Genomic DNA, 72,089 nt, shown 5'->3' on the forward strand with positions numbered 1-72,089 from the left:
ATATGCAGATGACACCATGTTTAAGACAGAAAACAAAGAGGAACTAAAGAGCCTCTTGAAAGTGAAAGAGGAGAATGAAAAAGTTGGCTTAAAACTCAACATTCAAAAGACGAATTTCATGTCTGGTCCCATCACTTCATGGCAAATAGATGGAGAAACGATGGAAACAGTGAGAGACTTTATATTCTTGGGCTCCAAAATCACTGCAGATGGTGACTGCAGGCATGAAATTAAAAGATGCTTGTTACTTGGTAGAAAAGCTATGACAACCCTAGACAGCATATTAAAAAGCAGAGACATTAATTTGCCAACAATAGCCATGTATAGATGTGAGAGTTGGACCATAAAGAAGTCTAAGAGCTGAAGAACTGATGTTTTTGAACTGTGGTGTTGGGGAAGACTCTTACAAGTCCCTTGGACTGCAAGGAGATCAAACGAGTCAATCCTAAAGGAAATCAGTCCTGAATATTCATTGGAAGGACTGATGCTGAAGCTGAAGCTCCAATACTTTGGCCCCCTGTTGCAAAGAGCTGACTCTTTAGAAAAGACACCAATGCTGGGAAAGATTGAAGCCAGGAGGAGAAGGGGATGACAGAGGATGAGATTGTTGGATGGCATCACCGACTCAATGGACATGCATTTAAGCAAGCTCCGGGAGATGGTAAAGGACAGGGAAGCCTGGTGTGTTGTAGTCCATGCAGTCTTAAAGAGTCGGACACGACTGAGCAACTGGTTTGTCATAGCTTTTCCTCCAAGGAGCAAGTTCTTTAAATTTCCTTGCTACAGTCATAATCCACAGTGATTTTGGCACCCAAGAAGATAGTCTGTCACTGTTTCCATTTTTCCCCATCTATTTTCCGTGAAAGGATGGGACCAGATGCCATGATGTTAGTTTTTTGAATGTTGAGTTTTACGCCAGGTTTTTCACTCTCCTCTTTCATCTTCATCAGGAGGCTCTTTAGCTCTTCTTCAATTTCTGCCAATGGAATGGTGTCATCTGCATATCTGAGGTTATTGATATTTCTCTTGGCAATCTTAATTCCAGCTTGTGTTTCATACAATGGCATTTCACAGGGTGTACTCTGCATAGAAGTTAAAAAAGCAGTGTGCCAATATACAGTCTTTACATACTCCTTTCCCAATTTTGAAACAGTCCTTGTTTCTTGTCCTAACTGTTGCTTCTTATCCATTTCATTAAAAAAAAAAAGATGTTCTTTCCATCATAGGGGATTGGAATGCAAGAGTAGGAAGTCAGGAGATACCTGGACTAATAGGAAAGTTTGTTCTTAAGAGTACAGAATGAAGCAGGGCAAAGCCTAACAGAGTTTTGCCAAGAGAACACACTGGTCATGCAAACATCCTCTTCCAACAACACAAGAGAAGACTCTGCACATGGACATCAGCAGACGGCTAACTAATATGGAAATCAGATTGAGTATATTATTTGCAGGTGAAGATGGAGAAACTCTATATAGTCAGCAAAGATCAGACCCAGAGTTTACTATGGCTCAGATCATCAGCTCCTTATTGTGAAATGCAGGCTTAAATTGAAGAGAGTAAGGAAAACCACTAGGACATGTAAGTATGATCTAAATAAAATCCATATGACTACACAGTGGAGGTGACAAATAGAATCAAGGGATTAGATCTGGTAGACAAAGTGCCTGAAAAAGTATAGGAGGAGATTCATAACACTGTCCAGGAGGCAATGATAAAAACCACCCCCAATGAAAACAAATGCCAAGAAGGCAAAGTGGTGTTCTGAGGAGGACTTAACAAATAGCTGAAAATAGAACAGAAGTAAAGCAAAGGAGAAAGAAAAAGATATACCCAACTGAACGTAGAGTTCCAGAGAATAGCAAGGAGAGAAAAGATAGTCTTCTTAAGTGAACAATGAAAAGACAGAGGAAAACAATAGAATGAGACAGACTAGCGTTCTCTTCAGTAAAATTGGAGGTAGCAAAGGAACTATCTCCCTTGCTATATTTTCATGCAAAGATGGCACAATAAAGGACACAAATAGCAAGAATTTACCATAAGCAGGAGAGATTAAGAAGAGGTGGCAAGAATACACAGAAGAACTATACCAAAAAGGGCTTAATGACCCAGATAACTGTGATTGCGTGGTGGTGTGGTCACTTACCTAGAGGCATATATCCTGGAGTGTGAAGTCAAGTAGGACTTAGGAAGCATTACTACAAACAAAGTTAGTTCAGGTGATGGAATTCCAGTTAAGTTATTTCAAAAGTTATTTAAGGTGATGGAATTCCAGTTAAGCTGTTTCAAATCCTGAAAGATGATGCTGTGAAAGTGCTGCTTTCAATATGCCAGCAAATTTGGAAAATTCAGTAATGGCTATAGGACTAAAAAAAAAGGTCAGCTTTCATTCCAATTCCAAAGAGAGGCAATGGCAAAGCATGTTCAGACTACGATACAATTACACTAATTTCACAGGCTAGCAAGATTATGCTCTAAATCCTTCAAGCTAGGCTTTAGCAGTATATGAACAGAGAACATGCAGATGTACAAGCTGGACTTAGAAAAGGCAGAGGAAGCAGAGATCAAATGGCCAAGATCCATTGGATCACAGAAAAAGCAAGGGAATAGCAAAATGAAATCTACTTCTGCTTCATTGACTAAGCTAAAGTTTTTAATTGTGTGGCTCACAATAGAATATTATTCAGTCATAAACTATAATGAAATAATGCCATTTACAACATGAATGGACCTAGAGGTGCTCATGCTAAATGAAGTAGGCAGACAGAGAAAGACAAATATCATATAATATTGCTTACATGTGGAATCTAAAATATGATACAAATGAACTTATTTAGAAAACAGACTTATAGACATAGAGAACAAATTTGTGATTACTAACAAAGAAAAGAGGTGGAGGAGGGAAAAATTAAGAGATTGGGATTAATGGATACACACTACTATCAATATAAATAAAATAGATAAACAGCAAGGTCTATTGTATAACTATTGTTGTTCAATCACTAAGTCATGTTCTACTCTTTGAGACCCCATGGACTGTAGCAAGAAGGTTCCTCTAGCCTTCACTGTCTCAGAATTTGCTCAAATTCATGTCCATTGAGCTGGTTATGCTATGTAACCATCTCATTTTCTGTTGCCCTCTTTCCTTTCTGCCCTCAATATTTCCCAGCATCAGGGTCTTTTCCAATGAGTCAGTCCTTTGCATTAGGTGGCCAAAATATAGGAGCTTCCATCTCAGCATCAGTCCTTCCAATGAATATTTAGGGTTGATTTCCTTTAGGATTGATTGGTTTGATCTCTGTGCAGTCCAAAGGACTCTTAAGAATCTTTCCCAGCATGACAATTCAAAGCATCAGTTCTTCAGTGTTCTGCCTTCTTTATGAACCAACTCCCACATCTATATGTGACTACTGGAAAAACCATCCCTTTGACTATACGGATCTTTGTCAGCAAAGTGATGTCTCTGCTTTTTAATACATTGTCTAGGCTTGTCGTAGCTTTCCTTCCAAGGAATAAGCATCTTTTAATTTCTTGGCTGCACTCACCATTCACAGAGATTTTGGAGTGCAAGAAAAAAACCTGTCACTGCTTTCACTTTCCCCCTTCCATTTGCCATGAAGAGATGGGACTTGTTGAATTTTAAGTCAGCTTTTTCACTCTCCTCATTCACCCTCATCAAGAGGCTCTTTAGTTTCTCTTCACTTTCTGCCATTAGAGTTGTATCATCTGCATATCTGTGGTTGTTGATATTTGTCCCAGAAATCTTGATTCCAGTTTGTAATTCATCCAGCTCAGATTTCATGATGTACTCTGCATATAAGTTAAATAAGCAGAGTGACAATATACAGACTGTTATACTCCTTTCCCAATTTGGAACTAGTCAGTTGTTCCATTTCCAGTTCTAACTGTTGCTTCTTGACCCTCATACAGATTTTGCAGAAGACAGATAAGGTGGTATTCCATCTCACTTTAACAATTTTCCAGTTTCTTATAATCCACACAGTCAAAGGCTGTAGTGTTCTCAATGAAGCAGAAGTAGATATTTTTCTGGAATTCCCTTGCTTTCTCTATTATCCAATGAGTGTTGGCAATTTGATCTTTGATTTATCTGCCTCTTTGAAACCTAGCTTGAAATCTGGAGGTTCTCAGTTCACATACTACTGAAGCCTAGCTTGAAGGATTTTGAGCATAACCTTACCAGCATGTGAAATGAGCACAACTGCATGGTTGTTTGAACATTCTTCAGCATTGCCATTTTGGGAATTGGATTGAAAACTGATCTTTTCTAATCCTGTGACCAGTTTTTTTCAAATTTGCTGACATATTGAGTGCAGCATCATCTTTTAGGATTTGAAACAGCTCCACTGGAATTCCATCACCTCCAATAGCTTTGTTCATAGTGGTGTTTCCTAAGGCCCACTTGACTTCAAACTCCAGGGTGTCCGGCTCTAGGTGAGTGACCACACCACAGTGGTTATCCGGATCATTAAGACCTTTCTTGTGTAGTTCTTCTGTGTATTTTTGTCACCTCTTCTTAACCTCTTCTGCTTCCTTATCATTTCTGTACTTTATCATGCCCTTCCTAGCGTAAAATATTCCCTTGACATCTCCAATTTTCTTGATGGGATCTCTAGACTTTCCCATCTATTGTTTTGCTCTGTTTATTTAGATTGTTCATTTAAGAAGGGCTTTTTATCTCTCCTTGCTGTTCTCTGGGACTCTGCATTCATTTGGGTATATCTTTCTTTTTCTTTCTTGCCTTTTACTTCTCTTCTTTCCTCAGCTATTTGTAAAGCCTCCTCAATAACCACTTTGCCTTCTTGCATTTCTTTTCCTTAGGGATGGTTTTGGTCACTGCCTCCTGTACAATATTACAAACTCCCTGCCATAGATCTTCAGGCACTCTGTCTACCAGATCTAATCCCTTGAACCTGTTTGTCCTTCCCACTGTTTAATCATAAGGAATTTGATTTAGGTCATATGTGAATGTTCTAGTGTTTTCCCTACTTTTTTCAATTTAAGCCTGAATTTTGCATTAAGGAGCTCATAATCTGAGCCATAGTCAACTCCAGGTCTTATTTTTTCTGACTGTATAGAGCTTTTCCATCTTTGGCTGCAAAGAACATAATCAATTTGATTTCAGTATTGGCCATCTAGTGATGTTCATGTGTAGAGTCGTCTCGTGTTGTTAGAAAAACGTGACCAGCTATGACCAGCATGGTGTCTTGCTATGGTGTCTTGAACAACTCTGTTAGCATTTGCCCTGCTTAATTTTGTACTCTAAGTACAGGCTTGCCTGTTATTGCAGGTATGTTTTGACTTCCTACTTTTACATTCTAATCCTCAGTGATGAAAAGTACATCTCTCTCTCCCTCTTTTGGTGTTATTCATAGAACTGGTCAACTTCAGCTTCTTCAGCATCAGTGGTTGGGGCATATAGTTGGATTACTGCGATACTGAGTAGTTTGTCTTGGAAAGGAATGGCGATTGTTCTGTCATTTTTGAGATTGCACCAAATCTACATTTTGGACTCTTTTGTTGACCATGAGGGTTACTTCATTTCTTCTAAGGGATTCTCACCCACAGTAGTAGATACGTGGCCATCTGAATTAAATTCACTCATTCCCATCCAATTTAGTTGACTGATTCCTAAGATGTTGACATTCAGTCTTGCCATCTCCTGCTTGACCATGCCCAATTTACCTTGATTCATGAATCTAACATTCCAGGTACTTATGGAATATTGTTCTTTACAGCACTGGACTTTACCTTCACCATCAGACACATCCACAGCTGAGTGTTGTTTCTGCTTTGGCCCAGCTGCTTCATTCTTATGGGAGCTATTAGTAATTGCCTTCTATGCTTCCCAGGAGCATATTGGACACCTTCTGGCCTGGGGGGCTCATCTGCTTGTGTCATATCTTTTTTTACCTTTTCATCCTGCCCATGGGGTTCTCCAGGCAAGAGTACTGGAGTAGGTTGCCATTTCCTTCTCCAGCAGACCACATTTTGTCAGAAATCTTCACTATGACCCATCTATCTTAGGAGGCCCTGAAGGGTATGGCTCATAGTTTGATTCTGTTATGCAATTCGTTCACCCCAACAAGTCTATGATTCATAAAGGGGTAGTGTATAGCACAGGGAACTGTACTCAATATCCTGTAGTCAACCATAATGGAAAAGAAAATAAAGATGCATATACATCTGTTGTTGCTTAGTTGCTAAGAAGTTTCTGACTTTGTGATCCCATGGACTGCAGCCCACCATGCTCCTCTGTCCATGGGATTTTCCAGACAAGAATACTGGGGTGGGTTACCATTTCCTTCTCCAGGGGATTGTCTCAATCCAGGGACTGAACTGCATCTCCTGTGATGGCAGGGAGATTCTTTTATCAGTGAGCCACCAGAAAGCCCCATATACATACAAACATACAGAACCTAATCACTTTAGTGCACATCAGGAACTAACTCAACATTGTAAATCAAATATACTTCAATTTTAAAAATAAATTTTAAAAAGTATACCTGTGGCAGATTCATGCTGATGTATGGCAGAACAAATACAGTATTGTGAAGTAATTAACCTCCAATTAAAATAAATAAATTTATATTTAAATAAATAAATAAATAAAAAGCATTTTATATTTGCAACATTATGTCTTCCAGGGGGAATTTTATTTCTACAGTTGATAAAACATATCATATTTTTAAAAAGCCAGGAGAGCTACTTGAGGAAGATGGAAGTGCCTACTTAAATATTCCTGATATAACATCCTAGGACATAATGGGGAGGAATGGTTCCTACACTGTTTCCAGAAGAATTGGATAGGAATTTGGAGGTTGGAAATCTAGGGTGGATCTTTCTAGCTCTTAATGGACATGAGCTCTTGGAAATGACACTTAGGTTTCCCTTTCCTCCATTTCCTTAAGATTTATTTGTTGATCAAATAAGTCCTTATGCTTTCCTAAACATTTAAAATGCATGTGAGAGAAGAATTTATAGATGAAGATAAAACAGGCCAGGGAAAGAATGAAGGCTGAACAGGGCAGAGGGGGAAACAGACATATCCACAGATGGTCTCTAGGGGAAAGAAGCCAAAGACACGGAGGAGGCAGCCCTGAAGCAGCGGGAAAAAGGGAGAAAAGTGTTTCAGAAAGGAAAGAGGGTGCCTTCCAGAAGTCAGGAAGCAGAAGAGAACAGAAACCGTCTGTTGTCATTTTAGTTCAATTTAACAAAAGCTTGATGGCAGTGGAGGTGACGATCACACACAGTTGTTTTCAGAATTTTTAATGTGAAAGAAAGAGATGGAATGGTGTCTGTGAGCCAACTGACATCTATAGTGTTCTGTTTTTTTTCCTGAAGAATGGAAGGGGATCTGGGATCTTTACTCTTAATTAATTAGTCATTTCCCATTTTATTCAAAGATTCCCCAACAGAATTCAAAGAAGGTGTCCCGACCTGCATGAGGCTCCACTGTTACGCAGGTATCTCAATCATATACAGAGCTCTAAGGACATAAGGACAACAGTAAGCTCTTCAAAGCTGTGCGACTTACCTCTGTAGCTTCAGAAGCTGTTACAGCGCTGTTTTGGAGCTTTCAGGAAATGCTTAGGGCTCAGCATCATCATGCGATCATTTGTATCACAAAATGATATCGAGAAAAAAAAAAAAGCTCAACAAAGGGTTTGGGCTTGTTTATTTTGTTTTTATTATAGGCGGATGGCAATTTAATTTGCTTCTATGCAACAATCCTGTGGCTCAGTTGGTAAAGAATTGCCTGCAATTCAGGAGACCTCAGTTCGATCCCTGAGTTAGGAATATACGCTGGAGAAGGGAATGGCAACCCACACCAGTGTTCCTGCCTGGAGAATTCCATGGACAGAGGAATCTGATGGGCTACAGTCCTCGGGATCACAAAAGAGTCAGACAGGACTGAGTGACTAACCCTCACTTTCACTTCATATACAACAATGAAACAACAAAGAGAGACAGGAAAATGAAACAACCCGAGAAACACAGAGAATAAAAGGGGAGATTGCTGACAGCCTAAGACCACCAAGAAAGTGACAGAGGATGGGATCTGAGGCCCAGATAGAAGAAGAATTCTTTCCATGGAAGGGAGGCGTGATGGAGATAAGGACGCGTGCAGATGCAGACACGGGTCTCCGTGACTGAGTGGAAAGAGTGGAGGAGGGTGACAGGAAGGAATTTAAAGGAGTTTCAGTCCATAAAGAGGGCAGATTATCTGCTGAGCGTGAGGGGAGAAAGGGGCACAGTCTGACTTCAGCAGGACAGTAGGCTGTTTGAGATTAGTAAATGAAAGGACTTTCTACGTTGTGAAGCTAGAGAGATGCATAACTTAGGTTCTTAATGCTATATATCAAGATGTGGTCACATGATGTACTGTAAATGCAGTTGCAATGAGAAACCAAGTTTATTAATTTAAACATAGGATAAACATAGGAAGATTTCTAGATTGTATAAGAAAAGAAAAAACTAAAATAGTAAATGTGTAAAACTTGTGAGCATACTAATCATAAAAGAAAAAAAAAGAAAAAACTGGGGAAAATAATAAAAGTTAATAAATTATTTCTGCCTTTTAAATCAGGAAATTGTTTTCTTCTATAAAAATGACCATGTGAACAATATATATTCATCTAATAAAACTATTAAAAATAAAAATGCTGCAAAAAATAATTCAAAGCCACTTGAAATTCAACACATGGAGATATTCACTTTTTAAACTTTGCTGTATCTGCTTTCAAATTTTTCCTATGCATCAGTTCAGTTCAGTTCAGTTGCTCTGTCGAATCCGACTCTTTCCTACCCCATGAATCGCAGCACGCCAGGCCTCCCTGTCCATCACCAACTCCCGGAGTTCACTCACACTCACGTCCATCTAGTCGGTGATGCCATCCAGCCATCTCATCCTCTGTCGTCCCCTTTTCCTCCTGCCCCCAATCCCTCCCAGCATCAGAGTCTTTTCCAATGAGTCAACTCTTCGCATGAGGTGGCCAAAGTACTGGAGTTTCAGCTTTAGCATCATTCCTATGCATACACAAGTAAAATCCACGCCCACATTTAGAATACATAGATGTATCACATATATTTTCCCAAAGCATCACATAAATTTTCACTTAATATACCATATCTTTTTATGTTAATAAACATCCAAGTGATTATTATTCATAGCCATTTACTATCACAATGTAAAACAAAATCTGTTTAGCAAAGCCTTTTTTGGATATTTTGACTATAATAGTTACAATTTGTTCCTATTACAAAGAATCTTTCAAGGAACAGTTTTCTACATAATTATTTGCTAAGGGAAAAAATTTTTAAGTGAAATTTTTGAGTGAAAGATTTTGCCCATTAAACACTTGGAAACTCTGGAAAGGTTATGACAATTTTTACCCTAAGAGCAGTGAGCATTTCCCTACAATTATGCCCACCTGTGTATCAACATTTAATCATTGCTAAGGTAATAAAATATGCTGTTATTTAATTTACATTTCTTTAAAAACAAATGAGGTTGTAATTTTTTGACTTTCTTTAATGGTCATATGTATTCTTCCTTCCTAAAATGATAACTAATATTCTTTATCAACATGTTAGTCACTCTGTTGTGTCTGACTCTTGCAACCCCATAGACTGTAGTCTGCCAGGCTCCTCTGTCATGGGATTCTCCAGGCAAGAACACTAAAGTGGGTAGCCATTCCCTTCTCCAGAATATCTTCCTGACCCAGGAATCAAACCTGGGTCTCCTGCATGCAGGCAGGTTCTTTACCATCTGAGCCATCAGGGAAGCCCATATGGGATACATACTTACATGTATATATACATACATACGGTTAATATTTTTAATTTATTTATTTATTTTATTGGAGGCTAATTACTTTACAATATTGTAGTGGGTTTTGCCATACCTTGACATGAATCAGCCATGGGTGTACATGTGTTCCCCATCCTGAACCCCCCTCCCACCTCCCTCCCCAGACCATACCCCAGGGTCATCCCAGTGCACCAGCCCTGAGCACCCTGTCTCATGAATCGAACCTGGACTGGTGGTCTGTTTCACATATAGTAATATATATGTTTCAATGCTATTCTCTCAAATCGTCCCACCCTCACCCTTTCCCACAGAGTCCAAAAGTCTGTTCTTTACATTTGTGTCACTTTAGTTATCTCACATATAGGGTCATCATTACCATCTTTCTAAATGCCATATATATACATTAATATACTGTATTGGTTTTTTCTTTCTGACATTTCACTCTGTACAATAGGCTCCTGTTTCATCCATCTCATTAGAACTGATTCAAATGTGTTCTTTTTAATAGCTGAGTAATATTCCATTGTGTATATGTACCACAGCTTTCTTATCCATTCATCAGCTGATGGACATCTAGGTCGCTTCCACATCCTAGCTATTGTAAACAGTGCTGCGATGAACATTGGGGTACACGTGTCTCTTTCAATTCTGGTTTTCTCGGTGTGTATGCCCAGCGGTGGGCTTTCTGGGTCAAAAGGCAGTTCTATTTGCAGTTTTTTACAGAATCTCCATACTGTTCTCCGTAGTGGCTGTACTAGTTTGCATTCCCACCAACAGTGTGAGAGGGTTCCCTTTTCTCCACACCCTTTCCAGCATTTATTGCTTGTAGACTTTTGGATCGCAGCCATTCTGACTGGCGTGAATTGGTTCCTCATTGTGGTTTTGATTTGCATTTCTCTGATAATGAGTGATGTTGAGCATCTTTTCATGTGCTTGTTAGCTATCTGTGTGTCTTCTTTGGAGAAATGTCTGTTTATTTCTTTGGGCCATTTTTTGATTGGGTTGTTTATTCTTCAGGAATTGAGTTGCATGAGCTCCTCGTATGTTTTTGAGATTAATTCTTTGTCAGTTGCTGCGTTTGCTATTATTTTCTCCCATTCTGAAGGCTGTCTTCTCGCCTTGCTTATAGTTTCCTTCGTTGTGAAAAAGCTTTTAAGTTTAATTAGGTCTCATTTGTTTATTTTTGTTTTTATTTCCATTACTCTGGGAGGTGGGTCATAGAGGATCCTGCTGTGATTTATGTCAGAGAGTGTTTTGCCTATGTTTTCCTCTAGGACTTTTATAGTTTCTGGTCTTACGTTTAGATCTTTGAACCATTTTGAGTTTATTTTTGTGTATGGTGTTAGAAAGTGTTCTAATTTCATTCTTTTACTAGTGGTTGACCAGTTTTCCCAGCAGCACTTGTTAAAGAGATTGTCTTTTCTCCATTATATATTCTTGCTTCCTTTGTCAAAGATAAGGTGTCCGTAGGTGCATGGATTTATCTCTGGGCTTTCTATTTCGTTTCATTAATCTATATTTCTGTCTCTGTGCCAGCACCATACTGTCTTAAGAAATATTTTAATGGTGATAATGTTCAGTGCCAACATCAGCAAATATTAGTGCCGTTGTGACTTCAGTCATTGTTGCCTTAGCTATGCCTCACATCCTGTTTAACCCATTCATTGAATTTCTAATTTCAAAAATTTCATTTTATAGATGTTCCTTTCATTGTTTTTTATTTTTGCTGATTATTTTTCCTTTCCTGATTTCTATTTTATCTTTTATTTCTTCAAATAATTCATAATTTAGGTCCTTGACAATCTAATTTGTTGTTTCCATTTACCTTTTCATGTTGACAGTTTGTTTCATTTTACATTTGGTAACTTTTGAATGTGAGTGTCTCTAATGTACAAAGAGCTTGAATCCAGGGAGGAGGGAAGGAAGTGAGCATTTAAAAATAAACCACAAGACACAAGGTGTCTCTATTCTTGTTAGATATTTTCTTAAGTTGGTAAAGAATCTTCCTGCAATGCAGGAGACCCCAGTTCAATTTCCAGGTCAGCAAGATCCACTGGAGAAGGGACAAGCTACCCACTCCAGTATTCTTGGGCTTCCCTGTTGGCTCGACTGATGAAGGATCTGCCTGCAATGTGGGAGACCTGGGTTCAATCCCTAGGGTGGGAAGATTCCCTGAAGGAAAAGGCTACCCGCTCCATTATTCTGGCCTGGAGAATCCCATGGATTGTATAGTCCATGGGGTTGCAAAGAGTCGGACACGACTGAGCAACTTTCGCTTTCTTATCATATGTAATCAATTGCAAAAGGTGTCCAGTGTCCTGCCTTTGTTTCAACTGCAGAATCAGCGTCAAGATTTGTGAATGGAAGTGACTAAGGACGCTGGTACCTCAGGCCCCTAATGAAGTATCCCATGCCCTTGCTATGCTTCTCAGGACACTGCTTCTCCTTCACTTTCACATTTAGAAACTTCTATAAACTTTTCAGGCATGTGTCCTCAGGTCAAAGGCAATGCCTGTGTGTCAACCCACAACAATTTCATCAGTTTCCTTACGTCTGTGAAACCACCATTCAAATTCAGGGTTCATACCTCCAATTTTTCTCCCTCACTATGAATTGGAAAAAGGTCCAAACCAAGAGTTGGAAAACCCTCTGCTTTTTGAACTTCAAACAGTAAAAGATAAGACTGAAAAAGTTTTTGAGAAACAAATCTTAACAAAATATTTAAACCTAGTGCAATGACTTCCCTGTCCAGATACAATATTTGAGAGAGCATCAAGTAAGCACGCATTAAGTGGTCAGGAAGGCGGGTAAGAAAGCAAAAACTTAAATCAGCTTGGGAAGTAGGTACAGAAAAGAACTCTAAGTGTGGTGGTGGGCAGACAGAAAGGGGTGGATGCAAAGAGCTCAGAAACCCAAAGGGATTTGGAGAAAAATGTGCTATCTAAACAAAAAAGAGTCCAGATGATGAAAAAAAAAAAGTAATTGACTGAGACTTAAAATCTCCTGTGGGATTTATTGTTTATAGACTTTTTGATGATGGCCATTCTGACCGGTAGTTGTAGTTTTGGCTTGCATCTCTCTAATAACTAGTTCTGTTGAGGACCATTACATGTGCTTTTTGGCTCTCTCTATGTCTTCTTTGGAGAAATGTCTACTTAAATCTACCACTCATTTTTATAGGGTCACTTTTTTTATACCGAGCTTCATTAACTGTTTGAAGAGGGTGTGGAGAAAAGGGAACCCTCCTATGCTCTTGGTGGGGATGTAAATTGGTGCAACTATTATGAAGAATACTATGGAGTTTCTTTAAAAAAAAGAAAAAAAAGCTAACAGTAGAACTACCATATGACCCAGCAGTCCCACTCCTGGGCAGGTACCTGGAGAAAACCATAATTTGAAAATATACATGCACCCCAATGTTCATTGCAGCACTGTCTACGGTAGCCAGGTCATGGAAGCAACCTAAATGTCTACTGACATATGAATGGACACAGAAGATATGGGACATATATAAACAATCTCTCAGGCACAAGATAAACCTATGAATAAACATATCACTCAGGCATAAAAAGAACAAAATAATGCCATTTGCAGCAATACAGATGGACCTGAGAACTGACGCTGAGTGAAGTAAGTCAGACACAGAAAGACAAATATCTTATGATATTGCTTATTTATGGAATCTTTTAAAATGGAGTACAAATTAACCTATTTATAAAACAGAAGTAGAGTCATGGATGTAGAAAGCAGACTTACAGTTACCAGAGAATAAGTGGGCAGGGGGATAAACTGGGAGATCGGGAGTGACAAATACACACTACTGCTACATATAAAATAGATAAGTAATAAGAACCTACTGGAAAGCACGAGAACTATACTCAATACTCTATAATGGCCTCCATGGGAAAAGAATCTTAAAAAAAAGAGTGGATATATGTACACTGATTCTCTTTGCTGCACACCTGAAACTAATACAACATTGTACCGATGAGACTCCAAAAAAGAAAAAGTCCCTATTGGGCCCTAAACTTTCACTAGGAAGCGGCAGGTGTTAGAGATATGCAGCCACCTTTAAAGCAGTCACTTCAAACATGGATGAGGAGGATGTAGTTAAGCGCAATTTACAAAAAGAGCCTTCTGCACGGGATTCCATTGCTGCCGTGAACCCGTGACTTCCAGGGTTCATCTTTTCTACCCTTTTTCCAATAGGAGGTTTGCTAAACTTATCTTATGCTGTGCATCAGGTGCAGGGATGAGGAGAGGGAGGGGTGATGTGTTATGTCAGTGTATAGATAAGGATCAGAAGGGCTTCCCATGCAGCACTAGTGATAAAGAACCCACCCACCAGTGCAGGAGATGTAAACAGACTTGGGTTCAGTCCCTGGGTTCGGACGCTCCCCTGGAGGCGGGCACAGCAATCCACTCCAGTATTCTTGCCTGGAGAATCCCATAGCCAGAGGAGACTTGCGGGCTATAGTCCATAGGGTCACAAAGAGTCAGACAGGACTGAAGCAAGTTAATAGGCACACAGGATCAAGAGGAGGGATATGAGGACTTAATGGAAAAGATCACAGAGCCCCGTGGACCTGGGCTTCGGGGTGATACAGTCACTGCCTGGGATTCCACACTTCCCCCGGAGGAGCGCATCAGTGTGGTCTGTGTGACCACCTGAGCTTTGGTGTCCAGTGGACACAGTGGTGGCCTCGTTCACACCCATGTGCTGCTATCTATCCCCTAGTCTTTCTTTTGCTGTTATTGCTCAGTCGCTCAGTCACGTTTGACTCTGTGACCCCAGGGACTGCAGCATGCCAGGCTTCCCTGTCCTTAACCCTCTCCTGATACTTGCTCAAACTCATATCCATTGAGTCAGTGATGCCATCCAGCCATCTCATCCTCTGTTGTCAGCTTCTTCTCCTGGTTTCAATCTTTCCCAGCATCAGGGTCTTTTCAAAAGAGTTGGCTCTTCCCATCAGGTGGCCTAGACATGAACTTTCTTGAAAAAGTTGTATCGTCTCTTGAGAGATCCCTGCCCATGTATGCCGAATTGATGCTGCTTCTAAGTCTAACCTCAAATGTCTCTTGAACCTGCTCGACTTTATCTTCATGGCTGGGACCAAAAACTTCTGAGATGGAGTCACAGGTGAATGGAGGCACAGTCCCTGAGTGATCATTGTGAAGACAGCCACTCAGTTGGTCTCAGATTGCAATGAGAAATAGACCACTAAGACATGACGGAGAAGTTGATGTTATTTACTCAATAATACAAAGCAACTTGTTTGGCTGTCCCAGACCAGGTCATGTACCCTGTACCTGAACCAACAAAGTGTGATCCACGTAGACACTAAACTTTTAGAACTATGTTACTGGGGGTTAAACGCGAGTGCAAATAAACCTGTAATGGACTTACAACCTCCTTCCAGAGGACCACTGGCCCGCAGCCTCAGAGAAGGAGAAGCAAGGAGGCGGGTGTAGGGGCAGAGTACCTGAAGAGCTATGGACAGAGGTTCATAACATTTTACAGGAGGCAGTGATCAAAACCATCACCAAGGGGGGGAAGAAATGGCAAAATGGTTGTCTGAGGAGGCCTTACAAATAGCTGAGAAAAGAAGTGAAAAGCCAGGAAGAAAAGGAAAGATATATCCATCTGAATGTAGAGTTTCAAAGAATAGCACGGAGAGATAAGAAAGCCTTCATAAGCAATCAATGCAAAGAAAGAGAGGGAAACAATAGAATGGGAAAGACTAGAGATCTCTTCAAGAAAATTAGAGATATCAAGGGAACATTTCATGCAAAGATGGGCTCGATAAAGGACAGAAATGCTACGGACCTGACAGAAGCAGAAGATATTAAGAAGAGGTGGCAAGAATGCATGGAAGAACTGTACAAAAAAGATCTTCATGACTCAGATAACCATGATGGTGTGATCACTCACCTAGAGCCAGACATCGTGGAATGTGAAGTCAAGTGGGCCTTAGGAAGCATCACTATGAGCAAAGCTAGAGGTGATAGAATTCCAGTTGAGCTATTTCAATCCCTAAAGATGATGCTGTGAAAGTGTTGCACCCAATATGCCAGCAAATTTGGAAAACTCAGCAGTGGCCACAGGACTGGAAAAGGTCAGTTTTCATTCCAATCCCAAAGGAAGGCAATGCCAAAGACTGCTCAAACTATCGCACAACTGCAGTCATCTCACACCCTAGCAAAGTAATTCTCAAAATTCTCCAAGCCAGGCTTGAACAGTACATGAACCGATAACTTCCAGATAAATAAGCTGGATTTAGAAAAGGCAGAGAAACCAGAGATAAAATTGCCAACATCCACTGGGTCATGGAAAAAGCAAGAGAATTCCAGAAGAACACCTACTTCTGCTTCATGGACTATGCTAGATCCTTTGACTGTGTGGATCACAACAAACTGAGGAAAATTCTTAGAGAGATAAAAATAGCAGGCCACCTTACCTGGCTCCAGAGAAATCTGTATGCAGGTCAAGAAGCAACAGAACCATACATGGAACAACAGACTGCTTGGCAGATGGTGACTGCAGCCATGAAATTAAAAGATGCTCGCTCCTTTGAAGAAAAGCTATGACCAACCTAGACAGCATATTAAAAAGTAGAGACATTACTTTGCTGACAAAGGTCCATCTAGTCAAAGTTATGGTTTTTCCAGTAGTCATAAATGGCTTCCCTGGTGGTTCAGAGGTTAAAGCGTCTGCCTGCAATGCGGGAGATCTGGGTTCGATCCCTGGGTCGGGAAGATCCCCTGGAGAAGGAAATGGCAACCCACTCCAGTATTCTTGCCTGGAGAATCCCATGGATGGAGGAGCCTGGTGGGCTATAGTCCATGGGGACGGGGTCACAAAGAGTCAGACACGACTGAGCGACTTCACTTTCACTTTCACATATGGATGTGAGAGCTGGACTGTAAAGAAAGCTGAGCACTGAAGAACTGATGCTTTTTAAAAAAAATTTCTTGGTGTAAACGTGGTCCTACTTTATTTTTTTTAATAAATTTATTTATTTTAATTGGAGGTTAATTACATTATTGTATTGGTTTTATGACCCAGCAATCCCACTGCTGGGCATACACACAGAGGAAACCAGAATTGAAGGAACTGATGTTTTTGAATTGTGGTGTTGGAGAAGACTCTTGAGAGTTCCTTGGACTGCAAGGAGATCAAACCAGTCCATCCTAAAGGAAATCAGTCCTGAATATTCCTTGGAAGGACTGATGCTGAAGCTAAACCTCCAATCCTTTGGCCATCTAATGGGAAGAAGTGACTCATTAGAAAAGATCCTGATGCCAGGAAAGATTGAAGGCAGGAGGAGAACGGAATGACAGAGGATGAGATGGTTGGATGGCATCACTGACTTAGCGGACATGAGTCTGAGCAAGCTCCAGAAGTTGGTGATGGACAGGGAAGCCTGGGGTGCCCATGGGGTCGCAAAGAGTCAGACATGACTGAGCAACTGCGCTGAACTGTGGTGGCAGACATGGAACACAGGAGTGGCTGTCCTGGACTGAATATGGAATAGGCAATTTTTCTAAGTTAGCACATGCTTTGCGGGGAAAAGCAGGTCCATGGCTGATATACTGATACACCTTACCTGGCTCCAGAGAAATCTGTATGCAGGTCAAGAAGCAACAGAACCGTACATGGAACAACAGACTGCTTAGCAGATGGTGACTGCAGCCATGAAATTAAAAGATGCTTGCTCCTTGGAAGAAAAGCTGTGACAAACCTAGACTGCATATTCTTGGGGCAATCTTATTATATGCAGGACGTCACCTGAACATCTGGGAACGGCTGAGCTGTGGCAGACATTTAAAGAACCAGGGCAACCAGCATAGATGTTGCTACCTTCTGGAAACTTCAGGATTTACAAAGATCCTGTGGGTGCCCTGAGAGGCATCTGTGTCATCATTTGGCCACACAATCGTGAAAATGGAAATTTTTGAAGACATGAAGATAAAGAAGAGTTGTGGAAACTTCCTAAGCCTCCACTCTTGAGGCTGGTTTGTGGTTTCAAAGCTACAGACGCATCCATCCAGGCTCATGGCAGCTCATATGCCTTATGGCAAGTCCTTTACTCTGTGGTGTGTCAAATAAACTAATCCTGCCAGAGTTAAAATCTGCACACTCTAACTTGGATACACAAAAGCTGCACTTCTACAATTCGAAGATGATGTCGCCTGTCTCAAGTTTTCATTGCCACTTAGTAGACAAAAAAATCTTGCGAATACTTTTGAGGAAACTTGGTCCTTATGGATTGGCCAGACTCTTGGGGTATTAGTAACTGAGTTTTTTTCATTATACAAACTCACTGAGGTTTTAATTAGTCTCTTCCCCATCATTCTTCCTGTTTCCCTCCCAAGAGAACTTATGCTTTCAGAGGTTAATCTTCCTCCCCCTGCAATCACGCTTAACCCAAAGAATCATGTCACTGAGGATTTTCTGCCCACATCTGCTGAGACACGCTTAGTCCCATCTGCTTCATTTGGCCTCCGTGCCGCCGTCAGTTACTATAGCACGCCCTCACATAACCTGGCTCTTTGAAGCACATCTGTGTCAGTCGGCAGGGAGCGCAGGGAAGTTGTGGGTGGCTGGGACACCATGCTCAGTTTGCGAGGCTATGGGACTACATTTCAGCCCAAACATTTACCTCAACCAGTTCTAAGAACCAGTTCTAAGGATTTGCTCTTCCTTATCATTCTCAAACCGTATTGAGTAGAGAGCTCAAAATTTCCCAAGGTCTGTCCAGACATAGACAGCAACCTTGCTTCCCCAAGATTTTCCTGTACCTTGCCTCCTCCCACAGGGAGAGGAAGCATAGACCCTGAATTCTTTATCACTGTCTGAACCCCTGCCCTCTCTCTTTCTCTCCAGCATCCCCCGCCCACCCTGAAGGGGATGGGACTTCCATTTTCCTTGCCTGTAAGATAAGAATTTCCCTGATGATATATTCTTCTCGGCTACAAATGAGCCTTAGTGCAGAATACTTGCGAGGCTGCAGAAGAAACAAGGTAACTGATGCTGAAGACTCTTATCCTGGCAGAAGGGACTTCATGGTTCTGAAAGAGGATGGGAGGGAGCAGGCCCCAGTGTTTAAAAGAATAACATAGCCATCAGAAAACTAGTGAGAACGGGGTCCAAGTTGGTGCAATTTTCCACTTCCAGTGGACCTTGAGCCTCGTTATACACTCACTGTAACACATTATTAGCTAAATGATACGCTCGCCAGCACCATGCCAGTTCCGAGGCCAACCATCAGGATCAAAATGTGGGAAATAGCCCAGTTCCTGAAAATCCCCAACCCCTTCCCGAAACAGCTGGTCTATAAAGTTACCCAGCCCACAGAAACTGACCAGGCCATATGTGGGCCTGCTCTGGCCTTCTAGGAGGGCCCACACTCTGTGGAGGGCTTCTCTCCAAACAAATCCACTTCTTACCTATCACTTTGTCTCTCACTGAATCCTTTCTGTGATGAGACATCAAGAACCTGAGCCTCATTAAACCTTGAAACCAGATGTGTGATCTCAGTTAAAAGACCATAGGTTCAAGTCCCAATCTGGCTTTTGGCTATATTTGAGTCCCAGCCACATGGATTGAAGTCCCAATGTGAGTTACCCTGAATTTGAGTAACAATGTAAACACTGGTAGCAGCTTTCCAAGGGAAATGGATACCTACTTCCCTGCTTGTAGAGGTGAAGTGAACGCATCATAAAGTCACACACAGAGGCTGCTCTGAGCAGCTCACCAGCAAACTCGATCAAAGACATCAGATGCAGTTTACAGTGTTAATACAAATGTAAGCAGGGCAGATGGAAGAAACACCTGACTAAATTGTCACAAATTGTTACAGAAATTATTTTCTTATACATAATATCTAAGGGCAATAAATCCTTTATGAGGAAAAAGAACCCATGACATGCCCTTGTATACTTTTAGAGGATTTAATAAAATTTATATAAATATAGAGTGTGTATTCAGTCATTCTCAACATATCTAGAAGTCTTTGAAAATCTAAGGTTAAATTCCCTCTTCAAAAATTTTTATAAATAAACACTTACATTGGGTAAATAGATCTGACAATTACAGTCAAAATTCTGGTGGCTGGTGGCAGCAAAACTAGATAAATAGTTCCCCTTAGAAATGTCTTAACCCTCAGTTCTCTCCAACCATTTGGGTGTTCTTGATTTTTCTACAAAAATAAATAAATAAATAAATAAATAAACCTTCCTCAGGGCCTTTGCAAATGCTGTTCCCTTTGCCTGAAATGTCCTCTACCTCATATATCACAGAGTTATCACACTCCCTTCACTCAGGTTTCTGTTCAAATATTAGCCCATCAGAAAAGCATTTTTTGGACCACGTTTTATAAAAGAGAACCTCCTTCAATCTGCACCCTCTTGCCACTTTTATTTTTCTCCAAAGCATCTATTGTTACCTAATGACTGAGCAACAGAACTGAACTGAACCGAACTGAATGTAATAGATATGTATTTATCTGCATATTATATTACCTACAAGAACATAAGTTCCATGAAGGCAGAAACACTATCTATCTTGTTCTGCATTTATAGCACACAAGAAATGTTTGTCAAATACATGACCTATACTATCAGTCAGTTCAGTCAGTTCAGTCGTGTCCGACTCTTTGCGACCCCATGAATCGCAGCACACCAGGCCTCCCTGTCCATCACCAACTCCCGGAGTTCACTCAAACTCATGTCCATTGAGTCAGTGATGCCATCCAGCCATCTCATCCTCTGTCGTCCCCTTCTCCTCCTGCCCTCAGTCCCTCGCAGCATCAAAGTCTTTTCCAATGAGTCAACTCTTCGCATGAGGTGGCCAAAGTACTGGAGTTTCAGCTTCAGCATCATTCCTTCCAAAGAAATCCCAGGGCTGATCTCCTTCAGAATGGACTGGTTGGATCTCCTTGCAGTCCAAGGGACTCTCAAGAGTCTTCTCCAACACCACAGTTCAAAAGCATCAATTCTTCGGCGCTCAGCTTTCTTCACAGTCCAACTCTCACATCCATACATGACCACTGGAAAAACCACAGCCTTGACTAGATGGACCTTAGTTGGCAAAGTAATGTATCTGCTTTTGAATATGCTGTCTAGGTTGGTCATAACTTTTCTTCCAAGGAGTAAGTGTCTTTTAATTTCATGGCTGCAGTCACCATCTGCCGTGATTTTGGAGCCCAAAAAAATAAAGTCTGACACTGTTTCCACTGTTTCCCCATCTATTTCCCATGACGTCATGGGACTCGATGCCATGATCTTCATTTTCTGAATGTTGAGCTTTAAGCCAACTTTTTCACTCTCCTCTTTCACTTTCATCAAGAGGCTTTTAAGTTCCTCTTCACTTTCTGCCATAAGGGTGGTGTTATCTGCATATCTGAGGTTATTGATATACTATATCTTCCTGCAAAAGCCCCATATTACACACATATGAGGTCAAAGAATTGGGGAGCATCAAAATATATGGCAATAGTTGTGGTGATTTTATATGTAGGTTCTCTTGTATTTTTTTCTTTCTTTTTTTTTTTATTTTGTATTTTTTAAAGTCTAGAATCTATACAACCAAAACTGTAAGATTTTATGAAACTGAAGAAGATATAAATCAATAGAAAGCTATCCATGCTCATAGATTAGAAGAATAAATATTGTTAAAATGTCCATATAACTCAAAGCAATCTGTAAAGTAATACAATTCATATCAAAATTCAAATGGCATTTTTCACAGTAATAAAACAATCTTAAAATGTATATGGAACCATGAAACACCTCAAATAGCCACAGTAGTCTTGAGAAAAAAGAAAGAAGTTGAAAGTATTGAGGATCCCTAATTTCCATCTATATTATCAGTCAGTTCAGTAGCTCAGTTGTGTCTGACTCTTTGAGACCCCATGGACTGCAGGATGCCAGGCCTCCCTGTCCATTAGCAACTCCCAGAGCCTACCCAAACACATGTCCACTGAGTTGGTGATGCCATCCAACCATCTCATCCTCTGTTGTTCCCTTCTCCTCCCACCTTCAATCTTTCCCAGCATCAGGGTCTTTCCCAGTGAGTCAGTTTTTTGCATCAGGTAGCCAAAGTATTGGAGTTTCAGCTTCAGCATCAGTCCTTCCAATGAATATTCAGGACTGATCTCCTTTAGGATGGACTGATTGGATCTCCTTGCAGTCTAAGGGACACTCAAGAGTCTTCTCCAATACCACAGTTCAAAGGCATCAATTATTCGGCGCTCAACTTTCTTCATAGTCCAACTCTCATATCCATACATGACCCCTGAAAAAACCATAGTTTTAACTAGACAGGACTTTGTTGGCAAAGTAATGTCTCTGCTTTTAAATATGCTGTCTTGGTTGATCATAGCTTTTCTTTCAAGGAACAAGCATCTTTTAATTTCATGGCTGCAGTCACCATCTGCAGTGATTTTGGAGCCCAAGAAAATAAAGTCTGTCACTGTTTCAATTGTTTCCCCATCTGTTTGCCATGAAGTGATGGGACCAGATGCCATGATCTTAGTTTTCTGAGTGTTGAGTTTTAAGCCAGATTTTTCACTCTCTTCTTTCACTTTCATCAAGAGGCTCTTTAGTTCTTCTTTGCTTTCTGCCATAAGGGTGGTGTCATCTGATATCTGAGGTTATTGATATTTCTCCCAGCTATCTTGATAAAAGCTATGGTCATCAAAACAGTATGGTACTGGCATAAAAACAAACACATAAATCAATGGAACAGAACACAGAGCCCAGAAATAAAATTTAGAACTTTAAATAATGATAATTACATAACTTGGGACAAATAGTATTACTTTCTCAGTCCTCAAAAGTGTTTTTGTAATGATCAAATAAGATAATAAATGTAAAATTGTTCTGAAAATGATAAAGATTTTGGTTAATAGAAGATATTGCATTAATGTAATAATATTTAAACAAAGGTTATACAGCAAAAGTAAACTCTTAAGATAATTAACAGCTAATAAATGACAAAGAATGCAAACAGATTTTGGAGTCCCTGAATAATCCATATTATCTATCTGCACTCACTGGGTTATCTGTCCTTTTCTCTTCTCTATCAGGATATAACCTTAACTAACATCTACTTCCTTCTGTTTCTCAGTATGCCAAATAGACTTTGAATTATTTCCTGGATTATATATTCTCCAAGCTACTTCCATAAAACTATGTCTCATGTGTAAAGGCAAACCAGAAATATATTCTACTAAATATTATGACTTCTAAATTTAACTAAACCATGTTGAAGAACACAGGACATCTTTTTAGACTGCATATTTTAAGAGGAAACAGAAACCTTATTTTACAACTAATGACAAAGTAATGCTCAAAATATTAACAATGATATGGAACTCCAGTGTAATAAAAGAAAGAATAGACTGAAATATCAGACACAACAACACATTTAAGTGAGAAGCACTCTACTTTATATGTGACTCCTCAGGGTTGGAAGAAACCCCTAAAACCTGAATAACTTCTCTAAAATTTTCTGCATCACCCATAACACTTCTTATTTTATATTTAGGTAAATATTTTTCCTTCTCCAGTTTTCCTATCTTTTGAACACACTGGCCTCTTCCCAGAATATTTAACTAACAGCTGTAAAATCCATTATAATATCATTTATGGCTTTGAATTCAAGCACATAAAGCCAAGAAACCTGACAGTACACTATTATTTCTTAGAAATACAGGCTTATTCATACGAGAAGGTAGGATGAGTAGCACAATTACAATAAAGAATGCCAATGGTCTTAAAAAAAATGTGAATATTCTGTCCTAGCATTATTTTTACAACCAGTATCTGGTATTCCTGTTAGGGACTATTGGGCCAATCAGCAAGGTGTTTAATGAGCTTAGTGAAGTGCCAATTATGTGATAAAATGCACCTGGTGTAAAAGCTCCTCCAGAACCTCCTTCCTCCTGGGCAGGCTCACAAGCCTTGAGCTCATACATTTGGATCTAATATTATTTACTGATCGCTTTACCTTTGGCTTGTTTTTTTTTTCTTGTTACAAAGTTAGCACATGCTTATAGCAGAAAATGAAAACAATATATAAAGGACTATGTATCAATGTAATATAAAAAGATGAGTATCCTCACCTTTAAAATAATGCAGGTTGTCATAGGACCTGCTTCAAAGGTAGCTGAGGGTATTCAATGAGTTAAAACATGTAACATACTTTCTATATGTAACATACTTTCCATAACTGTTCTATAAATGCCAGTTGTTACAAGTATTGCCAGTATTTTTGTTAATAGCATGACAGCTGGATGGCACTTATGAAATGTTCATAGAGTTCACAGCTGAATGAAAAACAGCCTAGCTATGAGCCACTTGGTTCTTTGGTAACAGTGATAATTCTCAGGAGTGTCAGGATGGTCCCCAGCTTGATCCAGAATTCTGACCATCTAGAGGCCAAGTTTTAGAAATTCAGTTTCTAGTTCTGTGCACATGTATTCTGAGATGGTTTCAGTGATTCTCAAGACATCCAGAAAACATGCGTGATGCTTGAACACTGTGTGTTTGCCCAGAATGCAGTTGCAAAGATTTAGTAAACTTGGGATTTAGTAAATTTTGGAAGATTTGGGCTTCCCTTGTAGCTCACTTCACATTAGGTGGCCAAAGTACTGGAGTTTCAGCTTTAGCATCATTCCTTCCAGAGAAATCCCAGGGCTGATCTCCTTCAGAATGGACTGGTTGGATCTCCTTGCAGTCCAAGGGACTCTCAAGAGTCTTCTCCTCGCAAAGAGTTGGACACGACTGAGTGACTGAACTGAACTGTAGCTGACTTGGTAAAGAATCCACGTGCAGTGCAGGAGTTCTCCTGTAATACAGGAGACCCAGGTTCGATTCCTGGGTTGGGAAGATCCCCTGGAGATTGAAATGGCAACCCACTCCAGTATTCTTGCCTGGGAAATCCCATGGACAGAGGAGCTTGGTGGGCTACAGTCCATGGGGTCGCAAGTGTTGGACACGACTTAGTCGCAAGTGTTGGACACGACTTAGTCGCAAGTGTTGGACACGACTTAGTGACTAAACAAGATTTAATAAAGGACATCTTGGGGCACCATTCTTGCTCTGTGACCTCATAGCCAGGGGGTCTGAGCATTTTACACCCGATGAACCTGTTTCCTTCTGTGTAATATAAGGCGGTGACACAAGAGCCTCAAAGTGCTGGGATTATCGTGGGTACTCAAAAGAGCTTTGCTTCCTCCTTTTAATTGCACCATAGAAATGAACAGCTCCCATCCCTAAACAAGTGGGGGCCAGGCAGAGGCAGAATGGATCTGTTACAGTCACTCTCTGCCAAGCTTCTTGACAGTGAGACAAAGGAAAGGCCTCTAATTCAATCCAAGCACAAGAACATTTTATTAAAGCAAGCCTCTACTGCCAGGAGAGAACTCCTCAGTGCCAAGATGCCAAGGCTCACTTGACATCTGCTTTTGTCAAAACGCATCCACCTCACACACTTTATTTAAAATGGGTAACCAGCCAGAACCTACGGTACAGCACAGGGAACTGTGCTCAATATTCTGTAACAACCTAAAAGGGAAACGAAGGTGAAGGTGAACAGATACATGTATGTGTACAACTGAATCATTTTGCTGTACCTGAAACTACCACAATAAAATAAAATTTTAATTAAAAAAATTTTTTAACGCATGGAATATAGTCAGTGATGAATATGCAACAGCAAAAATAATGAAAGTTTAAAATTAAGAACTCAAAACAAAATTCATCCACCTCCTCTTCAGCCTGCGCTCCCTGGGAGCATCATCATATTAGACCTCTGCTGGCTTGGGGTCACTGCTAAATACTCACCTCTGTGACTGTCTTTCCTCTTCCTGTGTGACCATCTCTACACTGTTAGGTACTTCGCCACAATCCATTTCTCTACCATCCTCTTCACAATCAACTACAGTTAGCTCTGGAACAACACAGGTTTCAACTGCGCCGGGTCCACTAATATGCACTTTTTTGTTTTGTTTTTAACTGACTGCATATTACAGACCTATACTACTCCTGGTTGGTTTAATCTGAGGATGCAGATGTGCACGTGGAGGGCTGACTGTAAAGTTGCATGTAGATTCTGGGTTTTCCCGGGGCAGGTGCCTGTCCCTTCCGTGTTGCTCAAGGGTAAGCTGTACGTGTTCAGTGCAGACCTTCATTCTGTTGAAACCGCGTGCACCCTCCTCAGCCCTCCCCAGCGTGCTGTGCGCCTGCCTAGCTCCTGCCACAGCGTCCCTGGCGGTGACTTCCTCTCCACAGCCTAGTTCTTCGCTGCTGCATGTTCACACGCAGGGTCTCTGCTCCTCCGAAGCTTGCAGCTCCTTTCCTGCTCACCTGACCAGGACAGTCCCATTTTCTCCCAGATATTTTGCCATCAGACTCATAGTACTCCTCCCCCCCCCACCCCCACCCCCACCCGTCAAGTGCAGAGTCCATCGCACTGTAAATGCTGATGCTGCTAAATCTGTCTGGGTCTATTCGCATCTTGCTCAGTACACGTGTCCTGCTGGCTGGCTTATAATCCCAGGTAGTCAGTTAAAACCCACATGCCCAGCCCCCTAAATCTATTTCTCTATTCCATATATTTTGATTCCCGGACACTATAAATGCCTCCATTGAAGCATTCTGCAGGCAGTTCACATGGAAAGGCTGAGAAAGTCCTATATGTGGCCCCACACCTGTAGCCATTTATCTCAGTGAAGCGTCTCACCACCGTTCAGCTGTCTGAGTCTTGTCAATAAACGTCAGTCTGATGTGTCCCCTCTTTCTTCATTTTCCAAACCTGAGCAGCCACTGAGTTCTGAGAACTGCATTTCCTTACAGACCCCCTTTCACTGCCTTCCATGCCTCGCTAGAATATCCTCACAGCCAGCCTCCTTTCTCTTGATCTGGGCTCCCTCTAATCCATTCCTCACTGTAGGAGGATGCTGAAACTCACCTCAGTTCCTACCATTTTCCTGCTTAAGATCTCTAGTGGCTCTTCCAAGCTTTAGAGAAACTTCCAAACACCTTAGCATGGACTGAAAGGCCTTTGCCAGTTGCTCCCCTTCATACCCCACTAGGCTCGGGGGTCTACTTATCTCCCCCAAATGTGCCACCTCTAAACTTTTCAACAGGCTAATGCACCTTTCTTTCCACCCTCAGCCTCTCTTCCATCCAAGTCTGGCTAATTCCTGAAAGATGCTTCAGTACTCAGGCTGAATCAGATTTCACCTTTCCAGGTAGTTTTTCCCCAAGTCCATCTCCTCTCCTATCTAGACCACTTTGCACTCGGGGTCAGACGCCCCTCTAGGCAGCCCACTAGAATCCTGTGTTTAATTCTAGCACTGTGATACCAGGCTGCATTGAAATGGTCTGTTTAGTTTTCAGTGCCTCAAATTCTCTCCTCTTTCAATCCAAAGTGTCAGTTCCTCTAAGTCACAATTTGGCTTGACTCATAGCATCATGCCTAACATTTGGTTAATAAATATTTGATAATGAAGGAAGAGAAGAGATGAAAGGAAGGAAGGAGGGAGGAACCTGGTTCTCTGGAGCAGCTGAGATCTGGAGATATTCCGAGAGGTCCTTGCAAACATGTCAGACCCACAGGGAGCCCTCATCAAAACCAGCAGGAGAGATCAGCAACACCGTAAAGATTCAGTATATGAACGGAAAAAGTCTACTAGGATAGTGAACCAGAGGTATTCTATTTGGCAAACAGCGCTGTCACTCTTATGTTCACAGTGTGATAAATGCTGCTCCGAGTTTCTTACATGTGTTAATCAATTTGATTCTTACAACCATACAAGGCAACCATTTTGCAGAGGAAGAAACTGTAGGCTAGAAAGTGGTATAACCTCCTCAGAACACACTGGCAGTGGGCGTGGGGGTCAGCGGCGGGCGATGGTGGGGGAAGGCGGCGGGCGAAGCGGGGGACAGCGGCGGGCGAGGGGGGCGGCGGCGCGGTGAACATAGGCAGTCTGACTTCACAGTCCATCTCCTCACTGCTGTGCCAAAATGTCTCTTTTACTGACATCCATTCATATGGAATCACTATCCATCACTGATTTCCACAACTCTTTGTACAAATTGTTTTTATTTCATGTTTGTTTCTAACACGAGCCAAACGAAACACACATACGCACAGGTACAAATTAAGAACCAGCTGAGAACTGCAGCGGCGGTGCAAGCACCATTTTTCATGCTCAGAGGAGCCAGGAGTTACAGTAAAGAGTCTCTGAGAAACAAGGATGAAGTGCTGGAGGCAACAGGGAGCTGGGGCTGGCCGCTCACTTTCCTACAGGTAACACACTGCTGCTGCCTCTGCTGCTAAGTCACTTCAGTCGTGTCCGACTCTGTGCGACCCCACAGACGGCAGCCCACCAGGCTCCCCCGTCCCTGGGATTCTCTAGGCAAGAACACTGGAGTGGGAGCTAACACACTAAGTGCGCGGCATTATCGGAGCCCTTCAGGAGCTGGGCTCAGATGGAGACTCAGCCCTCCCCTCCTCGCTGCTGGTGAGTGGGCCAAGGCAGAGGACAGGAGTACTCTTAGGAAGCCAACATGTACAGATAATCTTTCTAAGCAGCCAGTCCAACCTTCTAAGATTGTACATTGATTTTCCTTCGGTTCAGGCCTACCTTTTTACAAATGATGAAGAGTTACTATTTCAAAGAAATGACATTTGACCAATTTTCCACCTTTACCTATAAGACAGCTTATCCTATCATTTTCCAGACTCACACTTAATGACTGATTAAATGGAAGATGCTCCATTTTTATAGAAGATTTGTAAAATCTGTATTGCATTAATAGTTGCCATTACATTGTCTTTCTAGTGTTAATGGAAGATATTCCATTCCTCAAATGCTTGTTGATGTACTATAGTTTTATAGCAAAACTAATAAAGATTTTGGAGATTATAAAGCACTTCTTGGTGGCTCAGATGGTAAAGAATCTGCCTGCAATGCAGGAGACTTAGAATCAGTCCCTGAGTCGGGGAGAGCCCCTAGAGAAGGGAATGGCAACCCACTCGAGTATTCTTGCCTGGTTGCAAAGAGTCGGTCATGACTGAGCGACTAACACAGTTACATATAGAACTTCTCAGGGTCACTTTACCCAGCCTAGTGGCTTAGTCAGTGTAAATTCACCCACCACCTGACTGTTTGTAACTTTAATGTCCATCCATGGCATATTGCATCAAATAATTTGGGAGAAAACACTAGAAAGCTGAAAATAAAACTTTAAAATGAAATACTTCTCTAGTGAAATAAACATTAAATATACAAAGTGATGAAAAACATAACTGATTTTTAACTTCAAAATATCTATCACATAGGGAGTATTGTGTGATTTTTGTCTGCCTTCTTTTCAGAAAAATATTTTTCTTTTTTTCTAAATTGTCCTTTGGTTTCCAAAACTTTGGACTCCACTCTTACTGCATGCATTCTTGCAAGGATCCTGTGGAGACCCATAAAAACACGCTCTTGTATCCCAGATGGCCCCCCTTTTTTTGTTTTTCATTTTTTAGAGGCAGTACTACTTAATAGCTGATGGTTAGCAGTCCCTCTTCTGAGTGGACTGTTTTTAGTGTTTAACAGAGAATATAATTCTCCAAGGATCCATGCTTAAGGAGAAATACAAAAGCTACCTAGGTGTATTTTAGTAGTAAATTCTGTATTTCCTAAAGCCTTACGAGTTTTTTATTCATGAACATACAAGAAGTAGTTTCGAAGTTGTACACACATACACATACACACTTTAACCCATGACATTAATTAGGCTTGTCAATATTTTTTTACATGTGCAAGGATTAAGAAAGAAATACATTTTTACCTGTGAGTTAAAACAGAGCCAAATCTTAGAAAAACCAATATTCCCAAACAGCTTTAAAGCCTGAGTCCAGGCTTGGGTGAGTCCAGGCTTAGGTAACCACAGGTCCAGTTACTGGCTCTTTTTAATGTAGCAACAGGTCAGGGCTGGTGTCCAGGATTCCTGCCCCAGGGTCCATCACATAGCACAGCCTCATTAACCCGTTTTCTTTAATTACGTCCCTGCTATAACCCACAGATGGCAGTACAGCCTATCCTGGACTGAACTGTGTACCCCTCCCTGCCCCCCCACAAATTCATATGTGGGAGTCCTAATCCCTAAGGACCTCAGAATGTGATTGGAGTTGGAAGCAATTGAGACAATGAGTGGGCCCTAATCCAATACGACTGGCCTCTTTGTATGAAGAGGAGGGCTGGGATTTGGGCATGGGAGAGCACAGGGGAAGGCCCTATGAGGACACAGGGAAATGGCGGTGTCTACATGCCAAGGACACAGGTCTCAGAAGAGACCAGTCCTGCCAACAGCTGGACCTCAAACCTGCAGCCTCCAGAACTGTGAGACTCTCTATTGAGCAAGCCACCAGATGTGTGGTTCTTTGTTATGAGAGCCCAAGAAGACCAATGCAGATATCGGTATATCTGTATCAGCGTATACAGGAAGGTCTGCTTCCCCGAGTCCTAGCCCAGAGCATCACACCACCAGTCACATTGCCTGTCTTCTTTCATCACCTGCTCAGCTGGTCATCTGCAGAAGGCAACACAGGCAAGCTGACTTTGAGCCCACAGCATACACACAGCTTCAGACAACAGGAACTAACTGATTAAGAGGAATCAGCAAAATATTTTTGAAAATCAAAGGCTAGGCTCTCTCTTCAGTAGTTAAGAATTTTATGTAACCCCAGTTTAAAACCACATGAAGAGGAAAACAAGAAAACGAATTCATCTTATTTCCAGCGAGCATATTGTCAACAGCAATATTGGCAACATTTTCGTTTTCATCTCTGTTTTCTATTTCTTGCAGATTATTTGTTCCCTAGTCTTGATAAGAACCTTGTGTGGGAGAGTCTCTCATCTTAATTGTGCCTTCTTGCACCCCCTGTGTCTACTGACTGCAATCCCACCAGTAATGACTAAGACGCTGGTTCTAATAACTGTCTTTGAAATGGAAACTTTGACTCATTGATTACTAAGAAAATATCTTTAGAATTGCATGGGACTGTAAAAGCTGTTTTAGCACTATAAAGTTAAATCCGTCTCATTTACCCATCTACAGTTGCTTAGTATAATCTATTCCCAAGATCATGAAAAGAAAAGTGAGTAAGTCCGTAAATACTCGGGTGCTCTGTAAGTCATAGTGAAAAGCAGTTCAGTGAATCAGGAGAGACCCCTATTGACCTTTTCAGGTATTATGAGAAATCCACAGCTAGGATAGTGCTTCCTTGCATGCCCTGGTGCTTGTGAGTGTTTGTATAAATCAAAGGCACTTGACATACTGAGATTGGTGGTCATGTCTGATTTATCTTTGTTATCTAGTGCCTACTACAGAAGCCAGTCTCTATTAGCAGCCCGGTGATATCTATTTTGCTGTTGTTCAGTTGCTCAGTCCTGTCCAACTCTTTGTGGCCCCATGGACTGCAGCACACCAGGCTTCCCTGTCCTTCACTATCTCCTGGAGCTTGCTCAAACTCATTTCCATTGAGTGGATGATGCCATCCAACCATCTTATCCTCTGTCACCCCCTTCTTATCCTGCCCATATAGTAATACTGAATTAGACTGGCTGGAAGTGAACTGTTTACAAGTAAGAAGCTCCCACTGAGACAAGGTTAAATGCAAGGGAATTTATATTTATAGAAAGGATGCGGGAACCTGTCACAATTCCAAGAGTGGCACCAGAACTGGGTCTTAGAGTCAGCTGGAAGCTGGCATCTGAATGAAGCCAGGTCTCTCTCCGTCTCTGCTGGGTTCATCTCTGGCCATCTCTTTCTTTGCTTCCCCCTCTGTTCACTCCTTCAGCCCACTCCAAAAATTACTGGTAGACTGGCAGAAGGGTTTTAAATGCTACAGTTTTGCACCATTTGGAAAGCCTGCTTTGACTGATCGCCAGCCCAGATTCTCTAGCGCAGTTTAAGCAGAGGAAGCTGCAAGCCTTAGAGAAAAGCAAAAGGCAGACAGTCCCAGTCAGTTCAGTTCAGTCATTCAGTCATGTCCAACTCTTTGCAACCCCATGAATCGCAGCACGCCAGGCCTCCCTGTCCATCACCAACTCCCGGAGTTCACTCAAACTCACGTCCATCGAGTCAGTGATGCCATCCAGCCATCTCATCCTCCGTCGTCCCCTTCTCCTCCTGTCCCCAATCCCTCCCAGCATCAGAGTCTTTGCCAATGAGTTAACTCTTCGCATGAGGTGGCCAAAGTACTGGAGTTTCAGCTTTAGCATCATTCCTTCCAATGAACACCCAGGACTGATCTCCTTCAGAATGGACTCATTGCAGACAGTCTCATTTGGCCCCAGTTCTGTAGAAGGACGAATGAATGAACAAATGAACAGTTTTTAGCACCAGTCTATTAAAAGACCTTGAGAAGACACGGACATTTAAAAGAACTGGTGCATGCTCGGTCCCTCAGTTGTATCTGACTCTGTGACCCCACAGAGTGTAGCCCACCAGGCTCCTCTGTCCATAAGATTCTCCAGGCAAAGATGCTGGAGTGAATTGCCATGCCCTCCTCCAGGGGATCTTCCCAACCCAGGGACTGAACCTGTGTCTTTTACGTTTCCTGCACTGGCAGGTGAGTTCTTGACCACTAATGCCACCTGGGAAACCAAATAAAGAAAAATCCTTTTTTAAGTGAAAAAGTAAAAATTTGCTTAAGAGCCAATTTTTTTTTTAAAGCTGACAGAGATTTACTTAAAATGTGGACCGATTAGACTAAAATATTGGAATATCGGAAAATAGAGAAGAACCCCCCTTTCTGTTGGACATCTGAAAAGTTTGCTTAGTTTCATGTACATTGTTGCTGGTTTTCACCCAAGCAGGATGAGGCAGGTTGGGTGTGGATTTCATGATTTTTTGCACAGGATATCTCCCTCCATCACAAATCTTTGAGGCATGGCTTTCAGAAGTTTTCTGAAGAATTCAAACAATTTTTCAGCATCACCCTATTGCCTGCCACATAGGTTGCTGCTGCTGCTGCTAAGTCGCTTCAGTCGTGTCCGACTCTGTGAGACCCCACAGACGGCAGCCCACCAGGCTCCCCCGTCCCTGGGATTCTCCAGGCAAGAACCCTGGAGTGGGTTGCCATTTCCTCCTCCAGCCGCACAGGTTATCGGTAGATATTTGTTGAAGACGTGCATCTCCTCTGCTTACTTACTCAACTCTCCGCGGTTTTCTGACAGATTTCGAAGTGGAAAAAGAAGGGGGTGACTAGTGAAGTGTAAAGAGGGTTTACATGATTCTGAAAGTCAGGGAATTTTCTGTTAAAATTCGAAATGGCTATGCAGTCTGCACTTGATATTTGGTCTACGCTTGAGATCAGATTACATGTTCTGGGAAGTGCTGACACATCACAGAATGGCTGTCTATAGGCCTGGATGATTCTGCAGCGGTTGAGTGGTGCCTGAATGCTCCCGTCCATCACCTAGAACTAGAAAATGTTCAAGCCACAGGCCTGTGTCAGCAAGACCAAATCACCAGAACATTTTAGAAAAGAGTTCAGTTCTTTAAAATCTTACCTGGGAATTTCTAGAAAAGAAAGTCACTGGGAAATTTCCAAAGACAGACATCTACCTCATCCTCACCTCATCCTTGTCCTGATGACATGCAGGTGAGACGCCTGCAAGGTGGGCTAGAAAAACACCATCCCTTGGTCTGTGTTCTCCATTTTTCCTGTGTATTCCCAGGTTGAATATGATAAGGTGAAAGTATACCTTCCGCTCCCTTCCTCCACCTTCTCCGGACGTTCTTGCTTAGAAATTCTATTTCTCCTCCTCTGCTTCCACACAATGGTCCCTTTAAACAAATAATCTCTCATTTATCCAAGAAAAATCCTGGATTATGATTTGCATTTTCCTTATTTTTACTGAATAAGAGGACTGAAGTATTACAAATCCTACTAGTTTATCTTGTACAGAGGAAGCATTATTAATAAGGGGCATGATTTGTTTATGTAGAGATAGATTTCACTCCATTTCCTCTTTCTATTTCATCTGGAAACTGGGAATTCAATAACTGTTCTTTGACTAAAGCTTACAAGTTTCCACCAACACAATTCAAAGCAGGCATTAGCTTTAAAGATCCTATATAATAAATTTTAGTTCTCAGTTTCAAATCCCATGAACCATCCAAATAAACTTTAGATGATTTGCTTAAATGTTCTCTTTCGGGGTATTTATTTAAAATGTACAATAGCTAATGTGCTACGTTATACATGATTAATGCCCAATTATATACTCCAAATGATAAATTTGGCATATTTACGGAGGAGTTAATTTTCCTTATAAAATAGGGTGTATAGTCTTATTTCAGTCAACATTTTCATGTATTTTATCTTTGAATTATATAATCAAATTGCATCATTATTACTGAAGATGGACTGAGCTGTTAAATTTCCATTATGCAATCAAAGATGAAGTCACTATTAACACCCAGCTTAAACTCTCAGCTTCAACAGGCATATAAATTACTCATTTTTGTTTTTCATTTTCTTTAATACACTTCTGGGGACTTCCCTGCTGGCTCAGGGGTAAAGAATCTGCCTGCAATGCAGAAGATACAGGAGACATGGGTTCTATTCCTGGGCCAGGAAGGTCCCCTGTAGGAGGAAATGACAACCCACTCCAGTATTCTTGCCTGAAAAACACCATGGACAAAGGAGTTGGGCAGCTACAGTTCAAAGAGTCGCGAAGAATTGGCCCTAACTAAGCAGCTGAGCACACACATGCACAATATACGGCTGACTTAGTCTTCAAAGGGATTTTAAATGATTTTCATCCTACTCACTATATCCACTCAATACCCACTATATTGTATATAATCTAAAAGCTTAGGTGTTGTCTTTACTTGTTTGTTCTCCTATGTAGACACAAGACTCCAGGGCATGATGATTTATTTGATAATACACTTTAAGTGCCTTAATAGTCTAAGCTACTGATTTTTTCACTTCATTTAGAACTGATCCCAAATGAATCAAGCCTACATTCAAACATTTACATTGCATATCAGGACTAAGGAAAGGTGTTATGTATAAAGAGACTACACTATCTCTTACTTTGATAAACAAAAAAAACTAGATGATATTCTCAAATGACTTAATTAAATCTTTTGAATGAATGTTTAATTAATTTTCTAAGATACCTAACATGTCCTTGGGTGATTTATTATTGGTTTCAGATCTCATCTAAATATTAAAACGGTAAGCTCACTAGTTAATAAAGCTCACAATTTATAAAGTCACACAATTTAATTACTAAATTAGGAATTTTATTTTATTTTTTTTTACTTTACAATATTGTATTGGTTTTGCCATACATCAACATGAATCCACCACGGGTGTACACGTGTTCCCAATCCTGAACACCTCTCCCACCTCCCTCCCCATACCATCCCTCTGGGTCATCCCAGTGCACCAGCCCCAAGCATCCTGTATCCTGCATCAAACCTAGACTGGTGATTTGTTTCAATGCCATTCATACAAAAGTGTCTTCTAAATTCTTAAAAACTTTTTAACTCTGTACATTCTTCAAAACTCCTTTCTAACTGTTAAAAAAATACTTTTAACATTTTAATAGACATATGTTGTGGAATTGGTTTCTGAGATAGTTTTTATAATTTAATCTGTTTCAGTTATGAAGAGTCCATCTGCATACTTTGAACAATTAAAACAATCTCACCATGGGGGACTCTGAAAAGGAGGGTGTGAGGAAAGTTTATTTATTTGGATGCAGTTGAAAATAAAGAAAAGACTGTTCTATACATCCACGTCTCTTTTGCTGTCTCGCATGATGTATGGCAAAACCAATACAATATTGTAAAGTAATTAACTTTCAATTAAAATAAATAAATTTATATTTTAAAAAAAAGAAAATAAAGAAAAGTCAACGGGACGAGTAATCTCACTCCCTAATAGCTCACTTCTGGACACATGAGAAGAAATTCCCCAATATTTGTATTGCTTCTCAGATTGGATGTGGCCAACTCAACCTGGACTAAGACGTCTCAGTAACCTAAGAATTCACAAAAGTCACAGGAAAATCACTGAGTATTTGATAGGATGAGGGTTGGAGGCTTGGGCCAATTTTATTTACATCTCCAAGCACAAGTCTTTCCACATAGAAACTGAAAAAAAAAACAAAAGCAAGGGAGGAGATCGAGATGGCAGAGTAGGAATTTGTGGAGCTACTTCCCACTAAGAATGTATCCAAAAGGAGAAATACTGTATGACATTCCTTATATGTGGAATCTGAAAAGTAATGATACAAATGAACTTATTTACAAAACAGAAACAGATTCTCAGACTTAGCAATCTTGTGGTTGCCAGTAGGGAAGGATAAGGGGAAGGGGCATTTAGGGAGTTTGGAATGGACATTTACACACTGCTATAATTAAAATGAATAAGCAACAAACAAGGTCCTACTGTAGAGCACAGGGAACTCTGATCAATGTCGTGTGGCAGCCTGGATGGGAGTAGAGTTTGGGAGAGAATGGATATACGTGTATATGTACGGCTGAGTCCCTTTGCTGTCCTCCTGAAACTATCACAACATTGTTAGTCAGCTATACTCCAATATAAAAACCGTAACATCAAGCATACTTGTGGAGCAAGTCTCACTGAACACTGACTGGAGACTCGCAGGAAGACTCATACAGCCGAGGCAGTAAGAAAAACCCACGCACAACCTGGTAGGAAGGGGAAAGAAGCGATCGCGTTGGGGAGGGGACACGAAGAAGGAAGCCGGTTACATGGGCAGCGGCCAGTTCTGCGCAGTGAGTGCTTCAAGCCACATTTTGAAGACTCCAGCTCCGGGGTCCACCACTGGAAAGATGAGTCTTCTTGGCTGGTTGAAGGGCCATGGGACTCACAGGAGGGCTGTGGGAAGCCTGCACTCCGCTCGTGAAGAACGTGCACAGCTTTGCTTACTCCCGAACACAGGGCACAGAGGGCAGACTTGAAACCGACACACAAAAAGTCACTGGCTGGTCTCCCGCGATTGTCCTGGCACGCACACACCCCAGCCAGAGCCTGGCAACCCCTCCAGGCCCTGAAAGGCGGCCCTTTAACACTCGGCAGTGAACTGTCCGAGGAGACACGCATGCTGACAAAGCCTGAGACTTCACCGCGAAGAGGCACCCGGGCGGAGAGCAGTGCGATAAGGGAACCCAGGAGGCCTGCTCTGCCAGGCTCGCAGTCCCGGGTTTTATGGGGACGGGGGTGGTTTCCAGGTTGCCTCTGGCCAGTTACTCTGGTCCTTCCCGGCGGTGTACACATTGCTCAGCTAAGATGGATTCCAGGGAGGAAGATTCCGGGAGGTGGCTGGACACGTGGAGCCTCCTTTTGACCTTTCCCAAATTCTTGCGGTTGGTGGCTTGTCAATTCCATGTTCCTGACCGGGACCTCGTGTCATGAAATAACTCACGTGGACAGTTACCGTGGTGCCTGGCCAGGGCGGGAGGCTGCAGTCAGAGTGCTTCCCCGAACATCTCCCGCTCTCCTAGGTCCACACAGGGTGAGGGCTGAGCCACAGCTGCGAGGCACACGGGGGACTCGGCCCTGGCTGTGGGAGGACCGCTGCTGCTGCTGAAACGGGCAGTAGAGCAGAAGTAGGCCGGGTGACGGGCTGCATCGGGGCGACACGGCCCATGCCCAGGTCCACGCCGAGGGCCCATAGCAGGCCCTCAGCTCCAGCGCTGGTCCTCTCTGGAGTGAGGGTGTCATGCTAGGAGCTGGGAGAACGCACCGGGAGCGGGCCCGCTGAGACCTGACCCTCGGGCCTTCTGCTCCAGCAACCTGAGCCTGGACCCTCCCATAAGGCAGGCCGGGGCACTGAGCACGGGAGGCGCACCAGCTCACGCTGGCTCCGGCCCTCACCAAACTACTTGAGAAGACCCTAAAAGCAGAAGAGAGCAGATAAGACTACAAAAACAAGCAGGAAGCCAGTCACGAAACGGCAGTAAATGCATGCTACCGATAATCACTTCAAATGTCAAGCAGAAGACAGGACACCCAATTAAATTCTTATCCACCTTAAAGTGATGGAGAACCACAGATTTTTAAAAGACAGTTTTAATATTACTCATGTTGCTGCTGCTGCTGCTGCTAAGTCGTTTCAGTCATGTCCGACTCTGTGCGACCCCATAGATGGCAGCCCATCAGGCTCCCCCATCCCTGGGATTCTCCAGGCAAGTATGTGTATATATGACTTCCCTGATGGCTCAGATGGTAAAGCATCTGTCTACAATGCGGGAGACCCAGGTTCGACCCCTGGGTTGGGAAGATCCCCTGGAGAAGGAAATGGCAATCCATTCCAGTACTATTGCCTGGGAAATCCCATGGACAGAGGAGCCTGGTAGGCTACAGTCCATAGGGTCGCAAAAAGTCGACACATCTGAGCGACTTCACATTATATATATATATGCTCTCTGGTGGCTCAAGTCCGTAAGAATCTGCCTGCAATGCGGGAAACCCAGATCCAATCCCTGGTCAGTAAGATACCCTGGAGAAGGAAATGACAGCCCACTCCAGTATTCTTGCCTGGAAGATCCCTTGGAAAAAGGAGCCTGGTGGGCTACAGTTCAAGGGGCTGCAAGAGTCAGACAGGACTTAGTGACTAAATCACCTACATATATCTATGTAGGTGATATATATATATATATATACACACACACATATATATACATATATATATACACATATGTATATGTATACATACACACACACACACACATATATATCTCTTCAGTTCAGTAGTTCAGGACTGATCTCCTTTAGGATGGACTGGTTAGATCTCCTTGCAGTCCAAGGGACTCTCAAGAGTCTTCTCCAACAACACAGTTCAAAAGCATCAATTCTTCAGTGCTCAGCTTTCTTTAGAGTCCAACTCTCACATCCATACATGATTACTGGAAAAACCATAGCTTTGACTAGACGGACCTTTGTTGGCAAAGTAATATCTCTGCTTTTTAATATGCTGTCTAGGTTGGTCATAGCTTTTCTTCCAAAGAGCAAGTGTCTTTTAATTTCATGGCTGCCGTCACCATCTGCTGTCATTTTGGAGCCCCCCTAATATAAAGTCTGTCACTGCTTCCACTGTTTCCCCATCTATTTGCCATGAAGTGATGGGACCAGATGCCATGATCTTAATTTTCTGAATGTTGAGTTTTAAGCCAATTGTTTCACTCTCCTCTTTCACTTTCATCAAGAGGCTCTTTAGTTCTTCTTCACTTTCTGCCATAAAGGTGGTGTCATCGGCATATCTGAGGTCATTGATATTTCTCTCAGTAATCTTGATTACAGCTTGTGCTTCATCCAGCCTGACATTTCTCATGATGTACTCTGCATAGAAGTTAAACAAGCAGGGCAACAATATACAGCCTTGATATACTCCTTTCCCAATTTGGAACCAGTCTGTTGTTCCATGTCCAGTTCTAACTGTTGCTTCTTGACCTGCATACAGATTTCTCAGAGGGCAGGTCAGGTGGTCTGGAATGCCCATCTCTTTAAGAGTTGTCCACTGTTTGTTGTGATTCACACAGTCAAAGGCTTTGGTATAGTCAATAAAGCAGAAGTAGATGTTTTTCTGGAACTCTCTTGCTTTTTCGATGATCCAACAGATGTTGGCAATTTGATCTCTGGCTTTCATATGTATATTCCTCAGTCTCCAGACCCACCTTATGGAAATGTTCCTTACATTTTCTTCCAGAAAATGGTTGAAGAAAGCATAACTTTGCAATAGATACTAATATCAGATCAGTTCAGTCGCTCAGTTGTGTCCGACTCTTTGCAACACCATGAACTGCAGCATGCCAGGCCTCTCTGTCCTTCACCAACTCCTGGAGTCTGCTCAATCCCATGTCCATTGAGTCAGTGATGCCATCCAACCATCTCATCCTCCATCATCCCCTTCTCTTCCTGCCCTCAATCTCTCCCAGCATCAGGGTCTTTTCAAATGAGTTGGCTCTTCGCATGAGGTGGCCAAAGTATTAGAGTTTCAGCTTCAACATCAGGCCTTGCAATGAACACCCAGGACTAATCTCCTTTAGGATGGACTGGTTGGATCTCCTTGCAGTCCAAGGGACTCTCGAGAGTCTTCTCCAACACCACAGTTCAAAAGTATCAGTTCTTCAGTGCACAGCTTTCTTTATAGTCCAACTCTCACATCCATACATGACTACTGGAAAAACCATAGGTTTGACTAGACAGACCTTTGTTGGCAAAGTAATGTCTCTGCTTTTTAATATGCTGTCTAGGTTGGTCAAAACTTTCCTTCCAAGGAGCAAGCATCTTTTAATTTCATGGCTGCAATCACCATTTTCAGTGATTTTGGAGCCCAGAAAAATAAAGTCAGCCACTGTTTCCACTGTTTCCCCATCTATTTGCCATGAAGTGATACTAATATAGATCTTATTATATGCCAGATGCTATCCAAAGTAAGGTATATTAATTAACCCATATAATCCTTACAATAGCCTTATAAGGGAGTCACTATTAACATTTCCATTTTACAAAGAGGAAATTGAGGCTCAGAAAGACTAACCAACCCACCTAGGGTCATAGAACTAGTAAGGATAGAGTTAGCTTTTGAACTCACTCAATACAGCTACACAGTCTATGCTGTTAACCACTAGGCTACTTTGTCTCTAGTATTTACTGAGTTTCCATGTAAGCATGCAAAAATCATGAACATGAAATAAATATTCTAACACAAATGACTCATACTCTCCTTTTACTCTGCACCATATTCTTTCAATTATTAAATAGTAACATACCTTCAAGGTATTTTCTCATCAACCCATTCTGATCCACTTTATTCCGAAAGATTGCGCAGGATTTCATTATGTCAACATTCCAAACTATACTTAAACACATCTATATTGATTAATATGACCAATAATTACAGGTTTGGATCATGGAAATAATGCTGCATGAAAATAATTGCAGAGGAATTGTTCAAAGGAGATATTTATTTTAAATATTCAAAACATGGCAAAATTTCCTGTTGTAAATGGAGATATTCAACAGCCCTCCCATCTGTCACCCAACATTTCCCCTAAAGGTGAGTTTTCATCAAATTTTGTTTTTAAATTTTCTGCCCATCTGATAAGTGAAAAGTGATCCCCACAGTATTTCTTAAATACCCTGATGTGATGAAACATGTGTTTGGGAAAGATCATGCTGACAGAGCACAGAAGTTAGCTTGGTCACACCAAGAGTCAAACCAGAAAGGACAGATAGGAGGCAGTGACCACAGGCTGCACTGCACAGAACAAGCAGGACTTACCCAGAGCACGGCTGTGTATGTGTCAGGAGGAATGAACAAGGGCGGAGGTCCCAGCAAAAAGGCCAGCTGATATTCGATATTGTGCTAGAGATGGGTAAGAAGGAGGAAGGATTCCAAAAGATCTCTGAAGTTTATGAGTTAAGAAGCCACGAGGATGGTAAAGAAAGCAACCATCCTAGGAAATACAAAAGAAGGCAAAGATTTGGAGGTGTGCCGGAGGACAACAGAGCTCCCTTACAAATCTGATATTCTATTATTTACTTAGAGAAGCTGCCTTCCTCTGTGGCAGGGGCTATATCAGAATATTCACTGTATTTAATGTCAGTAAATCCTTGACGTTAGCCACAATATGAAGACAAAGACACTTACATCAAATTACCCTGCACGTTTATGAAACCAACTGTTCCAAGCCAAAGCATTCCTTTAGCATTCTGCCATCTAGTGAATAATAGTCATTGGTACAACTTGGCCTGTAAACTGCTCCTTCAGAACAAAGAAACCAGCATTTTATGACTTCTCATCGTGAATCTTTTCAGTTTCACACCATAGAAGCATAATCTGGAAGCGCCTCACATTTTCTTTTTGCAAAATTTAATCTCATAATTATTAAACTCTTAAACACAGAGGAAAGAATGAAAGCATAAAACCTACCAGCTTAATCCTAAAATTTGACCTTGGGCTTTGCTTGAAAATGTTTGCTGTTCGAGTCACGGGGTAGTTATTGTGTCATGAAAAATAACAACAAAAACATACACACACACACACAAAATCTTTAATCATTAGCAACTTTCTTCTGTAATAAGTATATTTAAGTAAACAATTTTCACCCATTACTTGACCTACGCTTAGTAATACTATCAAAAATTTATCATCTGAAAAATTATCCTACATAACACATTAGAGATTGTATTTGAATGTTACAGGAGTATATTATAAAAACTTTGTTACCTCTATTTTTATGAAAATTTTGCTCAGTTCTGAGTTGATTGCTACTGCATATTACATATTAAACTTTATATATACACATATTTTAATTGGGTTTTTTTGCAAGCCTATCTCCCCAAAGGATCTGCAAATTTATTGACTGAGCAGACAATGTCATATAGCTTTCTGTTATGATGTGTTTAGTACCTCTTGGTTTTCAATAAATGCTAATGAATGAGTGATTTGAAATGATTGAAAGAATGAATAGAAAATGTCTGAAGTGTCATTCATTTTAATTCAAATTATATTGATATGTGATTTAAAAGAAGCAATCACTGTACTCAGCATCCTTCATGAACCCTAGAAGACACAGACTGGACATATCATCTGAGTACCCACAAGGCGTGAAAATAGAGATGTACAGTCATTTGAAAATAGAGATGTACAGTCATTAGACAGAATGGAGGAAAGTAGACAAAAGTCCTCCTTTGAAATGTGTCCTCATCAGTCATGGCAACATTCCCAGGCTTGTCAAGTTATTTCCTTTGGCAGCTCTCTCTTGGTCCATCTGTTGAATTTAGATGCTGAAATGCTCAAAAAGTGAGCATGTCTTTATTCTGCATGATTATATACCAGCAGAGTGTATACACTTGAGCTATTTAAGATTGTCAGCTAAAATTGTTCCCAAGAGAGTGTTTCATTGCCTTATGGATAACTATGGAGGAAACCTCAAAATTATGAAGCTTATCCTAAGAATTTGGTATTAGTAATGTGCATTGGTTGCAAAACAGAGAATTGCAAGGAGAGATAAGAAGACCTTCTTAAATGAGCAGTGCAAAGAAATAGAGGAAAACAATAGAATGGGAAAGACTAGACATCTCGTCAAGAAAATTGGCAATATCCAGGGAACATTTTATGCAAAGATGGGCACAATAAAGAACAGAAACAGTGAGGACCTAACAGAAGAAAGAGATTAAGAACAGGTGGCAAGAATACACAGAAACTATACAAAAGAGATCTTAATGACCCAGATAACCACAATGGTATGGTCACTCACCTAAAGCTAGAAATCCTGGAGTGTGAAGTCAAGTGGGCAATAGGAAGCATGAATAAAAACAAAACTAGAGGAGGTGACTGAATTTCAGTTGAACTATTTAAAGTCCTAAAAGATGATGCTGTTAAAGTGCTGCACTCAGTATGTCAACAAACTTGGAAAACTCAGCAGTGGCCACTGAACTGGAAAAGGACAGTTTTTATTCCAATTCCAAAGAAGAGTAATGCCAAAGAATGTTTAAATGATTGTGTTCACTTCACATGCTGGTAAGGTTATACACAAAATCCTTCAAGCTAGGCTTCAGCACTATGTGAACTGAGAACTTCCAGATACATAAGCTGGGTTTAGAAAAGGCAAGAGGAACCAGAGATCAAATTGCCAACATTCACTGGGTCATACAGACAGTAAGGGAGTTCCAGAAAAACATCTATTTCTGTTTCATTGACTATGCTAAAGCCTTTGACTGTGAGGATCACAACAAACTGTGGAAAATTCTTAAAGAGATGGGAATACCAGACCACCTTACCTGCCTCCTGTGAAATCTGTATGCAGGTCAAGAAGCAACGGTTAGAACTGGACGTGGAAAAACTGACTGATTCAAAATTGGGAAAGGAGTATGACAAGGCTATATATTGACTGCTTATTTAACTTATATGCAGAGTATATCATCTGAAATGACAGGCTGGATGAATCACAAGCTGAAATCAAGATTGTTGGGAGAAATATCAACAACCTCAGATATGCAGATGATACCTAACGGCAGAAAGTGAAGAGGAACTAAAAAGCCTCTTGAAGAGGGTGAAAGAGGAGAATGAAAAATCTGGCTTAAAACTCAACATTCAAAAACTAAGATCATAGCATTTTGTCCCATCACTTCATGGCAAATAGAAGGGGGAAAATGGAAACAGTGACAGATTTTATCTTCTTAGCCTCCAAATTCACTGCAGACGGTGACTGAAGCCACAAAATTAAAAGATGCTTGCTTTTTGGAAAGAAAGCTATCACAAACCTAAAGAGCAGAGACATCACTTTGCTGACAAAGGTCCATATAGTCAAAGCTATTGTTTTTCCAGCAGTCACGTACAGGTGTGAGAGTTGGATTATAAAGAAGGCTGAGCACTGAGAATTGATTCTTTTGAAGTGTGGTGTTGGAGAAGACTCTTGAGATTCCCTTGGACTGCAAGGAGATCAAACTAGTCAACCCCAAAGGGAATCAACCCTGAATATTCGTTAGAAGGACTGATGCTGAAGCTCCAATACTTTGGCCACTTGATGAGAAGAGCCTGCTCATTGGAGAAGACCCTGATGCTAGGAAAGACTGAGGGCAAGAAAAGGGGGCATCAGAGGATGAGATGGTTAGATAGCATCACCAACTCAATGGACATGAATTTGAGCAAATTCTGGAGATAGTGGAGGACAGAGGAGCCTGGTTTGCTGCAGTCCATGGGGTTGCAGAGTCAGACACAACTCAGTGACTAAACAGCAACAGCAAACTGGTTGTAAACTGGACCTCTGAATCAACCTACATGTCTAACCTGTAATTTTACTCTAGCCAAGCTAATTCTAAGGAGTTCAGATAAGGCCTCATCTATTTTTGGAGTTTTTTGTAAGTGTTATTACAAACTTGTATTCCTTTGGGCAGCTGTTTTCATTTTTCTTTTCATATTAACACCTCTGCTTTTAAAAATCAAACCTTTGTACTTGTGGGGTATCATTTGTATTTGTGTGTTTCACAGAGCATTATTCCCATCTGTTTTGTGGTTTGGAAGCTGCAGAAGGAGAAAAATAAGTACTATTTCTCTTAAGTAATATTGTTGTTGGGGCATAGGCTTGGATTACTGTGATACTGAATGGTTCAAAAACTAAGATCATGGCATCTGGTCCCATCACTTCATAGGAAATAAATGGGGAAACAGTGGAAACAGTGTCAGACTTTATTTTTTGGAGCTCCAAAATCACTGCAGATGGTGATTGCAGCCATGAAATTAAAAGACGCTTACTCCTTGGAAGAAAAGTTATGACCAACCTAGATAGTATATTCAAAAGCAGAGATATTACTTTGCCAACAAAGGTCCGTCTAGTCAAGGCTATGGTTTTTCCAGTGGTCATGTATGGATGTGAGAGTTGGACTGTGAAGAAAGCTGAGCTCTGAAGAAGTGATGCTTTTGAACTGTGGTGTTGGAGAAGACTCTTGAGAGTCACTTGGACTGCGAGGAGATCCAATCAGTCCATCCTAAAGGAGATCAGTCCTGGGTGTTCATTGGAAGGACTGATGCTGAAGCTGAAACTCCAATACTTTGGCCACCTCATGCGAAGAGTTGACTCATTGGAAAAGACCCTGATGTTGGGAGGGATTGGAGGCAGGAGGAGGAGGGGATGACAGAGGATGAGATGGCTGGATGGCATCACTGACTCGATGGACATGAGTTTGAGTGAACTCTGGGAGTTGGCGATGGACAAGGAGGCCTGGCATGCTGCGATTCATGGGGTCACAAAGAGTCAGACACGGCTGAGTGACTGAACTGAACTGAACTGGTTATTGTTGTTGCTGTTTTTGTTGTTCAGTTGCTAAGTCGTGTCCGACTCTGTGATCCCATGAACTGCAGCACACCAGGCTTCTCTGTCATCGCTGTCTCCCTGAGTTTCCTCAAACTTATGTCCACAGAGTCAGTGATGCCATCCATCCAACCATCTCATCTTTTATCACCCCTTCTCCTCTTGCCCTCAGTTTTTCCCAGCATCAGGGTCTTTCCCAATGAGTTGGCTCTTTTGCATCAGAACCAGTCCACATACACAGTTGGCCCTCTGCATCCACAGTTTCTGTATCTGCAGATTCAACCAACTATGGATCAAAAAAAAAAAAAAAACATTTTTTTAAGATATCAGAAAGCTTCAAGAAGCAAAACTTGGAATTTGCTGTGCAGACAACTGTTTATATAACATTTACATTGTATTTACCACTTATGTAGCAGTTCAGAGCTTCCCTGGTGGCTCAGACAGTAAAGAATCTGCCTCCAATGCTGTAGGAGATGTGGGATACACTGTATTAGGTATGATGAGTAATCTAGAGCTGATTTAGAGTATATGGAGGGTGTGCATAGGTCATATGCAAATATCACACCATATTATATAAGCAATGGAGTATGTGAAGGTTTTAGTATCCCAGGATGTCCTGGAACCAATTCCCTTAGAAATGGGGAGGGGGGGGAGACTGTAATAGCAAAATAAGAAGACTCAGAGTTGGTTGGTTGGTTGGTTGGTTGGTTGGTTGGTTTTGAATGCTGAACCTGTAAAATAATTATATAAATGTAATTAAAAGTAATTTTTAAAAACATTCATACTGAGCGCCAAAGAATTGATGCTTTTGAACTGTGGTGTTGAAGATTCTTGAGAGTCCCTTGGACTGAAAGGAGATCCAACTGGTCTATTCTAAAGGAGATCAGTCCTGGGTGTTCATTGGAAGGACTGATGCTGAAGCTGAAACTCCAAAACTTTGGCCACCTCATGCGAAGAGTTGACTCATTGGAAAAGACCCTGATGCTGGGAGGGATTGGAGGCAGGAGGAGAAGGGGACGACAGAGGATGAGATGGCTGGATGGCATCACTGACTCGATGGACATGAGTTTGGGTGAACTCTGGGAGTTGGTGATGGACAGGGAAGCCTGGCGTGCTGAGATTCGTGGGGTCGCAAAGAGTTGGACATGACTGAGCGACTGAACTGAACTTAATTCTTAAGTATTTGCTCAATACTCAACCAAAAGGAGTCACAATAATGTGAGAATTAACACATTAAAGAGCTTTCTCTTTCAGAAAAACCTGAGATATAAAACCTCTCCCAGGGAGGACTCTGAGAACCTGGAAGCATCCATGGATATAAAGAAGCAACAGATTCTAAGGACATTAAGTTACAGCTGGCAATTCAGACTCCAGAATGAACGGTGCAGCCAGCCCATTGCCTTCAGGCATGTTGGGTAAACACAGGCTTGCAGAGCAGCACGGAGAGAACCACTGGCATCCACGTGTTCTCCAGATGGAGACATCTGAGCGCCCTAGAATCAGACTTAACACTGACTCGGGAGGTGGGCCCAGACAAGATCCTCTTCTCTTTCAAACCACATATTGTGGATTTCATAGAGAAAAAAGCTAGATGATAGACTGACTGGGTAACTAAACCTGAGAATTCAGGAGCTCATCCATCAGTCAGCTAAAGAGGTTTCTCTTTAGTGCTGATCCAACCTTGACCTGTTTTGTCAATTACCATAATCCTTCAGGGGAGGAAGCACCCTGCCAATCCCTTGCATCCTGTTTTTGGAAAAACTTTAAACTCCATAAGTTCAAAGAGAAAAAATTAATCAGAGAAGTGAGAAACAAAGGAAAACAGTCAAGCAAGAGAGAAAGTTATAGTTTAGCCATGAAACAAAGTCCAGGACATTTAGCTCTCCTCAAGGGCTATCGTGTGTGTGTGCTCAGTTGCTTAGTTGTGTCCAACTCTTTGTGGCCCCATGGACTCTAGCCCACCATGCTCCTCTGCCCATGGAATTTTCCAGGCAAGAACACTGGAGTGGGGTGCCATTCCCTACTCCAGGGAATCTTCCAGACCCATGCCTCTTGTGTCTCCTGCATTGGCAGTGAAATTCATTACCACTAGCGTCGCCTGGGAAGCCCCCTCAAGAGCTCCAGATAATCTTCTGAGCTATATATTCTTAGGTCCTTTGCAGACACTGAAATGGCCACCAGGTGGAAGAAGTTAACTGCATGCTGATCACCAGCCCTTGGACCCCGGGATGATTGGAGCCAGGAGACTGAGATGGCTGAGTCCTGGTTACCTAACACCTATCCTCTCCCTCAACCTGTCTTTAAGAACATTTCTCTGAAAGCCATTGGGGAATTGGGTCTTCTGAGCATCAGAGGACCACACACTCCTTGCTTTCCTTGCTTGCTGCCTGCAATCAGTGCTTCACCTTACTTCACTTTATACCACCACAACCATGTCTCAGCAGATTCGCTTTACTGTGAATGGGTGAGTGGACTGAGTTTGGTTTCGTTATAGAAGGAGGTATCTCATTGGCTACAGCTGAGTCTGCAGAAGAACGCTGTGTAAGACCCACTTAAGACTATAAGACAAACTCGAAGGATGTCAGGAAACCAAACCAGTAGTCTAGAGAAGCTGAGAATAGTTTCCCACCATAGAAATAGAGAAGCCAACAGAGGATAAACACAAAGGTAGGCATTACTAACTTTTTACATCAGCACAATTGATGTGATCCACACACCAGGCAACATTAGTATCACCTGGGAACTTGTTAGAAATGCTAATTCTTCTCCTCCACCACCGACCTATTGGATCAGAAACTCTGGGGGGTGTGCGGGAGGACAGCAATCTGAGGTGTCAGGAGCCCTCCAGGTGTTTCTTACAAGTACTGACATTTGAGAACCACCGGCATAGACTATAAAGAAATAGATTAACCTCCAAGCTATAAAGAAATAGATTAACCTCCAAGCCATTTTTAAAAGAATCTCATTCACAGTTTATATAATAAGCAAATGTTGGAAATTTAAAGTCAGAGAAGGCAATGGCACCCCACTCCAGTACTCTCGCCTGGAAAATCCTATGGATGGAGGAGCCTGGTGGGCTGCAGTCCATGGGGTCGCTAAGAGTCGGATACGACTGAGTGACTTCACTTTCACTTTTCACTTTCATGCATTGGAGAAGGAAATGGCAACCCACTCCAGTATTCTTGCCTGGAGAATCCAGGGACGGGGGAGCCTGGTGGGCTGCCGTCTATGGGGTTGCACAGAGTTGGACACGACTGAAGCAACTTAGCAGCAGCAGCAGGAAATTTAAAGTAAAAGATGTAAAACCTTATACGATCACATGGTACTGATATGTTTGATATCACCTATAGATGGGAGTTGAAAAGTGAACTATTTATTACTGATATCACAAAGTTTTCATGAGGCTAGAATGTTTTCTTAAATCTCTTAAATGTACTCTTAACTAGGAAATAATAGCATCAGTATTATGTTATATTGTATTTATTATTATTCTGGCTGATTTACTTTTAAAATAAGTCAATAAAATTTTCAAATTTTCCCCTCATAAAACTAAAGTTAATGAGGAAAAATTCAAGTACCAGTTCCTTGTGTTTGAAAAGAATATTCTGGGCTTAAGAAAAGCATACAGCTGGAAGCAGACAGCTGAAATGACCCACATACTGAGTTTAGTGAACAAACCATATTAAATCAGACATGCCATTTCTAGCTCACAAAATGAGTGAAATTAGTCTGAATAATTGTGCTTCCCTGGGGATGGAGCTTGATCCTAATTCTGAATTGCAGGGAATATCTGATAAGAAAGAAAATGGGTGGAGATGAAATAAACAGTCAGCTAGCAGACCACTGGAGTGAGGAGACTGGAAAGGATGGGAGCCTCACAGAGAAACACTCCAGTAACAAGAGCTGAAGACAGAGGCTGTTGACAGCCTTGACTGAACGACTAGCCATCAGGTAGGCATGAACCAAAGAGCAGATAATTTAGCAAATGAAATTTTCCCCTGAAATTGACTAAAGCCTGATGAAAAAAATAAATAAATGCAAAGGTTACCATGGGAAGTGGAGATCCTTAAGGAAACCCAGGAGAAACTGACGTGTGAAATAAACTGAATTAAGAAGAGGATATGCTTGGGGTTGAGGCGGGGAGGTGAGGTGAAGATTGTAAGATATAGAGAACAGCAGACTCAGAAGCAAAGAATTTAAGAAATATAGGGTGAACTGCAGAATATGAAGTGATCCCAATGGAACTATACCGCTCCTCTCTGAAGACAGTCTTGCTTCCCCAGTGGCTCAGTGGGAAAGAATCTGCCGGGAATACAGGAGATATAGGAGACCCGGGTTCAATCCCTGGGTGGGGAAGATCCCCTGGAGAAGGAAATGGCAACCCACCCCAGTATTCTTGCCTGGAAAATTCCATGGACAGAGGAGCCTAGTGGGCAATAGTCCATAGGATTGCAAAGAGTGAGACAGGACTGAGTGACTAACGCTTTCACTTTCACAATCTACACCCATGGTTCACTACTCACAGCTCCCCAAGTGGGAAATGGCAACCCACTCTTCTTGCCTGGAGAATCCCAGGGACGGGGGAGCCTGGTGGGCTCTTGTCTCTGGGGTCACACAGAGTCAGACACGACTGAAGCGACTTAGCAGCAGCAGAAGCAGCAGCAGCAGCAGCCTAATTTCTAGCCTATTATTACTTTGAATCAGCCTATTAAAGATGGCTGATTCAAAAAAAGATCTTATGAGTAAATATGATAGATTTTTAAACAAATATTTATTTTGAAATAAACATTTGATTATTTCTAAATCTACCAGGTTTATTCACAAAAGGCATAAATGATTACAAATCTGAAAAGAAAGTTACAAGTTGATGCTAATGATAGAAAAGCCCCCAGTAGAAGGACAGGAGTACAAGGATGAGAAGTAGAACCTCAAATTTATGTTTAGAGAGAGGAAGAGCTCTCCCTGCCTGTGAAGGCACCAGAGCAGGTCTGGCTGTAGCTCTTAAGCTCATCACCGCGGCTGAAGGATCTGCACCACAGGGCAACGAGCAGTCTTTCCCTTCCCACCAGAGCAGGGCTGTGGAGCACAGACCTCTGCTTGAACAGAGACTTGGAAAACATCTTACAAAATTCGAAAAGACAAAGGATAAATGAGACAGTATGGATATGTGTAATCACTCGTATTCCTATTATGCTAGGTCACACATTTTTGCATTTTGCCATCTTTTCTGCCAATGTTTCTCTAAGCATAACCATGCTGGGACCATGCTATGCTTCTGTGTGTATGACAATGGTAGCATATATTTTTTTATATAGTTTTTAAAGTTACAGTCTACTTACAGTTATAACAAAATATTGCCTCTATTCCCCATGTTGTACAATAAATCCCTGCAGCCTATCTTAATCCTAGTAGCCTGTACCTCCCACTCTCCCACCCCTATAATGCCCCGGACAGTAACCAAATACTCATTTCTTCTGCATATCTGTGACTCTGCTTTTTTTTTTTTAATATTCACCATTTGTCATATTTTGATTAGGTATTATTATGTTGTATTTTCTCTGTCTGACTCATTGCACTTAGCATACTCTCCTCCAAGTCTATCCATTTCGCTGCAAATGGTGATGAGCAGCTCAGTGGCTGGACCACAGACACACTCCAAAGCACTTCCCAAAGCCAATCTTGCACCAAAAAAAGGTCAAGGTCACTGTTTGGTGGCCTACTGCCCATCTGATCCACTACAGCTTTCTGAATCCCAGTGAAAACTTATATTTGAGAGGTATGCTCAGCAAATTGATGAGATGTACCAAAAGCTACAATGGACCAATGCACCCAGCATTGGTCAACAGAATGGGCCCAATTCTTCTCCATGACAACACCCAACAGCATGTCACACAACTGATGCTTCAAAATTGAAAGAATTTAGATACAAAGTTTTGCCTCATCTACCATATTCAACTGACCTCTCACAAACCAACAAATACTTACTTCTTCAAGCATCTTGACAACTTTTTGCAGGGAAAATGCTTCCACAACCAGCAGGAGGCATAAAATGCTCTCCACAAGTTCACTGAATCCTGAAGCAGGGATTTTTACGGTACAGTTCAGTTCAGTCGCTCAGTCCTGTCCAACTCTTTGTGACCCCCATGTACTGCAGCACACCAGGCCTCCCTATCCATCACCAACTCCTGGAGCTTGCTCAAACTCATGTCCATTGAGTTGGTGATGCCATCCAACCATCTCATACTCTGTCATCCCCTTCTCCTCCTGCCTTCAATCTTTCCCAGCATCAGGGTCTTTTCAAATGAGTCAGTTTTTCGCATCAGGTGGCCAGAGCATTGGAGTTTCAGCTTCAGGATCAGTCCTTCGAATGAATATCCAGGACTGATTTCCTTTAGGATGGACTGGTTGGATTGCCTTGCAGTCCAGGGGACTCTCAAGAGTCTTCTCCAACACCACAGTTCAAAAGCATCAATTCTTCGGCTCTCACCTTTCTTTATAGTCCAACTCTCACATCCATACATGACCACTGGAAAAACAGCCTTGACTAGATGGACCTTTGTTGGTAAAGTAATGTCTCTGCTTTTTACTATGTTGTCTAGGTTGGTCATAACTTTTCTTCCAAGGATCAAGTGTCTCTTAATTTCATGGCTGCAGTCAAAATCTGTAGTGATTCGGGAACTCCCCAAAATAAAGTCTGTCACTGTTCCCACTGTTTCCCTATCTATGTGCCATGAATGGATGGAACTGGATGCCATGACCTTCATTTTTTGCATGTTGAGTTTTAAGCCAGTTTTTTTTTTTTTTTCCACATTCATCAAAAAGTTCTTTGCTTTCTTGCTGGGGTCCAGCCCCGGTGGATCCAGGGTAATTCGAAGGGGAGACAGAATCGGCGTCCTAGGAAAAAGCTATTTAATTAGGAATATAAAGAGGGACTAGAAAAGGATAGTGTAGTAGGAAACTTAGTGGAGAAAAAGAGGCTGAATAACGGTTTATGTGGAATACCAATAAAACTCCAAGACAAGGAGTTTGCACCACCTACGTAGGCCACAGGCGTCTTTCCGTTCTCCCGAAGGAGAGGAGGCTCTGAGGCCTCCCCAGTCCGAACTTAGAAGCCCAGGCAAAATTAGCAGGCTTGGTGAGTATCCACCCTCCAGATGGGAATTCAGCCAGAAGGGGAAAAAAAGAACAACACGGGGGAATCAGTCTTTCCAGAAACTGATCCATTTTCTTTATTTTTCAGGTTTGCTTATATACTTTTTGTTATACATAGGGATGAATACAGAGTCACGCGGGGGTCAGCAGACCTGACCCTTGTCAAATCAGGTGCTTCATATAAATGTATACAAAGGTCTTATGGGTTTTACATCATCTTCTGGCCATGAGGCCTGCTGACATTTTATGGCCCTTTCTGATAACGGTCAGTCAACCAGAAGACTTATTTTTTCCAGGGGTGATTTTTTCTTAAACCAAGTGCCACCCTTCAAATAAAGTTGCATTCCTATAGGGTGAGGGTGTAGTGGGTTACAATCAAGAAAGGAATTTACTTAGCCTAAGGTTTAACATGATTAATCTTAAAGGTTAATACTTATTTCTCCTATATGCTAGTTATATTCATTGTAAGGGCAGGGAATATGGAGATTTAGCAGCAAATATTGGCTCAACAAATGAAAAACCCTTCACCAATATAATTTCTAATCAACCCACAAATACTATACTAATAATTTTCTAACTTCTCAAAAGAGTCTGTATTTAGAAAGTTTTAAATCATCTCGTGCCTCTCGTGGTTGGGAGGCTGTAAACAATCACATGTGGCCGGACGAACCTGCTCAGGCAGGCTAGAGAACCTTCAGAGGAGATTGTAAGTTGAAACACTCTTGTCACGCCCAGGAATTTTTATTACCTGGAGCTGCAAGTTAACTCCTTCTCCAAGCGAGGTGGTGGGGGAACAGCCCCCCGTAAAGTCACAGGTATAGGTGAGAGCATAAAACAGTAAAATAGGCACTCTGGTTTTGGAGGTAGATGCTCAGGAACAGGGGGTTTCCTGAGGCTCGATCCCACCTTTGCGTATGCCGAAGCCTCCTTCCTCATGACCTTTGCATGGGCGGAGTTCCTCACGCTGGCTCCCGGCAATTTCTGCCATAAGGATGGTGTCATCTGTGTCTCTGAGGTTATTGATACTTCTCCCAGCAATATTAATTTCAGTTAGTTTCAGTTTCATCTAGTCCAGATTTCACATGATGTACTCTGCATATAAGTTAAATAAGCAGGGTGACAATATACAGCCTTGACGTACTCCTCTCCCAGTTTGGAACCAGTCTGTTTTTCCAAGTCCAGTTATAACTGTTACTTCTTGACTTGCATACAGGTTTCTCAGGAGGCAGGTCAGGTGGTCTGGTATTCCCATTTCTTGAAGAAATTTCCAGTTTGTTGTAATCTACACAATCAAAGGCTTCAGCATAGTCAATAAAGCAGAAGTAGATATTTTTCTGGTATTCTCTTGCTTTTTCAATGATTCAACAGATGCTGGCTATTTGATCTCTGATTCCTCTACCTTTTCTAAATCCAGCTTGAAAAACTAGAAGCTAATGGTTCATGTACCGTTGAACCCTGGCCTGGAGAATTTTGAGAATTACTTTGCTCGTATGTGAGATGAGTGCAATTGTGCGGTAGTCTCAGCATTCTTTGGCATTGTCTTTCTTTGGAATTGGAATGAAAACTGACCTTTTCCAGTCCTGTGGCCACTGCTGAGTTTTCCAAATTTGTTGGCATATTGAGTGCAACATTTTCACAGCATCACCTTTTAGGATTTGAAAGAGTTCAACCAGAATTCCATCACCTCCACTAGTTTTGTTTGTAGTGATGCTTCCTAATGCCCACTTGACCTCACACTCCAGGACGTCTGGCTCTAGGTGAGTGATCACACACCATTGTAGTTATCTGGGTCATGAAGATCTTTTTTTGTATAGAGATGGAGAAGCTCTATACAGTCAACAAAAACCAGACCAGGAGCTGACTGTGGCTCAGATCATGAACTCCTTATTACCAAATTCAGACTCAAATTGAAGAAAGTAGGGAAAACCGCTAGACCATTCAGGTATGACCTCAATCAAACCCCTTATGATTATACAGTGGAAGTGAGAAATAGATTTAAGGGCCTAGATCGGATAGATAGAGTGCCTGATGAACTATGGAATGAGGTTCGTGACATTGTACAGGAGACAGGGATCAAGACCATCCTCATGGAAAAGAAATGCAAAAAAGCAAAATGGCTGTCTGGGGAGGCCTTACGAATAGCTGTGAAAAGAAGAGAGGCAAAAAGCAAAAGAGAAAAGGAAAGATATAAGCATCTGAATGCAGAGTTCCAAAGAATAGCAAGAAGAGATAAGAAAGCCTTCTTCAGCAATCAATGCAAATAAATAGAGGAAAAGAACAGAATGGGAAAGACTAGAGATCTCTCCAAGAAAATTGGAGATACCAAGGGAACATTTCATGCAAAGATGGGCTCGATAAAGGACAGAAATAGTCTGGACCTAACAGAAGCAGAAGATATTAAGAAGAGGTGGCAAGAATACACAGAAGAACTGTACAAAAGAGATCTTCATGACCCAGATAATCATGATGGTATGATCACTAATCTAGAGCCAGACATCCTGGAACGTGAAGTTAAGTGGGCCTTGGAAAGCATCACTACGAACAAAGCTAGTGGAGGTGATGGAATTCCAGTTGAGCTGTTTCAAATCCTGAAAGATAATGCTGTGAAAATACAGCACTCAATATGCCAACAAATTTGGAAATCTCAGCAGTGGCGACAGGACTAGAAAAGGTCAGTTTTCATTCCAACTCCAAAGAAAGGCAATGCCAAGAATGCTCAAATTACCACACAATTGCACTCATCTCACATGCTAGTAAAGTAATGCTCAAAATTCTCCAAGCCAGGCTTCAGCAATATGTGAACCGTGAACTCCCTGATGTTCAAGCTGGTTTTAGAAAAGGCAGAGGAACCAGAGATCCAATTGCCAACATCCGCTGGATCACAGAAAAAGCAAGAGAGTTCCAGAAAAATATCTATTTCTGCTTTATTGACTATGCCAAAGCCTTTGACTGTGTGGATCACAATAAACTGTTGAAAATTCTAAAAGAGATGGGAATACCAGACCACCTGACCTGCCTCTTGAGAAACCTGTATGGTCAGGAAGCAGCAGTTAGAACTGGATATGGAACAATAGACTGGTTCCAAATAGGAAAAGGAGTCCGTCAAGGCTGTATATTGTCACCCTGCTTATTTAACTTCTATGCAGAGTACATTATGAGAAATGCTGGACTGGAAGAAACACAAGCTGGAATCCAGATTGCCAGGAGAAATATCAATAACCTCAGATATGCAGATGACACCACCCTTATGGCAGAAAGTGAAGAGGAACTAAAAAGCCTCTTGATGAAAGTGAAAGTGGAGAGTGAAAAAGTTGGCTTAAAGCTCAACATTCAGAAAACGAAGATCATGGCATCTGGCCCCATCACTTCATTGGAAATAGATGGGGAAACAGTGGAAACAGTGTCAGACTTTATTTTGGGGGGCTCCAAAATCACTGCAGATGATGATTGCAGCCATGAAATTAAAAGACGCTTACTCCTTGGAAGAAAAGTTATGACCAACCTAGATAGTATATTCAAAAGCAGAGACATTACTTTGCCGACTAAGGTCCGTCTAGTCAAGGCTATGGTTTTTCCTGTGGTCATGTATGGATGTGAGAGTTGGAGTGTGAAGAAGGCTGAGCGCTGAAGAATTGATGCTTTTGAACTGTGGTGTTGGAGAAGACCCTTGAGAGTGCCTTAGACTGCAAGGAGATCCAACCATTCTATTCTGAAGGAGATCAGCCCTGGGATTTCTTTGGAAGGAATGATGCTAAAGCTGAAGCTCCAGTACTTTGAGCACCTCATGCGAAGAGTTGACTCACTGGAAAAGACTCTGACGCTGGGAGGGATTGGGGGCAGGAGGAGAAGGGGACGACCGAGGATGAGATGGCTGGATGGCATCACGGACTCGATGGACGTGAATCTGAGTGAACTCCGGGAGTTGGTGATGGACAGGGAGGCCTGGCGTGCTGCGATTCATGGGGTCGCAAAGAGTCAGACACGACTGAGCGACTGAACTGAACTGAACTCTGTGTATTCTTGCCACCTCTCCTTAATATCTTCTGCTTCTGTTAGGTCCATACCATTTCTGTCCTTTATTGAGCCCATCTTTGTATGAAATGTTCCCTTTGTATCTCTGATTTCTTGAAGAGCTCTCTAGTCTTTTGCATTCTATTCTTTTCCTCCATTTCTTTGCATTGATCACTGAAGGAGGCATTATTATCTCTCCTTGGTAGTCTTTGGAACTCTTGCTATTTTTGGCATTCAAATGGGTATATCTTTCCTTTTCTCCTTTGCCTTTAGCTTCTCCTCTTTTTTCAGCTATTTGTAAGGCCTCCTCAGACAGCCATTTTCCATTTCTTTTTCTTGGGAATGGTTTTGATCCCTGCCTCCTGTACAATGTCACAAACCTCCATCCATAGTTCTTCAGGCACTCTGTCTATCAGATCCAGTCCCTTAAATCTATTTCTCACTTCCACTGTGTAATCATAAGGGATTTGGTTTAGGTCATACTTGAAAACTTCTCCCTACTTTCTTCAATTTCAGTCTGAATTTGGAAATCATGAGTTCATGATCTGAGCCACAGTCAGCTGCAAGTCTTGTTTTTTGCTGACTGTATAGAGCTTCTCAATCTTTGGCTGCAAAGAATATAACTAATCTGATATCAGTATTGGTGATGCCCATGTGTAGAGTCTTCTCTTTTTTGTTGGAAGAGCGTGTTTGCTATCACTAGTGCATTCTCTTGGCAAAACTCTGTTAGCCTTTGCCCTGCTTCATTCTGTACTCTATGTCAAATGTGCCTATTACGCCAGGTATCTCTTGACTTCCTACTTTTGCATTCCAGTCCCCTATGATAAAAAGGCCATCTATTTTGTGTGTTAATTCTAGATGGTCTTGTAGGTCTTCATAGGACCATTCAACTTCAGCTCCTTTAGCATTACTGGTCAGGGCATAGACTTGGATTATTGTGATATTGAATGCTTTGTCTTGGAAACGAACATAAATCATTCTATCATTTTTGAGATTTTGAGATCCAAGTATTGCATTTTGGACTCTTATTAACCATGAGGGCTACTCCATTTTTTCTAAGGGACTCTTGTTCACAGTAGTAATATAACAGTCATCTAAATTAAATTCACCCATTCCAGTCCATTTTAGTTCGCTGATTCCTAAAATGTCAATGTTCACTCTTGTTATCTCCTGTTTGAACACTTGCAATTTCCCTTGATTCATGGACCTAACATTCCAGGTTCCTATGCAATACTGTTCTTTGCAGCATCAGTCTTTACTTCCATCACCAGTCACATCCACACCTGGGTGTTGTTTTTGCTTTGGCTCCATCTCTTCATTCTTTCTGGAGTTATTTCTCCACTGATCTCCAGTAGCAAATGGGCACCTACCAAGCTGGGGAGCTCATCTTTCAGTGTCCTTTTTGCCTTTTCATACTGTTCATGGGGTTCTCCGGGCAAGAATTCTGAAGTGGTTTGCTCTTCCCTTCACCACTGGACCACGTTTTGTCAGCACTCTCCACCATGATCCATTCATCTTGGGTGGCCCTACGCAGCATGGCCCATAGTTTCATTGAGTTAGACAACACTGTGGTCCATGTGATCAGTTTGATTAGTTTTCTGTGATTGTGGTTTTCAGTCTGTCTGCCCTTTGACAGATAAGGATAAGAGGCTTGTGGAAACTTCTTGTTGGGAGAGACTGACTGTGGGGGAAACTGGGTCTTATTCTGATGGGCGGGGCCATGCTCAGTAAATCTTTAATCCGATTTTCTGTAGATGGCTGTGTTCCCTCCCTGTTGTTTGACCTGAGACCAGAATATGGTGGAGGTAACGAAGATACTGGTGACCTCCTTCAAAAGGTCCTGTTCATGCACTGCCACGCTCAGTGCCCCAGACCCTGCAGCAGCCCACCGCTGACCCAGGCATCCGCCGGAGACTCCTGAACGCTCACAGGCAATTCTGGGTCAGTCTCTCGTGAGGTCACTGCTCCTTTCTCCTGGGTTCTGGTGCACACATGGTTTTGTTCGTGCCCTCCAAGAGTCTGTTTCCGCAGTCCTGTGTAAGTTCTATAATCAAATCCCACTTGCCTCCAAAGTCAAATTCCCTGGGGGTTCTCAGTCCCTTTGCCAGATCCCCAAGTTGGGAAATCTGTTTTGGGTCCTAGAACTTTCTTAACACTGCGAGAATTTCTTTGGTATAATTGTTCTGCAGTTTGTGGGTCGTCTGCTCGGCAGTTCATTAGTGGGATTAATGGTGACCTCCTCCAAGAGGGTTTATGCCACAGACTGGGTGACCCAGGTCTGCTGCAGCCAGAGCCCCTGCCCCTTTGGCAGGCCACTGTTGACCCACACCTCTACAGTTCAGTTCAGTTCAGTTCAGTTCAGTAGCTCAGTCGTGTCTGACTCTGTGCGACCCCTCTACAGGAGACACTCAAACACAGGTCTGGTTCAGGCTCTGGGGTCTCTGGGTCCTGGTTCACACAAGGTTTTGTTTGAGCCCTCCAAATATCTCTGGCGGGTATGGGGTTTGACTCTAAACATGATTTTGCCCCTCCTACCATCTTTTTGGGGCTTTTTCTTTGCCCTTGGATGTGGAGTATCTTTTTTTGGTGGGACCCAACATTCTCCTGTTGACAGTTGTTCAGCAGTGAGTTGTAATTTTGGACTTCTCATGGAAGATGATGGGTTCATGTCCTTCTACTCCACCTGTATCATTTATGGTACAGGAGAAAACAAACTTACATCTCATTAGCAAAAATGTGCTGATTGTAACTGGTCTTATTTTGATTAATGAAGATCTATTTGAGCCTAGTTATAATGATTTAAAATTCACTGTCTGAAACCAAAATTATGTTTGCACTATTCTAACAGTTGATAGGTATGTATTTGGAGCTAAGTTAACACTAGAGTAAAATCTGAATTACTATTTGTCAAGATCCCTTGTCTTTAAAATTTAAAAAAAAAAATTATTTTTCAGGTTTTCTCTCACCTTCAAAGCATATATCCACTAAGCAATTCTTATATGGACATTCTAGGCACAAAGAAAATGGTAATAATGGTTAATAAATTGACCAATGGCCTTGAAATACTACATTTTTAATACCAAAAAATTATTGTGACTGTCTCTAGACTTGGAGTTGAGGTGCCCTTTGTCATTCGTCTTTTTATTTAGACCTTTTTAAAATTGCTATAAACCAATAATGACTTTTGTATTATAATACTTTTTGTATTCAAATTTTAAGAGGTTCCTGTCTTTTAGGTGGAGCACTCCAGTTTCTAGATCATTCTTTCATGGTTTTATTCCTGATAAATCTTAAAATGAAAGCTTTTTCTCCCTTAATCTCTTGGGATTATTTCTGGGCTTCTCTGAATATTGTTTAAAAACTCCACGAAATATTTATTTTGTCTGATTTTACTTCAATATAATTTCAGCAACTCTGAGAAGTTTTGCAAGAAAACAATAATAAATGGAAAAATAAGTTTAATGAGAAATTTCAGAATGTCTAAAATCTTATCCACAAAGACCCAAGGAACTTCCCATTCTAGGGAGTCTTGGGATAAACTGAAAATAAATACTGCATTGTAACCACTAGAGGGCACTGCACTCTAAATAATGGCCCTGGGCGATTTTTTTAAAGATGAAGCCCAATTTACTTTATCTTGAAGATCAAATTTTTATAAGAATAACATTAGATTATAAATTTATTTTAAACCTTGTAGTGATTAAAAAATATAGTTCTGCTATTAGCCACATAACATTTATTTAGCGTATTTAGAGAAATATAGACACCAGTGAATTATCCTCACTACCAGCTGAAATGTTCCTGCAGACTGGGGAAGGCCTCTTTAAAACCAGAAGTTGCTGTGCACAGATGAGAACCCCGTGGAGACAGGAACTGTCCTGTGAACCAGCTGTTTCTTCAGTATACATGTGTGTGTGCTAAGTCACTTCAGTTGTGTACAGTTCTTGGCAACCCCAGGGACTGTACCCGGCCAGGCACCTCTGTCCATGGAATTTTCCAAGCTAAAATACTGGAGTGGATTGCCATTTTCTATTCCAGGGGATCTTCCCAACACAGATAGACCCAGCATCTCATGTCTCCTGCATTGGCAGGCGGGTTCTTTACCACTAGCATCGCCTGGGAAGCTCAGTATATGCATTAGGTTCCAGTTTATAGTGACAGTCCAATAAGTATTTGATGAAGAAAAAAATTAAATTACCAGTTTGAGCCCTTCTTAACTGGTACTCTCCCCGGGCGCCTGTCCTGGACCCTGCAATTTAAAGGCCCATCTTGCTCTCCTCTAGCTGAGCTCTCTTGCCTGTCTGGGACCACCTCCCTGCTTCCCATGGTTGCTGTAACCCAGGATCCGTCTTTGACTTCATGGTCTGGTGTCTCAGACAGAGAATCACTAGCACACATGTCCAGGGCCTCCAAGCCCATCTCACCCAGGGTAGGTTCTCCTTGTAAGAGTGGATACCCCAGACCCGAAGGCTAGCTGATAGGAAGCTGGTTCTTTGGACGGAATTTCATTGCAAGGTAAGATTTAGGTATGAGGGAAATTGAAGGATAATTTTATCTCTTTATTCCTTTCTTTCTGAATTGTGTAAGTTTTAAATAATAACAGATTAACTGCATATTCTTTAAAACACAGAGGGACAGTTAAAGGATGTAGAACCAACTTGACTATGTGATGGTTTGGAGAGAAGGTTAAAAGCAATAAGTGATCTGTGCCTACAGTTCAGGCTTGGGGGCCTGGTTGAATAACAATATCATCAAATGAAGTGAGGAATTCAAGAAGAGGAGTGGGCTTGGGGATGCAGGCTGAAAATGATACGTTCTCTGAGGAACAAGTCACGTGCAGGACCTGTGTAACAGTCGTGCAGATATCCAGAAGGCAGTCAGAAGTAGTCCTGGAGTCTCAGGTGGAGGGTTGAGACTCTTCATACCTTTAGAGGCCTCTGTGTAGAGCTAATAATATAAGCAAAGAGCCCATCCAGGAAAAGTATGAAAGTACAAGGAGAATAAGACAAAACTTGGTGCCTTCGGAAAGAACATTTCATGATAAGAAAAGACGAGCGAACAGACGGGAAGAAGAAGGATGAGCAGAGGAGAAACCAGAGAAAATGTCAGTAAGCACCAAGGCTTGGCAAGTGGAGCAGGGAAGTCCCACGTGACACACGCTCGCAAGACTGTCTGCGCATGATCCCCAGGAGGTCACGCCAGGGGCTGCTCGGGGTGAGGTCTCAGTGCTGCAGGCTGAGCGGGGAATGGGAGCTTGGGAAGCGCAGCTAGGGATCACATGCAAGCTTTCAAGATGTCTTTCCTGAGAAGATAAATACAGAAATAGTGCAGTTGTTTTCAGGCTCTGCGGAAGAGCTACTTCCAGGAGAAGCAGGAGGTTTACAATCAGAAAATCTTAAAAAAGGAAAAAAAGTCTCTTTGAAGACTACTTTCAAATATGGCCTCAAGTTCTAGTCTTTTCCTGGACTCAAAACTATCAAAATCTATCTTCAAGGGTTGCCAATTAGAAGGCAAACATTACACAGTGAATTATGTTCAATATCCTACACTAAAGCATAATCGAAAAGAATATAAATCCATACTATATAAATATACGTATGTATGTAACTGAATCACTTTGCTTCATAGAAGAAACTTATACAACATTGAAAATCAACCATATTTCAACAACAGCAAAACACTCAACAAAAGAACTCAAGCATTAAACAAATTAACAATTTCATGCTCATAAGCGATATATTCCCTTCTATGAAGATGAACTTCCAAATACTGCATTTCTTGGACTATAAATCTAGTAACTGAAGTTTCAGTTATTGACCAGATAATCACACTGCTGAGGGTTCTAACAGTGAGAAGTAAGTTGATATGCAAATTTGGTAATGCAGAGTCAAAACACGGTAAAAAGCATCCTTAGGAAAGTCAAAAAAAAATGTAGACTGTCCAGAGTTTTTTATTCCCTTTGGCAGCCTCATCCTAGCTACTTCAGGCCTGATACTGATTTATGCCAACTTGACTTTAGTGGATTCATTGTTGGTCTAGTGCAGAGTCTCCCTTTGGCTTAGACTGCAGACTCCCCTTCCCCCAACAGCACTGTTCTCACTCTCACACCAGCCCCACCAGGAGCCTCAGGGTTACCTAAAGTGAGGTCCCACCGCTCGCTGCTGTAAAGTCAATACACTGGAGGCAAGATTGGTGGAAAGCAAAGCTTGCTTTATTTCAGAGGCTGGCAACCTAGGTAGAGAGCAAATACCTGTCCAAAGGCCAACTGCCCCCCACTGACCATCAGTGGGCAAGAGCTTTTATAGTGAGAGGGAGGGGGCTACAGGCAGAAATAGGGCAATCAGCTCTGACAGTCATCTTGAAGTTGGTGATTAGTAATCTGGTCAGCGTCATCTTGATCGCTTTTAAGTACAGTTAGTCTTTAGTTCCAGGGTTGATTTGCTCCCATTGCTTTGATGCCAGTTCTCAGAATTGTGGCAATATAAAGCTATGACACACCTAGATCGTGTATTAAAAGCAGAGACATCACTTTGCCAACAAAGCTCTGTGTAGTCAAAGCTATGGTTTTTCCAGTAGTCATGTATGGATGTCAGAGTTGGACCATAAAGAAGGCCAAGCACTGAAAAATTGATGCTTTCAAACTGTGGTGCTAGAGAAGACTCTTAAGAATCCCTCACACAACAAGGAGATTAAACCAGCCAACCCTAAAGGAAATCAACCCTGAATATTCACTGGAAGGGCTGATGCTGAAGCTCCAATACTTTGGCCACCTAATGTAAAGTGCTGACTCATTTGCAAAGACCCTGATGTTGGGAAAGATTGAGGACAGGAGGAGAAGGGGACGACAGAGGATGAGATAGTTGGATGGCATCACTGACTCAATGGACATGAGTTTGAGCAAGCTCCGGGAGATGATGAAGGACCAGGAAGCCTGGCGTGCTACAGTCCATGGGGTCACAAAGAGTCAGACACAACTGAGAAATAGAACAACACCAATGTCATGGCTATACTCTGGTCATGATGTAGTTAACTTCTCCACCTGGTGGGAGTTTCAGTATCTCTAAGACAGCTCAAAGGATATGGCTTTCAATGTTATCTACAGCTCTTGAGGAGGAACTAAAGTTCCTTGATTTTGCTTAATAACTATTATTATATAATGCTGTGTTGTGCTGTGCTAAGTCGCTCAGCACATGGACTGTAGCCTGACAGGCTCCTCTGTCCATGGGGATTCTCCAGGCAAGAATACTGGAGTGGGTAGCCTTTCCCTTCTCCAGAGGATCTTACCAACCCAGGAATCGAACCCAGGTCTCCTGCATTGCAGGCGGATTCTTTCCCATCTAAGCCACCAGGAAAACATTATCATTATTTTGTCCTATTCGACTGCTTTCCTTTGCTTCTGCATTTTCTCACTTCATCTGTTAAGCTTATTCTTTGGCTGAAGTTTTTCTACAGACAAAAGGCAGGCAGAGGACGTGGGGGCGAGGGGCAAGCCCCAGAGAGGCCTGCTCTGTTCTGTCACAGCCTAAGGGGCTGACACCCTGCAAGCCCCAGACACAGCCTGCAGCAGGTCCAGAGGAAGCAAGGCTGTGAACTACATGCACTCTGAGTCAAAGGGGAACATCCTGAGAAATTAAACCTCAAGCTCTCCTTGGAGCTGTTTTGTTTGTCTGTCTGTTTGCACCCCTGTGAGATTCTCCCTTCCAATTTTTTAAAATATCCAATTGTGTGCTCACAATGGCCAGCCACTCTCCCTACCCAGCCAGGGCCCTAAATCTGGTTCATCCCCTCCAGGTTGCCCTCAAGGAAGGACAGGGGTCCCAGCAGACAGTTGGAGGGAGACATGGGCCTCCTTTCCTGAGTATGGCCCTCTGGGTGAGTTGAGGACCAAGGCCAGCTGGTGTCCCAGGCCTCACAGGGTTGTTAGAGTCCTCTGTTTGGGCACCAAGCTGCAGGCAGCCCTGTTAGACATAGGACACACCTCTCCAGGATAAAGACATACTGTCAGACAGTTTTGTTCAAGACATTTGCGCCTATAAGGGAAGCGTAAAACAGTTTCCTAACTGTCCTCTGCATAATCTGGGAAGTGCCTCCCCTAATTCTGTAACTCACATTACTAAACAGCAGTGACTGCACTTCACAAGGGTGGATCCCTGAGAAAAGAAGTCTGGTGATAATTGTTCTACTGAGAACTCAATAAACCCCTTTGCCAAGTACCCTTTTTCTCAATTTTTCTCTGGGGAGAAGAAGGGATCTATTTTGTTATTTCTGCTTGTTTCATTTTTGGAAAAAAAGGACCACCATCCATCATGATACAACTCAAGGACACCAGCTGGCCCATTCAGGACCTCGCTGAGCTGTCGGATTTTGCTGTATGCCAAATCTTCTCATTGCGGCATTCAGTATAGGATGAAGGATGGGTTTGCTAGAAGTTATTCCAGTGTGTTTCCAGAGCACATGTGATTTGACGCATTCTAAGACAATTACCAGCGTGTGTTCAGTTATTTATTCAACACACCTATTGTAGAGTGTCTTGCAGTGGGTATGGGAGATGTGATCGACACAGGTAGAGACAGAAGTGAGTTAGATTCCTGCCCCTACAGAGCTTGGGGAAAGGACATCAGCAGTCCCTGTGGTGTGACTGGTGCCCTGATAGGAGGCCACACAAGAGCCATGAGGGGAAGGGATTGAACCCCAGCTTGAGGAAACAACAGAGGGCCTCCTAGAGGAGGCATCGCAAGTGGAGTCTAGGAGGAGTTGTTATTCAGCTGCCAAGTCCTGTTCAACTCTTGGATTGCAGCATGCCAGCCTTCCCTGACCTTCACTATCTCCCACAGCTTACTCAAATTCATGTCCACTGAGTCAGAGATGCCATCCAACCATCTCATCCTCGGTTGTCCCCTTCTCCTCCTGCCTCCGTTCTTTCTCAGCATAGGGTCTTTTCCAATGAATCAGCTCTTCACATCAGGTGGTCAAAGTATTGTAGCTTTAGCTTCAGCATTAGCCCTTCCAGTGAATATTCAGGGTTGATTTCTTTCAAGATGGACTGGTTTGATCTCCTTGCTCTCCAAGGCACTCTCAAGAGTCTTCTCCAGCACCATAGTTCAAAAGCATCAGTTCTTCGGCATTCAGACTTCTTTGTGGTCCACCTCTCACATTCATACACGACCACTGGAAAAATCAAGGCTTTGACCAGATGGACCTTTGCCAGCAAAGTGATGTCTCTGCTTTTTAATGTGCTGTCTAGTTTTGTCATAGCCTTCCTTCCAAAGAGCAAACATCTTTTAAAATTCATAGCTATAGTCGCCATCTGCAGTGATTTTGGAGCCCAAGAAAATAAAATCTTTCGCTGTTTCCATTGTTTTCCCAACTATTTGCCTTGAAGTGATGGGACCAGATGCCATGATCTCAGCTTTCTGGAAGTTTAGATTTAAGCCAACTTTTTCACTCTCCTTTTTCACTTTCATTAAGAGCCTCTTTAGTTCTTTGCTTTCTGCCATAAGGGTGGTGTCATCTGCATATCTGAGGTTATTAATATTTCTCCTGACAATCTTGATTCCAGTTTGTGCTTCATCCAGTCCAGGGTTTCTCATGATGTACTCTGCATATAAGTTAAATAAGCAGGGTGACAATATACAGCCTTGACATACTGCTTTCCTGATTTGGAACCAGTCTGTTGTTCCATGTCCAGTTCTAACTGTTGCTTCTTGATCTGCATACAGATTTCTCAGGAGGCAGGTCAGGTGGTCTGGTATTCCCATCTCTTGAAGACTTTTCCACACTTTGTTGTGATCCACACAGTCAAAGGCTTTGGTGTAGTCAACAAAGCAAAAGTAGATGATTTTCTGGAACTCTCTTGCTTTTTCAGTGATCCAACAGATGTTGGCAGTTTGATCTCTGGTTCCTCTGCCTTTTCTAAATCCAGCTTAAACATCTGGTGGTTCAACGTTCATGAGCTGTTGAAGCTTAGCTTGGAGAATTTTGAGCATTTCTTTGCTAGCGTGTGAGATGAGTGCAATTGTGGAGTAGTTTGAATATTCTTTGGCATTGTCTTTCTTTGGGATTGGAGTGAACACTGACCTTTTCCAGTCCTGTGGCCACTGCTGAGTTTTCCAAATTTGCTGGCATATTGAGTGCAGCACTTTCACAGCATCATCTTTTAGGATTTGAAATAGCTCAACTGGAATTCCATCACCTCCACTAACTTTGTTCGTAGTGATACTTCCTAAGGACCACTTGACTTCACATTCCAGGATGTCTGGCTCTAGGTCAGCGATCCCACCATCATGGTTATCTGGGTCATGAAGATCCTTTTAGTATAGTTCTTCTGTGTATTCTTGCCACCTCTTCTTAATATCTTCTGCTTCTGTTAGGTCCAGACCATTTCTGTCCTTTATCGAGCCCATCTTTGCATGAAATGTTCCCTTGGTATCTCCAATTTTCTTGAAGAGATCTCTAGTTTTTCTTATTCTATTGTTTTCCTCGATTTCTTTCCACTGATCACTGAGGAAGGCTTTCTTATCTCTCCTTGCTATTCTTTGGAACTCTGCATTCAAATAGGTATATCTTTCCTTTTCTCATTTGCCTTTAGCTTCTCTTCTTTTTTCAGCTATTTTTAAGGCCTTCACAGACAACCACTTATACCTGAATACGCTAGTGTTTTTCCCTACTCTCTGCAAGTGATGTGAGTCCTAGGAGAAGTCAGAGTTATCTTGGTTCTGGTGGAGGGATGAGCTGATAAGATTATAACGGCACAGTGGACAAACTGAAAATGGCTTCCTATCACTGGAAAACCAAACTTCAGGTGAACAATTTTCCTTAAATAAACTTGGAATGTGTAACCAATATTAATCTGTTTAAGGGGGAAAGTCAGAGGTTGAATCTGTGAACAGAATGATTGTATCTGGTCCGAGAAGTCCAGAAATTTTACAAGTAAAATTTGGGGATTTGGATTACTAAAACTCAGAAATTCTCATAGTAAGTTTTCTGAGATAAAAGCTTATTTTAAATAACTTTTCATTTTCAAATAGTTTTAGATTTACTGAAAAAAAAAGTAAGCAGTACCCAGAGATTCCATATTGCCCGCCCCAGTTTTCTCTATGTGTACCACCTTAGCATCAATATAACATAATTGTTATAATTAACAGGAGTCTATTGATGCACTGCTATTAGTAAACATTCATACTGTATTCCTGTTTCCCTAGTTGTTACCACATGTCCTTTTCCTGTCCTAGGATACCATCCAGGATTCCCTGTGGTCTGTATTCCTGTCCCCGCAGGCTCCTCATGGTTCTGACAGTTTCTTTGACTCTCCCTGTGTGATGGCAGCTGTGAGTAGCACTTGTCAGCTGCTTTGTAGCCTGCCCCTCGGTTTGGGTTTGTCTGATGTGCTCATTGTGTGACTGAAGTTGTGGGCTTTAGGAGGAGATATAAAGTTTCCAGTACAGCATCTCATGGAGGGAAGGGCAGGGTGGCCTTTGTGAAGCTGGAGAGTGGATGTAGTGCCCATCGTCTCACTGCCTGGCCTCACCCTCACTCTGTCCTTCTCTGCATCCTCCTGCTCCTCGCCCCTGCCCCGCAGCTGTCCCCACCCCTCCATGCCTCTCCAGCTACACTCTCAGGGCCGCATCCTCTGCCTCCCTCTCTCCCTATCCACCCAGGCTCACCGGCTCTCCTTCGGATCCTGGACCCCAGAGCATCACGCCTGCCATTCTGTGCCTGGAGATGTCTCAGAACACATCCCAGAACCCCTGATGGCCACCCGACCCCATTCACCTATATGTACCACACCATATTCGCCTATAGTACTTCCCTTTCAGACTTCTGATTCCCAGAAAATGTCAGCTTTCTTGAGAAGACTGCCAGCCACCCCTGCCAGAACCTGGCTCTCATAAAGCCAGATGCTTTGACCCTTAGTGCAGCTCGAGGGGTCCCTCAGACCATCTGTCTCCAATTGCAACCAGGTGCCCGTGCAGTTCTGTGATCAATGCCTACTCCCTCCTTTATCCGCGGGATATCAACACATGAGGGAAGGCGGAAAACATGTCTATTTTCTTCACTCAGTGTTGTTAGTGCCTTGTAGGACTGATGGACACTTTCTCCATCCCTGATGGAGGGAGGAAGGGAGATAGGAAGACTGTGGGAGATGCCAGGTCAGTCCTTTGACTGGACGCAGCCACCATCTGGGATTCTTAAGATTGCCGCGGTGTCACTTGAGGGATGTCACCTCTGTTCTGGGCTGGGCTTCCAGTGGAATGGAACAGGATACAGTTTACTAAGGGCATGTCTGTGTTGGCCACTCAGCTGTGTTCGACTCTTTGTGGCCCCATGGACTGGAGCCCACCAGACTCCTCTGTCCACGGAATTTTCCAGGCAAGAATACTGGAGTGGTGTGCCATTTCCTCCTCCAGGGGATCTTCCTGACCCAAAGATTGAACCTGGTTTCTCACATTGCAATCAGATTCTTTTTTTTTAATTAATTAATTTATTTTAATTGGAGGCCGATTACAATATTGTAGTGGTTTTTGCATACATTGACATGAATCCGCCACGGGTGTACATGTGTCCCCCATCCTGAACCCCCCTCCCGCCTCCCTCCCCATCCCATCCCTCTGGGTCATCCCACTGCACTGGCCCTGAGCACCCTGTTTCATGCATCGAACCTGGACTGGCGGTCTATTTCATACATGATAGTATACGTCTTTCAATGCTATTCTCTCAAATTTTCCCACCCTTGCCTTCTCGCACAGAGTCCAAAAGTCTGTTCTTTACATCTGTGCCTCTTTTGCAAGCAGATTCTTTACTGTCTGAGTCACCAGGGAAGAACTTACAAAGGAGAGAGGGTGGACCATTTGGAGCACAAGCTGAAAGAGAGATGGAATCAAGTGTTTGTAGTCCTGATGTTAAACGTGGAAGGCCCAATAAGGTGATTATCTACAAGCAAGGGCAATTTTTAGGTAACTCTCCCAGGGTCACACACAGCTGGTACGTTTTCCAGTACAGTAAGTCCCCTGCATACAAACCTTCAAGTTGCATCCTTTCTTTTTTTTTTTAATTTTATTATTATTTTTTAATGTATTTATTTATTTTTTATTTTACTTTACAATTCTGCATTGGTTTTGCCATGCATCCTTTCAAAGATGTGAATGTGTTGATTGCATGTTCCCTTCATAAGTCAGCTTACACGTCTGGAGTACTATGTCATATGTGTGCATCCTCTACAAGTGGTTGTGCTTTTGTGTACTTTACTGTACAGTACTGTAGAGAGTATTGTTGTACAGTATCTTTATTTCAAGCCCAGACATCACTAGATCATTTTATCAAAAAGTAGATAGCATTGAATCCAGCAGGGACCCAGAGCCTGTGCCATCAACATCAGGCATGAGTGAAATCACAGCCTGTCCTCCGTCTCCTGCTGGGACGACCCTTCAGCTCCACCATCTCCCAGCTCCTCTCCCTCCTCCATCAGTGACTTCTCTTGAGTGTTCACTCAATGCCAGCCCCTGGATGCCAGCTGTTACATTGTACTACTGTATTTTTCAAGGTACTATCCTGTAAGATTAAAACTGTTTGTGTGTGTGTGTGTTTGCTCTTTTATGTATTATTTCTGTGAAAAGTACTATAAACCCATTACATTATAGTACTATATAGCCAACCATGTTAGGTGGGTACCTGGGCTAACTTCCTTTAACTTATGAGCGAAGTGGACTTACTAACGCACTCTCAGAATGAAACTCATTCATATGTCGGGGACTTACTGTATTTAAAGTTCAGTACTTCTCCCAAAGGGAATGCACATTTGGAGGGGGCTTCAGAAATTATCTGTTTCATCTTGTAACCACAGTATTGAATTAGCCTACTCATTTGGCGAAGACTGAGTCAGTCCTCTCTATATCAACCTGGATTCTCATGGAGCAGTATTGTGGACGATAAAAGAAAAAATAATGAAAGCATGATCAAATGGAAATATTCCTCTCGCCTGCCTAATGTTAAAAGTCACTTAGCACTTTGTAAGTTCATGTTGACTCAGCCAAGTGGAATTGGGTTGCAAGTGGAATTGGGTTGCAAGGTCTAAATATAACTTTGATTGGCTCTTGGAATAGCAAAAGGACGTTAATGGAAGAACTGTTGAAACCAAATAAAGCCTGTAGTTTATTTACTAGCATTGTACCAATGTTTTTCTTCGTTCTGGTGAATGCACCACTGTTGTGTGTCAGGAAAGGAGAGTGAAAGATATACACGGGCTTGCTGAAATGCCTTTATGACTTTTGTGTAAATCTGAGATTATTCCAAATGATACGTTACATAAAAATAAGCAAAAAAAGGATACCGATTTGTTTCATGGAAACTAAGTAGTTGAAATGCCTCCCAAGGAACTGGAATCATAAAAGAAGAATTAAACAGTGATGGTCACACACGAAATTTTCACCATCACCAACAACTGAAGAAACGCAAATCCACAAAAGACAGAATGTATTTCCTATGAAATCAGCCAATATAAGAATAACCGATATTGAGCAGATTTGGGGGAAATGAACCTTTATATACTGTGAGGGATATTCATTGAATCATTTTCTTTGTATCACGGCTAATAGAAAATTCATCTCAACTGGAAATGGAGGGAACACTTTGGTTGAGGCATTGGGAAAGCTCAAGGTTAGGTCAAACTTCAAGGGAGGCCTGGCCCCAGTGAACAGAAATTCACCTTCTTTCTGCCTCTCCTCTCAGCTTTCTGTGATGTCTACTTTACCCAAAGTTGATTCCTCATATACCTCAACACTTGCCACCATTTCCACAGCTCTATTCTTCTTCCTTTCCATCAAGGAGACAAGAGAATGATTTTTCCGACAGTCCTGGGGAAGTAAATATTTCTCACCTCAGTGACCTAAGTCATGGTCCATCCACGAATGTTCACTCTGGCCAGAAGGGTGGCTGCACAGAGGGAGCCAATCTCTCCCACACTCTCTGGAGGAGACTGTCAGAGGGACGGCCCGTCAAAGAAATTGGGCAACACAGGCCAATGAAGGAAGTATATCCATTAAGTGAATTTTTATAGAAGTCTTTTTAAAATAAGGGATTTCAGACAAACCCGACTTTTTGTTTTATTTCAAGTAGTCAAAGTTATACAAAACTAAAAGGAATCATGGACAAGAGAAATTCTGCTAATTTTATTCTGAAAAAAATGTGAAATAATCTAAATTCCCAGCAATAGTATGCTTGTTAT

The sequence above is a fragment of the Oryx dammah genome, unplaced genomic scaffold, assembly GCF_014754425.2.
Source record: "Oryx dammah isolate SB20612 unplaced genomic scaffold, SCBI_Odam_1.1 HiC_scaffold_11, whole genome shotgun sequence".
Taxonomy (NCBI): Eukaryota; Metazoa; Chordata; class Mammalia; order Artiodactyla; family Bovidae; genus Oryx; species Oryx dammah.